The sequence below is a fragment of the Cephus cinctus genome, unplaced genomic scaffold (genome assembly GCF_000341935.2).
Source record: "Cephus cinctus unplaced genomic scaffold, Ccin1 Ccin1_scaffold0926, whole genome shotgun sequence".
In the NCBI taxonomy this organism is placed as follows: Eukaryota; Metazoa; Arthropoda; class Insecta; order Hymenoptera; family Cephidae; genus Cephus; species Cephus cinctus.
The window spans coordinates 21,251-93,339 of NW_014333496.1; the positions used below are offsets into that span (position 1 = coordinate 21,251).

General features: G+C 36.3%; 1 long non-coding RNA gene and 6 other non-coding genes across 7 annotated transcripts; all 7 read right to left on the reverse strand.

The window, feature by feature from the left end:
- Positions 1-28,033: 28,033 nt before the first annotated feature.
- Positions 28,034-51,937, reverse strand: LOC112494873. Its single transcript, XR_003060800.1, has 3 exons — positions 51,474-51,937; positions 28,645-29,224; positions 28,034-28,186 (listed from the first exon to the last, which is right to left on the reverse strand). It is a non-coding gene; the product is annotated as an uncharacterized LOC112494873 (long non-coding RNA).
- On the reverse strand, positions 36,219-36,325 carry LOC112494874. Its single transcript, XR_003060801.1, has one exon. It is a non-coding gene; the product is annotated as a U6 spliceosomal RNA (small nuclear RNA).
- On the reverse strand, positions 36,508-36,614 carry LOC112494876. The gene has a single exon (XR_003060803.1). It is a non-coding gene; the product is annotated as a U6 spliceosomal RNA (small nuclear RNA).
- On the reverse strand, positions 36,797-36,903 carry LOC112494877. Its single transcript, XR_003060804.1, has one exon. It is a non-coding gene; the product is annotated as a U6 spliceosomal RNA (small nuclear RNA).
- LOC112494878 lies at positions 37,086-37,192 on the reverse strand. Its single transcript, XR_003060805.1, has one exon. It is a non-coding gene; the product is annotated as a U6 spliceosomal RNA (small nuclear RNA).
- LOC112494879 lies at positions 37,375-37,481 on the reverse strand. The gene has a single exon (XR_003060806.1). It is a non-coding gene; the product is annotated as a U6 spliceosomal RNA (small nuclear RNA).
- LOC112494875 lies at positions 37,664-37,770 on the reverse strand. Its single transcript, XR_003060802.1, has one exon. It is a non-coding gene; the product is annotated as a U6 spliceosomal RNA (small nuclear RNA).
- Positions 51,938-72,089: the final 20,152 nt, after the last annotated feature.

The following is a 72,089-nucleotide window of genomic DNA, read 5'->3' on the forward strand; positions in this document are numbered from 1 at the left end:
GGAAAAAAATTATAAAACGTAGTGAAACTCAAAATAAAGATTTGAAGATATCTTCATTTGTTACAAAATTATGAATTTTTTAACTAATTTACGATACAGCATGCGTACCATGAGTCGTTAAAGTATTAAAACAACAGTCGTTAATTAGAATCTATAAAATAATTGAATAGTATCGTAAATAGTTGAAGAAACTGGAAACTCTTAAACACAAATAAAGAAAAATGTCCTTTCAATTATTTTCTTTATTTATTAATGGGAAACATTAAACCTTTGCTTGCCAGTGGCACTAAAGCTTTCAAAGTATTAATTTCAACTTGAATTACTTTTTATATACAATTATAGTCAAGATTCTTATAAATCGTTTCAAAATGCGCCATTCCCTTCAGTTCGATTTCATTTTTTTCTAATTATTTCCAAATAACTCGAATAACATAATAATAATCATTCTCAGACAAGTAATTAGAAACAAATAGCCCGGAAGTCTCTCTAACGAATCGTTTTCAAAAGTTTAGAAACAACCCCTACCCACAACTCTTTTTTCAAAAAGAAGCACTAACTTTGTTCGAATTCAACTTAACACAACAGTACATGCAAAAGTGCAGTGCAATTTCGATAATTGATTAAATAGATTGGATAATCCCACCAAATCAAACCAATAATCAAAATTGACCTCGAAAATAGCTATTTCGAGTTTCTAATCAAGTATACAATTATCCTTTGTATGACTAAAACCTCATCGCCACCGTGCAAAAAATTCATAATTGCGAAATAGTAAATCTAAAAAAAAAATTACAAGATAAAAAAGTTTGATATAAAAAATGAAGTCTCTTACAGACGTAGCACCAGCCGAGTAATGGCATCGACGAGCTCGATCCCAACTTCAATTACCAGCGAAGTAAAACGTGCAGTGAGAGCTGCAGGACGTGATTAAACGTAACAAAGTTGAGAGTCCACTTCCGCTGCATTAGCTGGCCAGGAGAAGGAAGGTTAGGTTAGGTCCTCGCAGATCTGTTTCCTTTTTTTTTTATATTCTAGTCCTTAGGGAATTATAGCAGACTAAACGCGATACCGTGGGATGAGCTGTGAACTTTTAGTTTCTGACGTAGCCGCGACGGCTCAGGGATGGCAGCACCTACAGTATCTGCTAGAAATTCACTCCAGTCGTTAAATACAGTATGTTCACATCATTCGATACTACAGCATGATATAAGCTCATGTTTATCCGCACTTAGTCTACTCGTGTCATATCTCGTGTCTACTCGCGAATTTCCGGATAACCTCCTCCCCCTATCCCCACCACTACCACCCTGCTATTCATCCCCATCTGGTTATCCACTGTCTTGTTTTTTATCTATACAGTATTGGTCCTATCACGATATCGAACAGATTAAAAGACTCTTAAGGTTTTAACTGGTTCAAATGAGACACCCGGTGTATAGGAATTGGTGAGAAATTCTGAATGAAGCGCCGCTAATGCTTTTAGAGGTGCGAGAGGAGAGGGGAGAGAGGAGAGGGGATAGAGGGGAGAATAACACAAGAAAAAATGTGATCGGGGGCTCAGAGTTCTCGATATCTTTCATCTCACGTACAGAGGATGAAAATGAATGACCCTGGCAACTGAAGTATTTAGATCGAAGTCAGATCCCTGGACCATTATTTTGCGTTACCATTAATGCCACGAGAGACGCGCTCGGCGACGCACCTAATGAGAGAGTTCTCCCCAAGAGCCCTTTCATGTTTCGACTACACGGAGCCCCATTATTTTTAGTCATTGTATCTACAGGCACGTGTCATTTACAATGGTCCAAGTCACTGGATTTGTGGCTGTTCATTGTAGGGGGATTCTCTGACGTGCAGTGATAAACATATGCAGTCGTTTTGTAGTACAAAAAGGGTTTTTGATTCGATACAAAAGTTCTTTACGTTCGATCAATTTTTAATTGCCCGTTTACCTGGATCTTATTTTTTTTTTATTGAAAACTTTATCAATAGCATTCGTGGCTTTAAGTATTTTTCTTGTTAATTATTTATACTTGTCTGTTCCTATCAATGGGACAGAAATGACTGTAAACCTTGTGGTCCTTTGTTACTTAATTCCGTTTCGTGACCAGTCATCTATTTGATTGTTTAAAACTTGAGGCGAACTTATATTTAATTGGGAGGACGCCCTTATTAGCGGAGGCCACTGAAGGAATATTGACGCTCGGTTCGAACGTGCAATCATTCGGCAACTTACGGTGCGATCGATTCTACTGGGGAAAAAAGTGTCGTTCTCTTTATTTTTTTAATGCAATAGTTGATACGAAAAATCGAAAGAGCGTGCTGTTAATTTTGAACTACGTGAAATTTTGGAACTTTTAAAAAGTTTGTGAAAACTTTTTTGGTGTTAAATTTAGTTTTCAATACTTATACGTCAATACTTATATTTCAATACAATACGATGACAGTTCAACGGCAATGACTTAAAACCCATATAACACAAGGGGCAAGTTTTAAAATAGTTGACTTGTTTGTGCAACAAAGATTTGCTGAGAATATAATAAAAAAATTGCTATTAAATAACAATAAAAAGATGCAAAAAGTAAAAGTATACAACAAAATCTCGACGATAATTGCAGCAAAATTTGAAAATATATAAGAGATAAATTAAATAGATCACATTACAGGCTTAAACAATGTGCAACAATACTTTGTCTTGATATTTTGAGCAAACTCAACAACCGTGATTAAAAAATAGACTAACCCTGAACAAAATGCCAGGAATATAATTACTCACTATAAAACTTATCCATATCTGAAAACGCTTTTCAAATTGATATGAAATTCGAAAAAAATGTGAAGTATAAATTTTTACGTGAAACCGTCGCGATAAAATCCATCCACGTTATCCGAATAACAGGCTGTGATCTAAATCACCTAATAAAGAAATCGACCGATGCGAAACGTTCTAAGCGTTATACCCTTATCCTTTTCTCTCTTCATCCGGATCTTCTTACGTATCTCTCAGCCTGCTGTACGTATAGTAATCCCCACTAAGCCATGCAATTATTTCGCTAATTGCAGCCTCCACCAATTAGACCACAGTCCAATTAGAAAGCGTATTCTTTAACTATCGCGTGGTACGCGCTATCCTGTCGCGAAACTCTCCTCGTCCACAGTAAATTCATGAAAAAACCGTCGCCGACTGCTTTACTTCTTCCGAAGCATCTTCACTCTGCTTGTTAAACTCAACAACCCCCTGCAAAGCAGACCTTGTTCATACGTCGCGCGAGACCTTAACGAACCTTATATTTATTCCAAGAGACGTTCCTGCCACGGGGCCAAGAAAGTGGCTGCGCACGAGTCTCAAAGGAGGACTTGTCGTCGTGTTGGAAAAAAAAAAGAGCCAGTCGAGATCGTAGAAGAAAATACATTGGTGCAGCAGATGACGAAAAATGTGAATGAAAGTCCAAGAAGAGAAGAAAGGAGACGAGGTCAATGAAATCTTTCTGAGAGATTACCTTTTGTTCTAGTGGGTCGAGTGGTTCGAGTGGTTAGAGTGGTGGTGACTCTTCAGTGTGAAGTTAAAGATGGCGGATCATCGAGGAGGTTAAGCAACGTAATTGAATACAGGAAGAGAGAAGAAAATGTACCTAGGAAGCAGCTACGTGCTGAGGTCTCACCTGGGGATCTGAAAGGCGATCTCGTCGAGGGAATCGCTAGGCTGCAGTGGCGCCCTCTCGAAGAGTTTGCTTGAACTTCTATCGGTCTTGTTGCTGCATCGATCTTGCTGCATCGATCCCGCAGTTGGTTGCGATTGGTCCCCGCAGCTGGTCCCACGCTGACCGCCCTGACCCCCGCCGCGTTTCTGACGCTTCTTTCGCGCTTCCTCCGCCTGGCGGCGCATGTTGTGCAACCGGAAGAAGAAGACCGACATGTCTGTTGCGGACGGGAGCACCTCTTATCGGGTTTTCTTTTCTCCTTTCTACTGACCCAAAATATTCCCCCGGGCTGTATGAGTAAGCTGGACAAATGGCAACACTGAGTTCATGCTTTTACGATACATCGATCAGCTACCAGCTTAGGGGAAGGTGGTACAAGACGAGCAGACTGAGGAAATAATGCCGTCAGGGAAATTTCAGTATATCATTCAATTTACTGATAACTCACATTGCTTCAGCGACTTATCGCATCTTCCCCTATAAACGTTAATTTTATATTTATTGAACTGCACAAAAATTTATATTACTTTGGGTGAAAATTTAATTTCATGACATTTTCGTTAGTTTTTATTATATATATTAATGTGAGACTGAACAATTGCAACATTGCTTGTTTTACTTTTTGTTTTTTAATTTTTAATGATAATTTCTGTATATTCCATAAGGAATATAGTGCAGAATGTATATCCAATTCCCGTGAAGCGCGAAGCTATGCGACATTTCCTACGTTTAATAATTGCAGTAAACTGGTCCCTTGCGAGAATATGCAAAAATATGAAACGTGCAAATATTTGCTGAGGAGACGTGCAGGGGGTTGCGTATGTTTCCAGAAAATAGAACGAGGCTAGTAAACATTGAAATTTTTTTAATATAACATAATTCCATTGTACTGCTGTTTTTTCAATATTCAATTTAACTGGAGTAACATACCTATACCCCATATGTGTATGTACAATGAATTCATGTATATTTACCTCTTGTCTATTTTACTGTTTAACCTTTTTCTTTGACTTTTCACCGAAACAATTGCTTTTCTTCAGAAACTGTCTGAATTTACTCAACCTGCAAATACAGATTGGAGGAATGTCAATAGTGAAAAACATAACCAGTATCGTCAGTTCGGTTCAAAAATAAAAAAAGTGTATGAACTGGCATAGAAAAAGGTACGTAAAAAGACATCAGCTTCAGTCATACAAAATTACGCTATTACACACAAATTCTAAATTAAAGTCAATAAAATATATCAAAGCATATACATATAATTATATTCAAAACCACCTAAAATTACAGCGTAAATTTTTAATCGCATAACACAATTCAATAAATGATACAAATTTATGGAAACCAGCCTGAGAGATTCGTTTTCATTAATTTTTCATTAAATCCTGGAACTTTTTTTAATTTTATTTTTTTTTTAATTTATCTAAATCATTATAAATTTATCTCACTCACGTCACAAATTCAAAAAAATCCCATAAGCGAACGTGTAAAATTATATAATCAAAATATAGAGTGCCTTAGATTTTCGTTTCGTAATACAATATATTCGTACATATATAGAAACTTCCCCATGATAACAATCGCATATTCTAAAACTCGATTAAGCTGTATTACCACGTGTGACTATCAGCTTCCCTAATAGAATTATACTTCAATCTTCTCCGTGTGACCTGCCGTCATCAGAAAGGGGTCCATTTCACTCAGTCGTTGATGCAGTCAAGTATTATGCATTGCCTTGCTACGGTGCTTTCACAATGTCGACGACAATAGAAAAAAAATCTTTTTTCTTTTTTAATCAATCTTCCACGCTGCACCATCTATTCTTATATTACTTTATTCTACACGAGCGCATATCCATTGTCAAAGGGATTTAGGTTATCATCTCTCTCACTGCCTTCCTTTTCATCTGACAGAAAATCATAGTTTCTTTTTTAAAATTTCATTCTAGAATCGTCTCCTACTTTTCAGCGAGACCATTTTTTAATTTCACGTTATTTAAAACTTTTTTTTAAATTTTCTTTCCATATGCTGAATTATTCACTTATCTTGTAACATCTGTCATACACTTGTAACATCGTATTCTGTATCCTGATTTCAACCGCAGAAATGAATACGGCCTAATAGCCTCTATGTGATCTTGCTCGGTTTCACCTAGATGCTATCAGACTATATCGCGTAGCCGAATTCGGTGATCAATTTACGTCGACCGCATCGTACATTTACGTAATGCCCTAGAGAGTTAGGATTAATGGCTGCGTTAGTCGACCTGTACTCCTTCCCCGTGGCAGAGCCTCGTAAATAAGAGAATCAAAAGAGGAATAAATATACACGACATCAGTCCGTATATACGTTACTTTATATTGGCTTACTGAACTCAGCATACCGAGTCGTGTGTAGTTCACAGAGATCAGAATGTTCAATAGTCCAAAATTGAAAAAAAGACAATAGCACATTATGAATAAATTTTTTTTTAAAGATCGTAAACAATGCGATCCTTAGTAAATCACACGTGGCTATTCATATCACTGATATATATGCTAAAAAAGCAAAATAGAGACAATCCTCGTGTGTTGGCGTTTCGAGTTACGTCATTTCGAGTTATGGATAGTCGAACAAAATTTTGAAATCCTTCGTCACACATGCGTCCATTGTTTCGAGTTACGTTCCATAGCGCAGTGTGGGTCCACGCGAGGATGTTGCGTGGGATGCTGAGGGGTATCGTCATATATATACATATATATATCATCGGCATACGTCACCCCCATCGCCGAGACTAGCTATAGTCCCTCGTTGTAATCTGCGCGCGATTGTTTGTTATGCCATTGCTTGATGAAGATTTGATTGAACTGGAGCAACAGAAGCTGCTGAAAAAATTAACTGAAATTTTTGCACGTCTGCGGACAGGTATAACGATTTTTCAGAAAAGTTGTCCTAATTTTGAAAGGAACTAGGAAGTGAATAGCAATATCGTAACTTCGTATAAATGCTATCGAGAAATTTGTGAAAATAAAAATAATAAAGCCAAGGAAAGTCGTCTGAATTTAAATTGATATTGAAACTATATTATTTTTCATAGAAACATATGGAAACAAGTGATTCGACTTATCTACGTTATTTCGGCGCAAATCTCAAAAACCTAACCTGCCATAAATACGAGAAATGTCTGTATATTAAATTTCAATGCAAAACCACGTAACGCACGTGTTAAAGAATTCATCGTTTTCGATCTGTCAAAAAAGAATTTATGCCTGGACTGGCTATACTTTTTGGCGGAGAATATGAATGCTGCCAGGTGAAATGAAATGAAAACAATAAAAGGATTCTCAAATTTGCACGAAAGAGCAATATCGGTCATTCCGCTCTAGCGGAACCTTATCTCTTGGAGATGATGATGATGCGCGAAAATTCTAGAAATTTCCACTACGACAGCGTGCATGCACCGATTGCATTATCAGAACAATCAGAGCAAACTGATTTACTTTGTCGCATCAACTATGCGACTATAAATTTTATCGCATTATTTATGTACATCCGGTACTTTATTTCCCGTGTAAATTACAACCCAACTGAAAATTATCGGTTTGCTAAAAATTTGGTCACGATAAAAAAAACTGTATAATCGATCACCCGTTATTGGGAAATATTAAAATTTTACATCCTTATACACTGAACTGAATCTTAAATCATCGCGAAAACAATAAATAAGCAAATTATTAAAATACACTTCACACAGTCACCCTCCTGATTTTCTTCATCTCCACGCTCGTGAAAAATCATCTTCCTCTCCTAGGGCTTTTCCTTTGAGCTCCCAAAGAAGATCAAACCCCGAAAAGAAGGTTAGATATAGGTACACGCTACGAAGTTCATCAGCAGTCTATGAATATTCAAGTCAGACTCAAGTCCCGATTTATCTGTCTACATCTGAGGAAAACAGAACTTGGCAGTGAGTAATGAAATGATTGAACCGGACGAATATGAGATGTCAATGTTGATTGATACAAGTATGACAAATAAAATCCTACAATTGATATATGGGATCCAATGCGTTTCCATCAATCTATTATAATGACGTAAACAGCGCCCGCCTGGATCTTATCAGAGGATCATTGTCCTCGATCATTGTACTCGAGTCATTAAAATTGTCTATAAGATAAAAATTACTTTCGCTAATCAGAGAGTGGACGAAAATAATGATATCAAGGGAACAAGGAGGATTCGGAAACATTTTTCCAATAATAATAATGGTTCTTGTCTTTCAGAAATATTTCTTGGGAAGTTTCCAAATAAACGCATATATAAAATAGAAAAATCAATCCCAACGCGTAGGAGCGATTACACCCACGCGCGATTCTTCCACGTTCCTTCGTCAGTAGCTTTAAGGGCTGGAATGGAGGAAAATTCGCACCCAAAAGTTACCTATTTGACTATGAAAGAGGAGTTTTGAGTGATTTGGGGTAAAGTTAACAGATATCCAATTTTCCCTGCGTGACCCCCTTTTTTTTAAGTACGATAAGTGTTGATTACGGCAAAGGTATCGTTGAGTCGCCATTGCAGATACGAATGCTGTCATTTTTGAGATTCATTTACATTTGATATATTTTCTAAAAGAAATAATTCCAAAATTTAGGTCTACAGGAAAAAAAAAAAAATTTATCGGAGAGTTTGAATTCTTTTCTAATAAATTGATTGTCACTGATTTTTGTACAGAAATTTTTGACTGCGAAGTTTCCAGCCTTGTCCGTGCGATAACTCACAAATTCCAATAGCTTGGTCCATTTCCTCTTAAGGTTCATATCTTTCCTGTACTATCTTCGAGAAACGTTGTTCCTTCCATTCCTTGCGGTTAAGTATTTCAGAAACGTACTTTAGATATATCTAAAATTAAGATACCGAGAAGTAAAATTTTTTTCGAAATAGCGAATTGAAAGCCTTATCAAATTTCCTTCTATGGCGGGAAGATCAATCGCAAATATTATCAGCATTATTTTATCTTTTATCTTGAGTGTCTTGGGGAATTGAACTCCAAGTGCGACGTAATCCCGAGATACTAAACTTCATTTTCGTCTGTACTTACATTTCCTAGGCAATCTCTGCTCCTTGGGATAAAACTAGTGCGAGATCGCATTTATGGCTACGATCCTTTTCACAGCATCTCCATGAAAGCTACAAATTTTTTTAGAGCCGCGACAGTAGGAACGATAAGAACGAATATGGGACACTATCTGGTGAGAGGCAAATGAGAAAAAGTACAGAGAATTTTGTTCAGTTTTTCGAAATCTTATGTGGTATTTACGTCACTGCGATTTTGCATTAATGATATACTGAAACGACAACTGTCATTTTTGACCCTTTAATTCCTGATCAATCCTACTTGTCATTTTCGTCCAAAGTAAATTCTATGAATAAGAAAAAACATTCAGATAAGGCAATAGGAGACACAAACGCGAGAACGATGGAAACGTTAAAATATACCTAGTAGGTAGGACTCAAGTAAAATCCAGAGCACAATTCTTTATATCACCCTGATACCTCTCGTAAAGGTCACAGAGGTGTGTCCCGACCGCTCCCAGACTCTGCAGGACAGCTCCCTTGACACACGACACAATTTTCAGGAGCTTCAGAGCTTTTTGTCCGCATGGACTTTTCTTGGAAAAGGCAATACAAAACTTCTCTTAAACGCTATCGCACTTCCAGGGGCCCAAAGAAATTCTCGAGAGTCTCGTATAGGGTAGTACCAAATTTTTATACGAAATTTCGATTGACAACAAAAGTATAAAAATATGTAGTACTAAGTAGGAGATAGATAGCATTCAGGGATTTATGACGAGTCCACACTGCTCGATTTTTTTGTCGTTTTCTTTGTACACAAATATCGTAACGTCACGTATTACCCAAGCTTGTCTAGTCGACTGTGGATCGCGTTACTCGCCCCAGGGTATATTACGTGTCATTCGAACGAAAAAGTAGAGTAGTGTAAACGCGATTTTATTTACGTATAACCCTTGAACTTGAACTTTTTATTGACAAAAAAAAAATATTACGATTTTATAAAACTTCAAAGAAAATATTAATTATGGTCCAGTATATTTCTATAGGATTCACGTGAAAGTATGAATTTGAAAATTCTTGTAAATAGAGAGGTCGCAGGTCACACGAATATGGACTGCTGGAAAATATTCATAGTCGGACTGCGAATATATGACAGGTGATCCAACTTCCCGTGAAGAAATTTGTTAGGGAACGCGCTGATATGAAGATGGTCGTATCAGGGATCAAGTAAGACATCCTCAGGTACGTTTTCTTAATGTGGCCTTAAAATGATTTAGTGATGAGAATATTCAGCTGGACCTTCACTTAGATTGAATTGGGGTATATTATCAGGTACAATCAAAAAGTTTGATAAAAATGTATATTGAATACTTTTTTTCAGAAATTCGGTAACCAATGAATTTTTCGGTGTAACATCATTTTGAGAATGTTATTCTGGTCTGATAAATATATTTTATCCCACAAATTCATCAAAATCGAATATCGAACATATTTACAATTGGTTGCAATATTCATTTTATAAATGCTGGAATATATATTGTATTATGTTCTATATTCATATACAGGGTGTCCCAGAACTACTTTTGGACCGGAAAGTGGGCGATGGCTGGAGGTGCCCTGAGTACCCTCCCGCAAACCGTTTGCCAAAATTCGCTATAGTTTTTAAATGAGAAGCATTTAAGTGCGACCAATCAGAATGAAGGATTTCCGCGGATTCATTCGCGGATGCCAAAGATTGCTGCTTTGCAATAGCTTCCCACAAATTCCGCGCTTAGCAATTGTTTCATAGCCCGAGCGAGCGTCATAGGTTTCGTTGACAAACTCCCAATATGGGCATGGGCGTGACTTAGGCTGGCGCAGCAGCTACACGTGCAACGCGCGATCGGCAATTGTTTCGGGATATGCATTCAGCCAGACAAAAACCGGTACACGGTGTCCAAAACGTCATGCACTGAAATTTATAGCAGTCCGGAGGAAAACAGATTATTAAAGTAAGAGGGAGTCGGGAGGGTGGGTGGTGGGACTGATGGATTAAATTTAAAATGAATTGAAAACTAAGCATAGAAGTATTATTTTTTCGTCTTATCGTATCGAATTTCCAAGACATCGCGATTGCTGATTTCAAAGTTATAGAGTACTCATCGATTCTGGTGACTGTAAAAAATACGTAAATAGGAAAATAGATTAGGAGCGAAACGCAAAGACACGTATCCCTTTTTTTCGTCCCAAGAATCGGTATTTTCAGTGCATGACGTTTTGGACACCGTGTACCGGTTTTTGTCTGGCTGAATGCATATCCCGAAACAATTGCCGATCGCGCGTTGCACGTGTAGCTGCTGCGCCAGCCTAAGTCACGCCCATGCCCATATTGGGAGTTTGTCAACGAAACCTATGACGCTCGCTCGGGCTATGAAACAATTGCTAAGCGCGGAATTTGTGGGAAGCTATTGCAAAGCAGCAATCTTTGGCATCCGCGAATGAATCCGCGGAAATCCTTCATTCTGATTGGTCGCACTTAAATGCTTCTCATTTAAAAACTATAGCGAATTTTGGCAAACGGTTTGCGGGAGGGTACTCAGGGCACCTCCAGCCATCGCCCACTTTCCGGTCCAAAAGTAGTTCTGGGACACCCTGTATACTAATACTGATGGTTAAAATTATTAACCGAAATAACATTTACAAGTTCGGTTGGTAACGGTGGGCAGAGTGTGATGCTCTAGATTTTGAGAACCTGAAATCCGCAGGTTTCTATCCCACTCGTAGCTTCACAGATTAAATAGATTAGATGTACGGCTAATATCAAATACATTTTTGTTGAAATTGGGTTTAATTGCACAACTATATCATTTCACCTTTGGTATCTTCGATGTACTTTAAAAAATATTTATAGCCTAATCAATTTCAAGAGAGTTGAAAAGTATAATATTGCATTAATAAGGGAGCCTCTTTATCAATTTTAAGAGAGTTCCAAAGTATAATATCGCATTGATAAAGGAGCCTCGTGAGGAAAATATCTATTCACTCTAGTATGGCCTTTGCGGGTTAAGCGTTACAGTACTGATCGGGTGCCTATCGGATGTCTGGACCATAGCCCGATGAAAATTAGGGAAAGCTGATCCTGCCCTGTTCATAGCTTTGACTGAATTTTTAGACAGGATTTTGTCTAATCTAGTCTAGTCTACAGTCGGTTCATGAGTTCTATATATATATTTTTTTTGACATTCTGAGTAAATACAGCTCATGTAAGTCACACATGATTTTTTATAAAATGACATAAATATATGGTGAAATTGAAAAATAAAGTATATTTAGTGCAAAATCATATATGTATACGCATATTTTGTAACAAACATTTTATGCAGCGACATGTGTGTCTTGTTAAAAATTTCACTGTTTTTCATCTGTCAAAAAAACATATCGAACTCGTGAACCGACTATAGGCATCTCTCACCGTATATTAAAAATTGCACTTCGTACTTGTAATCCACCATCGACTCATATTCCGGTGTAAAAAAAAATATAATTTTTCCCAGTCAAAGTAACAAAGAACCCCAAAAAAAGCATTTTCCAATAAAATTATTTATTATTGTCAATAATTAATAATTAATAAATTAATTTTAGCGATATATACATATAAACTATGTAATATATTCTTGGATAGACACGTAAGATCAATTCTTATCCGATCTGCTTGATTTTCTTGATGCTATTATTTTCTTAAACTGCAATCCCAAATTCATAACGATTAGTCGCCTCTCGTATTATATTATCTGACTTTGGTAGTCACTTTCGCACTAGACCAATTCCACCTTTAACTTGTGATCACGTTTGTTGACAGAACTCGAGTCTTTGATTGTTCCTCCGTCAGGAGAACATACAATTGCCTCAAATTGCGCATGACTGGTCGATCCACGTTCTATTTAGTATCCTGGAGGTTCCGGGAACTTCATTGGAATCCATTGAAATTGAAATTGAGCAATGGAGATCTCAGACTCAGGGATGTTTACTAACTTTAGTTACACGACCTTTGATCATTGCGAAGAGGAAATAGGAAATTCAACAAATCCGGCAAACAGAGGAAATTAGTGTGTCATGAACCAAACTGAATGGATAGAATTGAATTGTATTTCATATTTTATCGACTGGAATCAAAGATTCGAGCTATTCGTGATTCATTTGTAGAAAGTAACTTTTTTTTGCGAATTTAGATGCGATATGGGTGATTCTCTTCTAACTGTCACTTTACTATACAATACTGTATATTTTTATAACTCATAAATTCATGGTCATAAAATATTCCTAGTTGGAATTTTGAAAGGCAACTTGCTCGTAAGATAATAATATTATATAGATTTTATTAAATCGTAATCCTGGCAAATGTATCTTGCGCTATACAATAATTATGAATATTGTATATTGTTGTGTTTGATTGTTGTTTTTGTTTCTCATATCTTAATTTAGTCTAATGAACAATATTGTTAAATTACTGCATTTAATTATTATTGTACTGTAATCAATTATAATATTTGGTCTATTGGATTCTATGAAATATCTTTAAAGGTTAGCCTGGGGTGATTCATCGCCTCAAAAAACATGTACGCTCCTGAACAGAATTTTGACTCTGCTGACTCGGGGTCCGTTCGTTAATTTTTATTTCACATACTTTGAATAGTAAATTTACATCACGGGCATCTTCCTTATTTTTTGAAAAATTCATTTGTACAATCATTTTATTTCTTATAGAAAAATATGAGAATATTACAAAATTCCTGGAGCAGTGTTTAATCCCTGTCTAACTGTATAAGGTGGTCCAGGGAAATCTGCTCTAGACGAGCAGATTAACCCTAGACGGGTTAAAAACTAATAAAGGTGGTCTGTGAATTAAAAATGCAAATTATTATTATTATTCTTTGTCGTTTTTTTTTTCGGAATTAAAATGTATATCAATTTTGAAAGACAATCAAAACTTTATGTAAATGTCGGAACTGTTGAATGATTCCGTTAATATGTTATACCAGGTTCCTGTAGGTGGTTTTCTACTGTGAATTGCAAATCCACTAGTTCTCAAGTGTCCGAGAGGGATGTTCTTGTGCCAAATAATACAGATATCCAGTTACGTTTATTAACCCCCTTTGCGGTTCTATTTCAAAGTACTTCAATAGCATTTATACATATACATATATATTGAGCACCCGGGGTGCTCAAGAGGATAAAGATAAACCGAATGAAACGTGAGGTTATTATAACTTATTAATTATTTTTCTTTGGAAACTATTTCACTTTAATTCAAAATCAATCGTATTGTAAAAGTCCAAAACTGTTTCTATATATTTTACAGATATCAGTTATAATTTCCATACGTTCATTTAAATTATTCCTTTTTTCACGCAACTCCCTTATCCTAAGATAGTGCAAAAAAGGTAAATAAATTTAAATGAATTTACTTGCTTCTATTGAAAAACAAAGTAATTTATTGTTCATCCAGAGACACAGAATAGATTGTCCTCATCGAGCCGGAATTTTCAGGTGTAATAATATATTCTGATTCACGGTTTCGCTATTCAAAGATTTCTCAATTTTCCGAATTCCTCGTCTTTGAGTTTTCCTATTTGCTATTTCGATTTAAGAGCGGAATTGAAAAGACTTTTACCATGTGTGAGTAGTGGCACGAACGAGAGCTGAGAATAAGAAAATTTCGCAGCCATAAGTCTCCTTGCGGAAAGCACTGTCAATAAATTTATTATACCAAATCGAAGCCTTCCGATAAAATATCTTTTTTTTTTGCGTAGCCCAATTTTTTAATTATTTGTTTAAAAAATATATAAAATAATTTAATGTCGAGAATGACCACCCTGCCGATCTGTCATGAAGACTCGAGAATATCTTTGTCCTTTCCTCTTAAACACTTATCACATTTTTGTACAGAACTACCAATTAAAATTGAGAAAAAATGGAGAACTCAGGGAAAAGTTTTACATGTATCACCATATCACTAGGAATTGCAGCCACGTGGTCAATTCAAAATGTTCTCAGACTAAATGACGTCTCAAAAACATCTTTAAGAGACGTCCTTTAGATATTCATGCTAACACAGTAGTGGCGCGCGAAATCTAGTAAAATTATACCGTTTCTTTTTTTCGTCATTAAGATATTGTACATACTATGCATAACGTACATACTAAACATATCGACATATCACTCTGCGCTTTGCAGTGGTATCGCAAAATTCGTAATTGAGCTCATCGAGAGAAATTTCAAATTTTATTAAAAAATATGACCTCCCTCTGCATATCTATATACATAAATAGCATCATTACGTAAACTCACAATAGTCATATCGCGATAAGGAGCGAGGAAGCAAAACAGTACTGTACTATATAAGTATACATGAATGTTTCAAAATACCACTGACTGTTCCTCATAGCTTGAGGGATCAGATTGTGGATTCCATGTTTAAAAGTTCAGACTATTCGGTACATTGCTAATCCAATAAAGGAAAAAAACCAAAAACATTAAATTCTGTTTCAGAGGTAACTGCAATCCATTTCATTAAGTCACATACAATACCTTGTATATTGTACCAAAAATGTTGCTACAGACTATTCTCTGCCTCCTGGCTCGAGGGCACCACTGGCCTCGAACATTGTTATTGCGTATATTGTTGAGTATTGTTTATTGCGTATGTTTAGTGGTTTAGGTCCATTCTATTTAATTTAAGATCCCTTCCCTCTGCCCTTCCCTCCCCGTCTCATTCTCCTAGGGTACTGGCTCGGAGACAACGAGGACCGCCATCGTGGACCATCGCCGAGGACCAACAGCTATCCCCGGAAGGATCGAGAGAATGACTACGTTGCTTAGGCAGCGGAAGACAGGGCAGGCAGGGCAGGCAGGGCAGGAAGAACAGCTGATCGAGACCCGTGGAACGATGCCCGCCAGCCAGCCACCCCGACCACGTGGATGCAGCCCCGGTGCAGTCTCCTCACACGGGTATTAAAGAGACTCGTGTGACAGCGGTGGCGCCCTCTCCCTCCGAAACCGCGGACGTGCCCAGAAGGAGATTTTGACAGGCCTGGAGGCCGCCATGTCGCCCGACCCGCGAACAACCAGTCCGTGCGTTGGTGAAGCCAGCCCCATGCCACCCTGCAGCGAGGCCCTGGAAGGCCCGCCAGGGCCATACCAAGGGAAGGCGACAGAGCCATGCCCGAACTGCCGACCAATGCCGAAGCGATCTGACCAATCAACGAGGCCCTGGAGGCCCGCTGGAGGAACCAACGAGGACCGGAAACGATAAAGACACCACATCGAGCCAAGTTGCGACCGATAGCGTTTGCGGATTTTGAGTGTTGCGTATTTAGAGAGTGCGAGTTGAGTGCGAGAGTGCCTATTGGATATTGTGGATAGCTGATCGATTACGTGAGTACGCTTGTATGATTACGTTTCCCTTATTCCCCTTTTTCCCTACCCTTTCTTTTCTATTTGCATTTTTCTATTTCGTAAGTCCCTTCAGGACATCGCGAGCAGTCCACGTGGTCCCGCCCCCTTTTGTAGTTCCTTTGCGTTTTAGACTGGCCTTCCACCAAAAGCTCAACCCGTGGTATATTGCGTGTTCCCTAGATCTAGTATTTTTGCGTCCCTCTTTTGAAACCCTCCGTACCCTCCTTGTTCAACCACCTGCCCTCTTTGCATACCGTAACCGAGGTAATTTGTAAAGTAGCCATTTCGCATTGAGGAACCATCTTCCCTGAGACCCCTAACCTCTTTCCCTTCCCCCCCTCCCTCCATTCCGCAGTCGAGTAAAAATTCGAGGACCTCTCGAGGTCACTCGACGGTCCTACACCGTTATCGTAGCTGGCGCCCAGGTGTTGTTATCGTGTATCTAGTGCCGGGAAGCCCTCCCTACCCCTCCTACCCCCCTCGCCCATTGCGTATTCCTCCTTTCCCCACCCTCCGTCCCGCCGACCAATTTAAAGCCCTCCGACACTGCGTGCCTTGTTAGTTTTGAGTATTATTTTCTATGTTATTCTAGTCGAGCGTTATATTTTCTTTTCTATCTTTTGATTTGCTTTCTTTTCTGTTTTTCTTTTACCGGCGTTTGTTTTATTAATTATATTCTGTTACATTTTACACCGTGTCCCCTTTTCTTTTCGAGAACCCTCCCGTATTGCGATAGATGATCTCGAGTAGACCCTGGGTGGAATAACCTGCCGAGTCTGTCATGTATGGAATCAATAAACACAATTATTATATATTACTGAACAGAGTAAAAAACAATGATTGACTGTACAACATTTTAAAGATAAGGAATATGAAGATTTTGCAGAGTTGTGTATGTAGGCCACTTACTACGCCACTTACGTACTACAATGTATTAGTAGGCCCGTTAACTATTATTGTTGCCAATAAAAAATATCAACAAGAAAAAAATTGTTATATTATCCATCCGATGGAATAAAAACAATTCTTTCTGTCGTTCTTCGTATTAAAATCAAATTGAAGTATTAAGAGATTGTCACATAATAAATTGTACAATAAAAAAATTTTTCCTTGCAACATAGTTCATCCTATAAAACATAATTATGGTTTGTAAAAATAAATACAATCTTTTAACAATACGTCACAATAGATTTGACTCGTCCCCTTATACTGAATATCTTTAAATAAAAATTGACAAATCATAATAACAGACTAAGCAACTATATATCGTAAATAAAATTTTCAATAACATCGATAATTCAATAATTCATGCTTATAAAATTAATGAAGTTTGTGAAACAATATTTCAATTGCATTAAACAAGTCGTATTAACTATTGTATTCTTAAAACTAGAAAATGAATCAAACTTAACCTTATTGCATAGTGGCTTAAGTCGATCCACGAATTATATATTTTTCAGAAGGGCCATCACTCAGTGACTTTCAACGGAACAGAGTCCCCTGAATTAACATGATTTTAAATTCATGAATTCACTATATCTAACGATAGTAACAACTACTATCTTGACTACTATACTTCACCTTGCTTAAAGTATACGGTACTGCGTATCTGGCTTTATCACTATGTTAATTTCCCTAAGTATTTCCAGCGAATTAGATACTTTATTCTGTGTAGATTAAACAACAAAGTACATATGTAAGTATACACGATGACCGTGAAGTCACAAGACAATAAACGTTCCCGATGTAACTGGGTTGAGGCCGCAGCAATCAGTGGAACCCGTTGCGGTATTATGCAATCTTAATTAAATCACACATACACTGCAGTCCACGTGTTTACTATTATCCGCAAACACTAATGAAAATATTTTCCAAACCCCAATGCATCGCCCATTGCCACCACAGTTAATCGCTATAACCTAACCTAAAAATTTTCTTGACTTTCACTTTCGTTCAGGAAAATCAAATAAATTATTATACAAATATTCTCTTATTACTAAAAAAATCTCGTATCACGGTCGAAGCTTAAAAGTCTAGCCCTAACCTCACTTTCCGTCGATTTATCGATCGCTCTGACCAGAATACGAGTTTCATCTTCGAAAATGGACTACTGCCACGTGTCGTCTGCAGAAGGAAGCTTCGACTCTCCTCCGAGGTGTTTGCACGTGTCCCGCGAGAGCCCTGGACAAGATACATCGCCCTCGAAGAGGAGTCTAGCCGGTCCAGAAGAAGACGAGAAAAAAAAAGTCTTCATCCTGACGTACACCCGTGACTTAAATCGCTCTCGGGAAAGCCGTTTGCCGTTGTAACTATCTACCTACCTTATGTATGAACCAACCTGAAGGTATACCTACATACGTTCCGACTTACATACCCTGACGGTCTTTCCCTACCCAGCTATAGTGCGTCATGACCTATTCGAGGAGTTATCGACTTCAGGAACGACAGAGTCTAAACTTTGAAAATTTTTCTTCAAAATAAACTTAACGTGACCCACGCGTTTAAACGGTAATACGCAACCGAAAACGTCGCGGTACGTATGACGAAGTTCTTGCTCGAAATTCACGCTAGGCGCTTTACTCGGAAAGTTTCCGACGAAAACTACCGAGACTTGCCCTATCTTAATCCTAGGTTAAACTCTTGTAAATTAATTTCTTTAGGGTTTAACGCGAATTTCGAGCAAAGAAAAATCACGTGGAGGACGCCGGCACGTTTCACTTAGTCACCGTCCAATGAACCGTGCTTAGACGCAGACGTAAAGTTAATACGAAAGAATTTAAGCTGAATCCACAACGCGGTCGATGGGAATTCAGTGTCTGCAGGTTGGAATTTCTTTATTGAAACATTAACGCAATGTGGGTTGTTAGAGGTACTTCGAGTTTGCTTAACCGAAAGGGAAAAGTTTCGTGAAGACAAAGAAAATAGGAAAGTCAAGAATTAAAGGCCAAGGATATTGCACGAGGGCATAACTAATTTCCAATGGGGGATTCAGGTGAAAGCGAACAAACCCTAAGGCGCAATTTCGTATTTTCTGCAATAAAATCCAAATCCTATGTAACCCACTTTCGGTCTGTACCACTTTATCTGATCATGTTTCTTGACCAAAACACTTTACCCACGTACTTCATAACACATTTGCAATATCATTTTGCTAAAATGTTTACGCGTCTTGTAGATAAGTATACTGGGTGACGTATCAGTAACGTTTTCTAAATTTTTTGCTTCCTCATGGAGGAAGCTGTTTTCATGAAAATTTTTTTTTCGAGATTTTCATGTTAGACTACTTAACATGGTCTAAAACGTCAAGAAAAGTAGTTTAGAAAAAATGTCCGTATGTATGTATGTGCGTGTGCGTGTGTGTGCGTGTGTGTGCAGGGCTTCGAAAATTCAATTGCCTCTTACTCAGTAACCGTTAGAACGATCAGACTGAAATTTGGCACGCAAGTAAAGTAGATATCCCTCTTTAAATGTTGCGATTTTTAATGAAATATATGCAGACATTCAGATTTTATGTCATTTAAAATTTTTTGAAAAAAGGGCGTGGTCGCTCTAACTTTCGTAAAGGTTCGACGATTTAGCTAAATAGTTCTTCATAACTGAAGATGTGTTCAATGTTGTTTGGTATTGAATTTCGACAAGATCGCTAAAGCGGTTCAGATTTTACGTGGTTTTGAAATTTTCAAAAACCTATCGTTATTGTTTTTTTTTACCTCATTTTTAACTGTATGTATGTATATAAATAGCCAAAATAAATCAAAGAACTTCCTCATAGTGGAGGCTTTGTGAACGAAGGAAAAGAATCAAGAAGCAAAGTGTAAGATTCTACTTTGCATCATTGTGATAGAAAAAACCAAGTAACATAATGAGGAAGCAATTTGCAAGGTTCTACTTTGCAGCCTTGTTTTTTTCTTTATTTGAAAATTCCCCATTGCACCTCATGGTGTGCATCTGTATATATAATACTTTTTTTTCTTCGTCCTCGTACATATACTCTGAGTAATGTAAAGTATCGCCCATAAAATGATACTTTTTCCATTTCTTGATCCATTATATCACTCGATTAAAAACGAATACCGTATATCAAGAGACTCGATCGACTCTGACGACGAGTACAGACAACCGGCTGTTCAAGGCACGGCTCACCGAGACTGTTTACCCGAGGCAATTCGTGTATCTGTGCTTGGAATCAAATATCTTGTGAACTGTTATATATGAGACAAAGTTAATAATACATTCATTATAGCAATCGAGGTTTCTGAATCGATTGTCACAAATGTCAAAGATATTGGTGTATGAGATCAGGGCGTACTGAGAGGGCGAGCGAGATTTTATTTCGGTTCCGTCGTCGTCTTCGCACCTCCTGTAAAAATGCGTCGGAAGAGGAACGTGAACTCCGCCAATCGGTTTAAATTTAATGATGATGACAACAAATTTGGAATGATAATTTGATTGGTTTGATGTATCTCTTTTTTTATTTATTGTCTGTACAGTGATCTGTTCTTAGGGTAAACTGAAGTGTAACTCACTCTATACCAAATTTTAAAAGACACTCGTGGACGAAATTTTGCATGCCATGCCTTAGACCCTTTCTTGGAATAAGGCCCTGTGTTTGAAATTGCCGACGAAGACCTTCGGTTTTCTGTTTACGCAATGCACGGAAAAAGGGCGCTGGCCAGTCAGCGAAGACTTGCAGTCCTTTCAAGTCTCATAAAATGGGTTGACATGTACCAGACATATCTATCGAAGTACCTCGCTGGTCCAAACGCCCTTAAGTATGAAAACCGAAGCTATCTGTCCTGCAAAGCGCCATCAGGGCCGAACACGTCCATCTACATTTTTATTTCGTCCGTCCAGCTACCACTCACACCGAATTTCAAAATAATATAAAGCTCTCTTCGCAACAGTATAAAATTATTAAAGCCTTTAACCCTTAGGAAAAACAGGACCGATCATCTGTGTGCAGCGTGTGTGTGTGCCTTAACGTAGTTCCCCCTATTCGATATAACGAAATTGAAGTTCTAACGTATCCAGGAGTTTCTCTCTGTAGTTTCTCACGTCTGTAGGAATCAGACGATGAATTTCAGGATGTCTCGCTCTTCCTCTCCGTAGTTTCTTACGTCTAGTTATCGTGCGCGGAGTTCCAGAGTGTCTCGCTCATTCTCACGGAAGTTCCTTGCATCCAGTCTTGGCGTTTTCGTGCCTGAAGTCAGTACTGCGAAACTTTGGGCACGGATTCACCAAGTAGTACTGGGTAAGTAATTTTCTGACGCTTTAACTATTATTAAATGATTATTAAATCGCAATTGAATATAAGAAGCAGTAAAAATACAGAAGAATAGCCAAATAAAATGTAGAGCTAACGTTACATCGTATAATCCGAAAATTCGTAGTGATTTATGAATTTTGAATTTTACTATGATATTAATATTTTTTGTTAGTAGAACAATACTGCATGATATAAATATAGGTATTTCCTTTTAAGATGGGAAGTACACAGTGATTTTGTATTTGGCAGGGTTTTTTTACACAAAAGTGTTTTTGTGTAGAATATTATAGTGTAAGACGGTCCCAACCGAGAGAGCTGAAGTTAGCTGATTTGTTTGAATCGTACGATAAAGCCAACTTCAGCAGGCGCAATTCAGCCGAGCAACCCCGAACAATTGAGAGATATTTTCAGTACGTTAAAAAGTATTCAGGGGAGGAATTTGATCCGTGGACAAATTGCGAGCTACGATGCGTAACGATCGTGCAGGGGTGGCTCGCTGCTAGGAAAAGAGTGGCCGAAAATAGCTCATGTTATAAAAGTAGAAAGAGGCAGAAACGTCAGGGGTTGTTTATACGCTAAGCCCCTAACAGTGGGAATACATCCGTGAGAACGTTATCGTTATCCCAGTTAATTTAGCGGAATAGCATGGGCTCCCTCTATTACCCTGTTATTTTTTATAAAAAAATTTAGAATTTTTCCGAGTTCGAGTTTTTTCATTTTTATTATTGTTATCAGATTTTCAAACAGTCCCTGAACCTCGCTAATCAAATCCAATCAAGATTAAGTTTTTCAATTGAATATTTATAATTTTTTTATATTGATAACAAATAGACTCAAGAATTTGACAAATGGATATACCAATGTCTTTTATATGGTATTTTAAAACTAAATGTGTTGACACCTATGATTCGTATAATAACCAGTTACATTATCGGTCGTGATAGGTAAGGGTATAGTATACATATATCTTTATCATGGTAAATGAAACAATAAATTAAGTTAGATATTGAAAAATTAATTATTTGTATTTTATAGAAAAAGTCGTAAAGTCAAAGAAAAAAAGCTACGATATGATATAGAGAATTTAAAAACAAAAATTAATCGACATTGAGTGTATAGGTTAAAATGAAAAATTGATTTTATTGTTAATATTTAAAGTCGCCATTTTCTTATGGAATGTACAGTTTCAGAATTACTGTAGATTATTATGAAAAATTAAATATCACCTTGCATCGTTTATTGTTGCACCGTTATCGGGAATTGATACGAGTATTTCTAATTCCAAAAAGTCATTTAACACCTATAATAAATTATATCATCAAGTCAGATATCTATTACAAGTATGTATCGAGGCTTGTATCAAACTTAAGTCGAGTATTATTGAAATAATAAGACTCGAACGATTGTGTAATATTGATAAGTATAAATATTTTGTCATTTTCAAATTAATCATGCTCCACTTCCATCGCCTTTCCGGTTATTCAGATTCCTTGGAACGAATTAATATTAATTGACTGTCAGCACGCGCGACAAGCATCTCCGCCTAGTGTAACAAGTGGAATTCAGCCTTATCTAATCACGTTATCTAATCTTGTATGAAATTTAAATAATTTACAATTTCCCTCTTTTAACCCATTTTTTCCATTATTCATGACTGTTTTCCTAAATTTTCAGTGCCAATCAGTTTAACGTTCTATGAAATTTCATTATTGATTTTACGTCACACCTCGTAACTCTGACTTCGTATGCACGTAGAAACTTCAAACGGTCGGATCCTTTAGTGAAAGATGTTGAAATTCACGAAACATTTGATGGACCAAACAAACAATTCTGTACGTGACGGCCAATCGTAAACACAAGGGATCCTTTTATGCTGTTATAGTAGGCAGTATAGTTGCGATTCGGTCATTGGTTGCGTTGCTACTGAACTAGCTCGGAAATGCAAATGCCATTCAGTGTCAGCCGTTACGCTTTACAGCTTAGCCAGTTTGGCTCGGAGTAACTAAACACGCCACAATATTCACGAGCCCAGACGGGGAGACTTTTTCACGAACTGAAGCAGGGAAAATTTCTGGCAAAGAAATGTCGTCTGAAAATTAGCACAGTGTTACCCATCGCCTGCTGGTTTTCTTTTTTCCCGCTATGCGTCAATGCAAAACGAAATTTTTTTTTCTGGTTCCTTCAACTTTTTCTAGAACAATTTTACGTTACACGTATAAGAGATTATTCCTTCTACAAAGACCTACTGAAAGTGGCTTCAGAGTGTGGTAGAGGCGCGCAAATTCAAGAAAGCATAATTAACGTGTTGCGTTCTGAATAAGACAGACCGCGGTGCACGTTTCCAAAGCGAATAAACGTATTAAGCTACTAATCACGCTCCAATTATTATAATCAAATATACTTCATTTGATAACAATAGTCGCTTTACGGTATAATAGAATTCGTATATTTTGACCTTTCAGTCTTGAAATACGATTTTGGTACATCATATGCAATTACAGTGTTTCTTAAGTTATTTCTATTCTTCTCTTTTGTAATTTTTTAATCACTTGATCCCTTCCTCTTTTTTCCCCGCATTACACTATAATAGACCAATTGTAATTTATTAATGTATCATATTTGACTAAAAGTAATGAAACAACCAATTTTTTATGAAAGGCTAATTTTTTTTATTATTGCGTTATCTTAAACGAAACATTTTTTTATACGTGGCTCATCAAAATTCGTTGCTAACATTAATTTAATGACGTTTCAGGTATAAAGTTCTAGGCAAAAGTTGGTAAAAAATTAAAAAATACTTAATTATATCGACGTGACAGGGTTTTGTTGGATATTGGACAAACTTGTTTCAAGTGTAAATTGATGATTAAAAAATGGATTAATTATCGATTTACCGTGAGTATTTTTCTGCATAGAAGCAAATTCCTAAAAAAAGCTGACACATTTTCGCCTGGGAACCCAGTCTAAATATATCTTGCAAAAAATTAATTTCAGATTTTTGGTCAACGTCTACAAAATGCGTTGTATAAATTCTAAAAACATTAAATTGCTATTAAAAAATAAATTCACTGAATGACTTTGTTAAATAAATATTAATGTATTAGTAAATAAAATAGTTTTTTTGATCAACCTCAAAATGCGAGAAAATAATAATATTAGATGTTGTGACGTGACTTTTCGATTCACGGTCACCAGGCGACTCCGGCTATCAATTAAGATAACGTTCTCGCTTTTTGGTTCCTTTCGAGTAGCCTCCATGCTCAGAAGCTACGCTCCCGGATTGATTCGTACAGTTACGCCAATGCTCTCGAAAGATTTGTTGTTGTTGAATAGAGGTCGAGGTGGTCGAATCTGCCGTGGAGAGATAAACCCGTATTCAGAAATCGCTTTTAGTGCTAATAGCGCATTTTTAAATTTTTTCTTAGTGACTTTTAATTACGAGCGACTCTGTTAGTGACTTTAAGAACGAGTTGTGAATACGGGCTATAGTCTCGACGTACCGAGTTGCCCGGCAGAGGAGACGACCCGACGGAGAGGTCTTCCCGGACGGGCCGAGGTCCGGGTGAGACATCGGCGCCCTGCTGGAGAGAGACAAAGGGCTGTAGAGCGGGTGAATATAGTTTTGTTACGGTTATGGGCAGAGGAGGTACCCCCTGACCCGAGATAAGGAAGTGGTTCCCAGCTGTCACCCGATGCCCTGGGGAAGCGACCGTGGAGGATCTCCAAGAGTTACGTACCGATTCGTTAAGGAACGCTCTCGATTTAGTTTAAAGGGACGACTCGAGGGAAATGATGAGAGTTACCGGCTATAAGGATCTCGACCAATCAGAATGATTAGTTCTCGAATTTGACTATTGTCAAAGCAGTATGTCTTGGGACACCGATCGAAGTGCCTCGAGCTGCCTCGCGCTCCCGTGCTATCTGTTGATAGTTTTTCTAGCTGTGTTTCCTATACGGTGTAGAAGGTTCCCGCCTGTGTACTCGCGTTGCTCTCGAGTTATCCAGAAAATTCTATGGATTTTCTGTGCGCGTTCCGAGGTGTAGTGTTGTGCCCTGGTGCAGTGCCCGCCTGGATGTCCTCTGGATGCAGTTCTCGGCCTTCACGGATTAGCTGCACCAGCTCCGGTGAGTTCTCCCAATTTATTAATTGGTGAAGGGATTTCGATTTCATATCTCCAATTCGTTCTGCTACGTCCTCGAGCAATTGCTCTCTGTTTCCGGCACTATTTGCCTGACTATTACTCCGACCCTCTCTACATCAACCTAGCAGCCTGAGCGGCCGTGCATTTGCGTAACCGTCCGCTCCCGTTCGTGCATCCAGTTCGTTTGCTGATTTTACGCGACTCCAAATATCAGCACCTACGGGTGCATTTCTCGATTTTACAAGTCTCGAAAAATCGACCGGATCCGTTAAGCTACCGTCTCTTCTGGCAGGTTCCGGTAGAGCTCTCGTATTGGCAGAGCTGAGACTGTTCCACCTCAACTCCCAGGTAATACCGGCTCGTCAATTCCCAGTGAAAAAAGAATTGACTGGTGCCCGCCTGACATGCGGATGCATGAGTGAAGGGTGGATGGCCGAAGGTAACGTAGGTTATATCCCAAAGATATTTAGTTTTCGGATTTTTGTTATCGCTGTTGGTTTAAGAAAACACGTAACGATCTATATCTCATTTCATCTCTTAACTTATCAAACACAACATTTTAACCCTAGCTGCTACCAATACTCTAGGGTCTCATAAAAGGCCCAAATGCGGTATTTTAATACGCCCCGCTACTTTGTATTCCCACTCGGCTTCTGATCATTTGTTTTTTTATTAATTAGTATATAAATCTAAAGAAAATTCTAAATAAAATATTTATCATGGTAAATTGAAAATTGATTTTGTTTCGAACTGAGTATATCTTAGAAACAACTAGATCAGATGTGGTATACAGTCAATTCCATATTTTTCAAAATTCACTTTTTGGTACCCCAGGTGGACCTGCCAGGTTTACTACATATTACATGTAAGCTACATCCAAGCTGTTGGGTATGTTCAGCAGAAACACCGCTGAGGGAGCAAATACATTCGATTGGTCAAATCTCACAAGATCTCTTCAAGATTAACGATCAAATGACCAATCAAATGTATTTACTCTGTCAGCGGTGTTTCTGTTGAACATACCCATTGGTTCCTTATTAAACATGTACCATGTTACATTAATTTTTATTACGATTATGCAACATTGAATTTTCATAACAGAGATGAATGTAACGTGTTACATATGTATACGAGTAGGAATTGATAACTTGCATGTATCTTACATGTAATGTGTATCTTACATAAAAAATTATGTATTAGCTGGATATATAAAGTCGAGAGCTCAGCTGCCAATGCAACGTTGCCATAGCAAACTTAAAAATTTCAAATTTTAATGAAAAATATTTTTTAAAACCGGGTACGTAATCGCAATGTACATTAATTGATTTGATTCGAAATAATTGTATTTTTTATTTTTTATACTCGAATTTTTTTATCAATGTCAGATTTCGCCCTTATTCCATTTAAACACGTGTAAAAGCACCGTTGCAAGAAAAGTCTGCAACTATTTTATCAAAAATTACATAACAGTTTGTACGGCCTTATCGTAAATGTTTAATAATAGAATCGTGACTGCGGGACGCGTCTGCGTTACGATTGTCACGGAACAAGAAACGACTATCACGTGGGATCAACGACAAGGCTGAATTCTAAACAAGGAGATAAGAGAAGCTTAAAAGCACCGGAGGAAGTTATTTCTTTGCACGATAACAAGAGGGTCGAGTGTCTATTCACCCAAATGTCAAGGTCTTGCGCTTTCTACACAGAAGTATCGAGGGGGATGAAATATTTCTGACGTAACAGGTTACGATATTTTATGCTTTTCGGAAAATACGGAAACTGACATAAAATCATATCCCTCTTTTTCATTTCTTAGAATTTTCGAGTTTTTATGCTACACCACCCCAGCTTACAAAAGTAACTTTCAGTTGTAACCGAAAGTCAATATATCAGAAAAACGACATCTAGTATTATAGATTGTACGAATATTTGTATGAATACGAAACCTGAGAAAAATTTTATATTAATATTCAACGAGTAACGTTTTAGATAAATTTACAATTTTTTGATAAATTTTGTTAAAAATAGTATTTGGTAATTTGTAGGTGAAAATAATATTCAGTTCGATCTGTAGCTTGTACGAATCTCTCAGGAAAGACTATTATATAATATATACGACAATGAGAATTAATATTAACAATAATTCACAAAAATATCATAAAAAATTATTTTATTAAAATTGATAGTAGGGATTTCCATAAATCTGCAATAAGGTAAAACTACAATTACACTGTGAATTTGTTGAAAAAAAAAACAATTTTTTATTAACGTTTTGAAAATTTGTGGTATATATACTATATAGATCTGTATATATACTATATACAGTCATACACCTATACTATGTACACCTATACATATACATGCTTTATCCTATGCGAACTAATGGTATCTATTTGTGCTTGAAGCGACATACAATATGGCACATGCTTTCTTACCTTTTCACATAAAAAAAATCCTCTCCATTATCCGACGACATAGAAAGCCAGTACTTTTGTCGCAAAGTCGCATATCACTGTTGCCTTCCATTAGATCCAATTAGCGTGCGTGACTGTGTGAAATTTTGACGTCCAAAATAAAAGCACTCTTCGCCACCCCTCAAAACAAACAACGATTTATACGATATAGACTAATTGCCTATGATAAAAGATAAAATAATAATTTATGATAATTCACATAAAAATCTATACTTCTTCTCTTTAAGATACCTCGAAAAAAAAAGTTCACTGTAAATTTTGCTACGTTCGAAATGGGGTCGCTCTACAATCTCTCGGTCAATTCTCACCGTTGCACCAGCTGCTAGTAGATATTCGATCGTTTGTAGCCTTTGACCGAGAGCCCGTAAGACGATCCACTGGTAATTGAAATTTTGTAATTAACATCGCCAGGAAGTCCGCTGTTCAATTAATTAACGAATCCCGAGTAGAATTGCGAGAATCAAGATGCGAGGTACATAGCTATGAACGAATACAAGGCAAATACAAAGCACTAAATTTACATGTAAGACACAACGTGCAATGCAATGTTCCGTATGAAGTTGGCTGCAAGACAATACCTGCTGGGCTGCACTGCTCGTCATTGGCCGCAGTTCAAGCAGCACGAACTCGATTTACAAGCTAAATTTCGGGAGTCGAGTTACTTTTATTTATGTTGTCTTCGAGGGGGCGGTAGGTGGAGTCACGTTTTTTATATTATTATTATCATTATATAAGTGACGTAAGAAGGTGTCAGGGTGCACTTTATGTATTTAGATAAATATTAACTCGGAAATAAATTCGGATTTTTATAAAGTTTACAAAATATTTCACTTCCCTATGGTAATTGACTAATTTTCACTAGATCGTGGCCCCTTCGTTTTTTTTTTGTGATTCAGGTAAAATGGTAGCAAAGTATGGGTTGTATATCACTTTTAAATATTACAGAAATTCTATTTTCATTCGAAGACTATATGCGAGTTTTATAAGACGTTCCTTCATTCGTCTTTGGGTCGTTGCTTCTGGACTTTAAGATGCGTCACACGTATGTAGATATATGCGTTTGGTCGTACGCGGGCAGATTTTAATTTCTTATTTCACCTTTTAACGCGATACGACGGATTTTCGTTTTCTCGTAGTAGACCGATTCGTTGACTGTCACTGAAAACAAAATTTAATATCGTACGAAAATGTGGCAATAAGGATTCTCGTGAATTTTTGTATTTTCAGAAAATATTTTCGAAAATTCGTAAAATTCTTATATATCTTATATATCGAGTTTTATTACTTTATATATGTCAAATATACATATATCGTAACGCTAGATATAGAGAAGAAATTTCTTTCACAAGTCAATCCTCTTTTAATAATATAAATAAATTTCGATAAATCATTAGCGCTTGTCGTTAAGGCATCTATCATTTCAGATCATAAAACAGAGTCCCTCGAATCAATATCCCGCGTAGAAATTTCTTAGGGCTTGCCTGACCAGAATCAGGCCCCGATCAGGCAATGTCACAGCTAGCCCTATTACGGAAAGCCTGACTTGGCCCGTATCAGGCAATTTTACGGAAACCCCTATTACGGAAAGCCTGACTTGGCCCGTATCAGGCAATTTTACGGAAACCCCTATTACGGAAAGCCTGACTTGGCCCGTATCAGGCAATTTTACGGAAACCCCTATTACGGAAAGCCTGACTTGGCCCGTATCAGGCAATTTTACGGAAACCCCTATTACGGAAAGCCTGACTTGGCCCGTATCAGGCAATTTTACGGAAACCCCTATTACGGAAAGCCTGACTTGGCCCGTATCAGGCAATTTTACGGAAACCCCTATTACGGAAAGCCTGACTTGCCCCGCATCAGGCAATTTCATGGCAAGCCCTATTATGGAAAATCTGACTTGGCCGTAGTCAGGCGTTATTCAGAGCTGCCGTATTAGGTGTGAAATCAGGCAACACTGAAATCGCCCTAATATGAAACTATATACATGTAATACAACCACCGGCCACCAGAGGGACAGGGATACCCGCAAGCAAAAGTGGGTCACTGACCCGATAAGCTCCAAACTTTATAGAATTCTGAAAAAGAGACCTTTTTACTCAGGTATTAATTTCACGTCCAACTGTAATAACCGTGTGATACAATTCAGTTACACCCTGTATATTTACATTAAGTTCGTGTAATATTAAAGACCCCCTGTTTCCATATATATATTGATACCAAAGAAGAAATAATATTATAAAACATACACTCACATATAAGCGCGAAATATTATTATTACTTTTAAGTGTTTCAAATCCCAATCAATAAACAAAAAGACAATAAAATATATTCACGGCTTTGCAATGTACTAACCTTCCCGTAACAAACGAAAAATATATATAAGGTAATTAGGGCAACATTAAAACGGCCCGGTCAGACATCCTGATCAGGGCCATATGTGACACAACGTTACAATTCGAGTCAGAGAGTGATCAGGCTGCCCTAAAAATGCCCTATTGAGGCAGTCAGGCAACCTGATCACGCCCTGATCGGGGCCGTATTAGAATTTCTACGCGGGATATTCAAAAAACAAGTCTTCAAAAAGTGGGTAAGCGTGACTGCCATCCGAAAAGCTAACGCCAGTTATTATATTAAAATTATTAAAAAGTGTTCTAGCTCTCGATCTAATTACCCTTCTGATTGAGAAACTCCATTTTTTCAATCCCTTAAACGAATCCCAAATTCGTTCAGTAAAAATTCAGCCAATTATTGGATCACGATCCCACTTCTGATAAATTGTCGCACTTCCAGTAACGAATTCGCGTTTATTTACGATCGGTATTAAATGAGATGGCGGTTACAAAGTAAATAAATCTTTATTTCGGAACTCGAACCATACGTGTCCGTTCACCATCGAACCTGTTATTTTTGTCTTTTTTATTTCTGTCAACAAGTTTCATAGCAATTGAATAACGAATAACTGAATAAGTAAATAACGATAAGGCAATATTCGATTGTCTGTATTTAAATCTGCGTTACACTGATCAGTGACTTGTACGTCGCAACAAAAGTATCAGTTGTTACGTTACGTCACAAGTACTGCTCTTATCACATGGAAAGCCTAAAACACCTTATCAGGCTAAAAGTCTAATCGTAACTGTCTGCGCTCACGACTTCAGAGCATCGACGTCCTAGTCCTTGCGATGCCTGACTTCGTTCGTCCTTTATGAAAAATCGATGTTACCTTGAAAGTTTCACGAATGCGATTATAAAAACAAACATTAAGGAATCCTTGAGACAATCGGTCCGTCTTAACTGAACTTGCTCTAATCTAATAGACGGTTCAATATTTAACTATAACTTGATAAAGAGACTAGCGTGGTACGATAAAGCTTCTATAGGGAAAGAAAGGAAAGTTCGAGGGGAAATGAAAAATAAAAATATTGCTAACATTCATGGAATAAGAAATTTATCGAAATCAATCAATAATAAATAACGTCTTCAAATCCGAACCCTTATCAATAATTAATCGTGTTAAATGCAAGAGAGAAAAGTTTCAGAGTGAAGAGGTTAGGAACTTGCGTCACGATCAATATTTTCGTTGTAAATTTATTTTTGATAGCCAGTGAAAATTGATGTATCCCTCCGTTGAATTTTTTTTTTTTAATACAATAAACTTTTATGTGCACATTTTTGCTTGGCTTTGATTTTGGTCATTGCGATTTCACGTGACGTCACAGTTTGTCGTTTCAGTCTCGGGAAATTGACAACTGGTAGGAATATTCATTAATATTGGACTGCGTCGCTAGAACAATTTTTTTATAAGAAGACACGTCAGAGCTTATAAAAGCTAACACATAGATATACATTGTAACCTGACGAACTTCATATCATGAATTTAAGAGTAAATAGCTCAATTCAAGGGTGAACTCCTTCATAAAAGGCAATAACGATGTATTTCGAAACTAAAAAAAAATTGAGAAATTCGTGAGCTCGTCGTATTAGTTTTGAACCACCGCGTCATCCCGGACAGACGCACTCGTGAACTCCGACCTAGACAAGACAGACCACAACTGGTACCAGGGAGTGCAAAACCTCAGCAACTCCACCGTCTCTTATCGCACCTAGTTCGTCGTACCTTGAAGAATGATCTCATCATGGAATGACGTAACGCCCTATCGATTTCCGTAAAAAAATCATATAAACTTGCAACATTGATCAGCTTTCCTTATTTCCGTTAACCAACCAGGTCGGCGGCGGAGGCGACCTGGGGTCAAGCTTCACGGAGCAAGAAGGGCAGATGTGACTCCTTCTCGAGAATCTCTCAGACCCACGAGTTCGTGCGAAAAGGCAACGGATCCCTGAGCAGCGAACAATTACTCTGACCAGGCACCAATCAAGAGCTGTTCCAGTTACCGACTCGATCTTACGTTCCTACATTAATTCGCCTGGATGGAGGAGGGTGCTGATTACGCCCTTAGGATAGTTCCACGCGAATGCGTTCGATCCTGACTATCACTCCTGGTGTAGCTGTAGCACAAGTTAGACGCGATTTGGTAGAGTGCTTCAGAGGTATTTTTGTAGATGTGGGAAACTGGAGAGAAAAAAAGATTTTGCACAAAAAGGGTAGTACGTTCAGTAAGGATGGCTGTCCAGAGTATTTTTTGTCAGTAATCCATGCAACTTTGCATTTCAAAAATCTCATGATGAGACGGTATAAAATTTTTATATTTCACGAAAACGGACATATTATTACAGATATGCTTGCCAGTGTTGTGGATTGCCGGGAATTTAACTTTTTTTAATTTTACACCCGGTGCATTAACGTAAGTCATTGCAGATTTATTACTTACATATGTGTGAGTCGTAATGGATACTTCAAGGCCTATCGTGCATTGTCATTGGGTCTAGGGTGAATGTAGACGGGCCGATATTGCTGTATTTTCATAAAATTGTGACGTTTCGTCGAATTTAGGGACAGTCGGTATGAAAAAGGCAACGTTGTCACGTTTAGTAACATTGTTCATGCTGGATTGTTACTTTATTTTTAATGTCGGAAAACGCGCGTAGTTCAAATGTGTTCGCGAAGGTCGAATCGTCAAGTCGTTCTGTGAACGTTTGGCGAGTGTTGAAGGATGGACTGGACCAATGGAGCACGCATAAGGGATATTGGGAAGAAAACGAAGATCCTGTGGCAAGTGACTTTTGCTTTTATCTCTTTTCTACTCGACGTAAACATTTATGTAACTGGCTATGCTAAAAGGTATACTTTTGATATAATAAACATTTGCCAGAAGTGCAGTACAGACTTTGATAATGCATTTTGTATGGTTATACTTCTATTTATACTTTTTCCGAGTGATCAACTGTAAATCAACTGTATTTGTATTTAAATACGAATCCACCGTTTCAATTGCAGATCTGAATTTCCTTACTGTTATTTCGAAATCAGTCAGTTCATAATTTTATTACTTTAAATTCCTTTATTAATTGGCTTAATTAGTAATCAGGCTCATAACCTGTCCGCATATTTTGAGCTTTTTGAAAATTTGGTTGGGGAACAGCAAACTATGTATTATATTTTAAAAATACAAAAAAATATTTATGCGAATTTCAAAATAAAATGATGTGCATTGTTTATAGTGTACTGTGTGTATGAAGAGACGATAATATGATGCGTTTTGGAATACATGAGCAAGCGTACTTTCGATAGCTTATAGAATACATAAATGCGTATGGTTAGTTATAGTATGTGGTTGGATACGCGTATACACCGTGAAGCTCTCAATGAACCAAAAAATATTCTTTGAATTTCATATTTCCAAATCCAAAGAAATGCTTTTACTTCGTGGATTACGAGATCTTTTGATGAAATATTGATTTTTGAATAGTAAAGCATTATACTCGGTATAGAAAACTAGTTCAATAGCAATATCCTTATCAGCTCAGAGGAGCGTAAAGGCTCTTCGGGAAACAGGATCAGGGTGAATGCTGGACTTCTTACGGATATCAGGGAGCAGACGATATGCAGATTCGTAAGGGGATTGTACATATCTAGCGGCCATTTTAAATTTCCTTTCACGAAAAATCTAAGTAACGTAAACGTGGCAGATATTTTTTTTCCGAACAGGAACAGAATTTCATTCGGCAGGAACAAAGAATATTCTAGTTTTACAATTCAAAATTTTTATTTTTTATTAAGACCTAGGAAAATAGCGACAGGGTAATTTTCAAATGCATCAGATATTCTTATCGATCGGATATTTGTAAAGATTTATATTAATTCGTTAAATAATTTTTTTAAGCATCGTAAATTTAATAGAAATATATGATTTTAACTTGAATATACCAAATTCGCCAGGTATATCAATATATTAAATATATTTAAAATTTACATGACACTTTTTACAGTGTAATTCGAATTGATAACTAAAATTGACGGAGACTTACTGGAATACGAAATTATGTCCAATATTTTTGATCAACTTTTTTCAACTGATGGGAATTTCAGCCTTGTAGAAATTGTTCTTCTGCAAGTTCAGGTTCTCTAAGTCCTCACTGGACCAGTTCATGGCCTAGTCAGGAACCCCCGACAGGCCTTCAATTTCCATGAACCAATTTCTACTACAGAAAAACATTTTTAGGACTGAACCCACGAAACCCCATAAATTCTCCCTTGATAAAATGAGTCCTGCGGTCCTGCATATATTTATATTATATCTATATGCAAAGATCCGACTAAAGTTCATGAATTTAGTACTACATGACATTTTAGAAATTGTGCCTGCGTATTTTGTACGGCATTGTATATTGCGCAAGTGTAAATTCAAATTAAAAAATGATCGCCGAAATATATGGTTGTTTTTATTTCTGCTGGAAATAAATTGCGAAGCTTATGCCTAATATTTTCCCAAAATATAATCAAACCTGAATTTTGTAAAATTTATTGTCAGTAATTTAATCGCAAGTAAACAAAAAATATCTAGCATTTCCTGCGCGCGTGCATAATGTAAACTTGTGATGAGTAATATCAGCTGATCAGAAATCATCGTCATGTTCAATGAACAATGATTTTATAGACAGCTGTGAATGCACTTATTTATATAATTGCATAATTTTCATACGACAGATAAAAACGTATAAACAAAATATACGTATTAATAAAGTGGGAATACAAAACTCACAAATTCCTTAACATAGATATACAATGAGAAACAATGTTTCTCTCATGAAAATTTTTAATTTTATCAAATATTAAATCCGATAATAATCAGTCGAAAATTTATGAGAAAATAGTAAACTATTTTTATCAATTATCCCGAAAAATATTTCAGTACACAAAGATAAAATCAGTGACGCAATCTAAATATTTTATCGTAACCCGAATAATCGGTTATACATTTCTGTAAATATTCATATACGCTTACACGTTAGAAGAGTGGACACACCATTTTTATTGTTATTGTGAATTTGACAGCCAGTCAATAATCACATATTCGATGATGTCCAACATATTATGAAAGTGGATAACCACAGAATTAATTTCCATAAATGAATTTCTATTCTGTAAGTAAGTAACGGGACATGAAAACGTCTATGCGGAATAAAAAAAAATAATTTATCGCAATGCTTAATAAACCTTCGTAAATAACTATGGTAAAACCGTTAATTTTTGTGCTTAATAAAAGATATAACGCTTGGAGAATTATTTGTAAAATACAAAAACTTTGGAACAAAATTTTGTTGCATATATTCATATTGTTGATAAATATTATTATCGTGTGTATAGGGTGACTGAAATGTTGCACCGTCGGTACAAAGAAGCAGAATTCTGATTTATGAGACATCTTATTTTGCATTGACTGACGGATAAAAGAAAAATTCATCTGGGTGCGTGGTTTATGGTGTTTTTATGAACGCGCAGCTAGCAAGTTGGAGTATGTATATATATATGTGTATGGGTTTGGAAAAAAGGTCTGGTAATCATAACGATAATTATACATACAATATTCATTTCTTTAGTTTAAGACCTGTTTTTATACATAACTTTAAGAGAATACCCTAATTTATTCGTTGGATAACACGTGATATAACAAAATTGTCAGCTATGATTGGACAATCAAATTAGATCAAAATGCACCTATTTTAAAAACTGTGGAAAAAACTGCAAAAAAATGTGGAACGCTTCACGATTTTGCGTGTCATCCTTGCGCAGGGGCCATGCTAATCTTCTCTGTATCGTTCCAATTTTAGTATATGTACTGCCGAAGCAAGTACAACAGCTTTTTCCTTGCTAATCCTATATAGAGTTGCAGGAAGCTTGCGAAGTACTTTCGGGAAAGACTGGCTGTAGGCCACCGGGCGGGTGCGAGTAGAACTAATTGTCAGACACGGAGGTAGGGTGGGGGTACTTTTCCAAGGACTAATGTAAATTTTCCAATGCAAAACCGAAATTGCAAAAAAATGTGGAACGCTTCACGATTTTGCGTGTCATCCTTGCGCAGGGGCCATGCTAATCTTCTCTGTATCGTTCCAATTTTAGTATATGTACTGCCGAAGCAAGTACAACAGCTTTTTCCTTGCTAATCCTATATAGAGTTGCAGGAAGCTTGCGAAGTACTTTCGGGAAAGACTGGCTGTAGGCCACCGGGCGGGTGCGAGTAGAACTAATTGTCAGACACGGAGGTAGGGTGGGGGTACTTTTCCAAGGACTAATGTAAATTTTCCAATGCAAAACCGAAATTGCAAAAAAATGTGGAACGCTTCACGATTTTGCGTGTCATCCTTGCGCAGGGGCCATGCTAATCTTCTCTGTATCGTTCCAATTTTAGTATATGTACTGCCGAAGCAAGTACAACAGCTTTTTCCTTGCTAATCCTATATAGAGTTGCAGGAAGCTTGCGAAGTACTTTCGGGAAAGACTGGCTGTAGGCCACCGGGCGGGTGCGAGTAGAACTAATTGTCAGACACGGAGGTAGGGTGGGGGTACTTTTCCAAGGACTAATGTAAATTTTCCAATGCAAAACGGAAATTGCGAAAAAATGTGGAACGCTTCACGATTTTGCGTGTCATCCTTGCGCAGGGGCCATGCTAATCTTCTCTGTATCGTTCCAATTTTAGTATATGTACTGCCGAAGCAAGTACAACAGCTTTTTCCTTGCTAATCCTATATAGAGTTGCAGGAAACTTGCGAAGTACTTTCGGGAAAGACTGGCTGTAGGCCACCGGGCGGGTGCGAGTAGAACTAATTGTCAGACACGGAGGTAGGGTGGGGGTACTTTTCCAAGGACTAATGTAAATTTTCCAATGCAAAACCGAAATTGCAAAAAAATGTGGAACGCTTCACGATTTTGCGTGTCATCCTTGCGCAGGGGCCATGCTAATCTTCTCTGTATCGTTCCAATTTTAGTATATGTACTGCCGAAGCAAGTACAACAGCTTTTTCCTTGCTAATCCTATATAGAGTTGCAGGAAACTTGCGAAGTACTTTCGGGAAAGACTGGCTGTGGGCCACCTGGCGGGTGCGAGTAGAACTAATTGTCAGACACGGAGGTAGGGTGGGGGTACTTTTCCAAGGACTAATGTAAATTTTCCAATGCAAAACGGAAATTGCGAAAAAATGTGGAACGCTTCACGATTTTGCGTGTCATCCTTGCGCAGGGGCCATGCTAATCTTCTCTGTATCGTTCCAATTTTAGTATATGTACTGCCGAAGCAAGTACAACATCTGTTCTCTTGTCCTTCTATATAATCTGACGGGAGGACTCTAGTGCACTTTCGGGATGCCACTGCTTATGCACCACCTAGCGGACAAAAGTGAAACTAGCAGTTTAACGTAAAGAACCCCTTTTCAAGTTTCGATGTAATTTTTCTAAACATATCTAAAATTACCAAACTATATGTCATGCTCATCTTTTTTTTATCGTTCCAATTTTTATGTATGTATTGCCGAAACAATTACAGGCAAGTCATTGTTTAATCGTTTATGCGTAAAGGAAGTAACAAATATTCCTTTGAAAAATAATTTTTACACGTAGTACCTGGGAAACGTTTATTAAACTAAAGTATTAACAGTAAATTTTGTAACGATTATAACAGATCGCAGAATAACGAATAATGACTGTCTTTACCGATTCACAATACAATAATAAAATTAAGGGATAAAAGTAAAACGGTTATCTTCTCCCACGCTAATCCCTTTTTACTTTTAATTATACCTTCGAAAAGCGTTCAGTTAAAATATGAAAATTGATAAAATCACGTATATCGGGGATCATAAAATGGAACGAAGTAAATGGTGCGAAAACTTGAAGAGTCAAGTCAATTAAAATATGTAATTGATGAGAATATCGTTTAACAGCGATAAAATATTATAAAAGTGGAATAAAAGGGCAATAATATAGCTGAAAGATTAACGACATGTTATCGATTATACTAACGGTCTTTTAATGGGTATACTTTATTATACGATATTCCTGTTATATTATACTTTATTTCATTAAACATAAAGTATTGATCAAGTGAAGTCTATTTAATTGAATAGTAAATTCAAAAATTCAATTAAATATTATTTTTGGTGTGCTTACTATATTCCGATGTTAATGAGACAACCAATTGTCAATGATAAGTGTATATTTACATGAAAAATAATTGATCGAAATATTTTTTAAAAAAATTTCTTAAATATTTTCGGAAGAATACAAAATTATTCATACAACCTTATCGGAAATATTTCTGAAATTCGGCTGTCAAATTTTTTGTCATAGTATTATTATCGATTAAACAAATCGGCTGATCTTCCACTGGTAATTACTACCATGTTGTATACTAAGAATTTGGAAAATATTCCTTATTCTCGTATATGTATATGAAATGAAAAAAAATTTCTCAGGATTAAAGCAGCATTCACAACTCAAGTTCAAGTAATGAAAACTTGGAAATTTATATTGAAAATTTTACTCAACAACATGTGTGTGTACAAACACGTATTCGTATTCTGACATATGTCAAAACGCTGCGAATCCCTTACAGATATATGTATACAGGGAACGTGACGGTACACACGTTTCTCAATATTGCAAGTCAATTCGTAGTTAGGCAATTCAGCTAGAAATGCTTGTAAATCGGACAACAGTAGTATTCCAATTAAAATGATGCCAGCAGTCAATATGTATGTTAATCCAACTAGCGAATGTATAGTTTATTAGTATCAGCCACAGTTTGCATACGTCATTGGATCTGTCGTGCGTCGAGTCATACGTGTGATATAATCACCATAATTAACCAAATGTCACTCAGCTGAATCAAAAAATTTCCTACTAAAAAATTTCTAGAAAATCGATGCACCAAACGACAGAATATTATTCATTATCGCTACACAGCGTTGGAATCCCCAAAAAGTGACAAATAATCGAGATAAGAATATCCGATTCCCCAAGGAAATGAAGTCACGTTCCTCTTATCGCAATTTCATATAGAAGTTAAGAGATTTCAAAATGGAAGTTACTTATCGGTATTTCATTTATAAATATTCATAAATATTATTGAAATCGCGACTTTTCACGAACCCATGTCTTTATCTATGCTATTGATATTACGTGAACAAAATTTCAGGCTATCATCGTTCATTATGTTACCCAATTTTTCAAATCACAGTTACAAACGGGCTCTTGCTTTCGCTTTGGATAACGTTCGCGGTTTTGCGGCTTTTCCTGAGTTCTTGCCCTATTCCGAGATAGGCTCTCGGATAAATTCGCAAATTTGCGTAAAATTTTTGACGAAAGATTTTGATTCAGAATTAGGTCGGGTTGGTCCAATCTGCCGGGAGGAGGAAGTCTCCAGAAACCGAATGACCCGGCAGAGGGGCGGCCCGACGAGACTCCTCCAGGAATCGCCACAGGACCGGCTGCGATACTAGAGATCCATGTGGAAGCACAGTGGGCTAGAGAAGGGACGATGCTTCTCTATGCAGTCATGGACAGGGCAAGAATCCACTGGGTCCTGATTTTGACAGGTACGGCCCTGGTCTAGCTCTATGCACAGGGGAAGCGATCATGGAGGTAATTGTTACGTTACCGATTTGTTAAAAGACGCTCTCGAACTAGTCACAGGGGCGACTCGAGTAACAATTGGTTAAAAGGGTTTCGGTAAATCATAATGATTTGTCCTCAAAAACTGTTATTGTCAAGTCAGTCTGCATTGGGTCGGCGAGGTTTGTATTGAGTTAGTCGCGTTTTCGTGTTGATCTTTTTTCTACCCGTGTTCGTCTAGTCTACACGTCAAACTCTCGTACGCGTGTGCAGTTCGCGTTACCGTGTATTATTCTCGTACTCGTTCTCACAAAATTATAGAATTCCAAGAGTTAATTTCACGTGTTCTCGGGGTGCATTCCGATGCAGTGAGTGACCTGTGCCTCTGGACTAGCCGCAGGATATGGTTCCTGATGTTTATGGATTAGCTGGGTCAGCTCTGGTGAGTCTTGCTGATTTTATTATTTCATAAGGATCTGGACTGTCAGCTCCATAATAGATTTCCTGTGGCTTCCGTTTGCGCCTTTGCATACGTCTATACGTGAGACATCCCGTTTCTGATGTGTTCTAGTTATCCTCGTACCTCAGGCTCGCTCTCGATCAAATTTTCCTCAGGTCATCGTCCTCGTATCTTTAATCAGCCTTTCGCCGTTCTTGAAAAATTACACTATTTACCGGACACAATCTGCACACTGGATGACCACGCATTTCCGTAACCGCTAGTTCTCATTCATACATACAGTTGCGTTTGTCAATTTTACGCGACCTCAAAAATTGACTGGTTCCATTTCTGTTTTGTTCCCCTTTTTTTTATGAAGTCGAGGGTGTTACCCTCGACTACAAGGGCATATCGGCTTGTCAGTTTCCGGTGAAATAAAAATCCATTAGCACCCAGTTGTGGCTCGCAGATGCATGAACGGGGAATGAACGGCCGAAAGTGACGTAAAGATTGAGTTTACGTGATCAGCGAATTGCGTTAGAGTTATTAATGAATTTAACACAAGTTATATTATTCATAGGCTAATAATTACCGTCAGTCGATAGAACAGGAAATGTTTGACAGCTCAAACTATCCTTGACTCAAGAGGTAAATAGGCTGGACATCTTATGGGATGCAGTGACACGCAAGCCAGGGGTGTCATGGACACCTACAAGTGGACTTTACCCATTGAAATACTATATATAGTGTAACGTGACAAAACGATCAGCCTCTCAGTACTCCTGTACTGAGAGCGCACCCGTTACAAAGGGACGACAAGGACACGCGGCTAGTATAAACACGCGCCGATGGATAGATGGAGAACGTCTCCTAGAAGTCAAAACAAGGAAAGTTAGTATCAAAGTAATCCGATAGATGATTAGCGTTTCTCGCTAGCAAATATCGGATTACAATTCGTTAAATACGACATTTCAAGTCAATCGGAGAAAAGAAATCACCAATCCGAATCCGTAGAGTGGATAAACGGAGGTTAGTCAGAAATCCGGGTAACGAGAAACGATCGTTTCAAGTTACGCCGACGAAATCGGAACGCATCGGTAGAATATCGCGAGAGGACGGTCTATTCTGCAGAGAAAGAAATCCGTCAAGTAGCGCGTAGCCACGCAGTATACGTAATTGTGTCGAGAGGCGACGGAATCTTAGCATCCGCTATTCCAAGTAGACCTCGCGTAGAAAGATTGTCAAAGTTCTGCGGAGACCACCGTGATCTTCCGCAGAGACTTTCGTTATCGCCATTTTCTAATCTGTCATCCGCGCCGTTAAGAGTTGCGTCGCACACAGTGCCATAGCCACTAGGTAGGCAAAGCGCCACTGGGGTTATCGAACCAACGCCGGCAGATCCTCTGTACCTCACACACACGTCAGAGAGAGATAGGGATAGACGACAAACAGAGACAGATACCTAGGCAACCCTATTTTCTACAATACCGACAATGAATTACGACTGGGTAATTGGCACCTATTCCAAAACTACTGTATCGATTATCGATTATTTAATAAAATTTTGTTATTTTATTTTACGTTACCAACCTGTGTCGACTACATTCTTAAAGACGCCAGCCCCGAGCACTTACCTGCATCCCATTTCGTACACTCATAAGGAGCGTACGAAATTGCACTATTGAAAAACGTTACAATAGATATATATTCTGTATATCAGAAACGTGTGACACAGAACACACGGGCGTGTTCAGTCTGCTAATTTTCAGTGAGTAACACTATGCTTAGTTAATGTATTTGCGAAATAATGGAAAATCAAAGGAATAACAATATTACGCAAATTCAATTTCCTTCTTCGATTTTAATACGTAAGCGCGCACGAAGCTAATGAATTTTGCACACAAAGATCGATATAGTGAAATTGAAAAACCTAATACGTAATAGGTTAGCTATGGTAACCAGATTAATATTTGAGAACACCATTTTCTACCTTGAATAATCAATAAGACGCGCTATCGCTGCTTCCCTGTCGCCCCTCCGAGGACAATTTACGTACCGAAATGCAATCTTCTGGGACGTGAATCATTCTGACACCAATTTATTTTTTATGGTAGAGAAATCATGATTATTATACACGCGTGTTCACGTAATGGATATTAGATTATTATCTATTTATATTGTTCAGAGTCTTCAATCTTGATTTTCGTGTCTTACGAAGTTCTAATAATTTTTTAATGATAGCCAAAAAATCCAAACCTTCTTATTATGTAGTAGCATTGCTATGACTTGATTAATAATACTTGGCGGGAAAGTTCAAATAGTAGTAGAGAAGTGATTCTGCACGCTTGTGATTTTACGAACATATTGAAAAGTTATACGAAGTAGTTGTATTAGTCATAATTTTAATAATTAACGGTAGAACTGTCTTATTTCGGACAATTGAACATATGCACGTTCTTTATCTTTTGATAAGCCAATGCAAAGTTCCTATCTTGAAGGTTTTTAAAGGAGTTAGAAAATATCTATATATATGCATAGAGATATATCTATATAGCAATAATGAAGAAATATGGTCTTGAAATTTTAATTAAATTGTTGTCATTGTTGATAAAATTTGTTTCCATACACATACATTACTTCACTAATGGAAACTATACTACTTGCTATGTGCATATATGTATATATGTAATCTCCGTTTAAGCACGTTTTGAAAATTTGTCAATACGAATTTTGGGAAAAATTTGTATAAAAAATTATTTTGGCTCTTCTCGTAGTAACAGTAACGAAGTAAAATTTTCTTAAGGTGTACCTATATCTATTAGTGGAAAGCTGATTTGACATACTGATATGTTACAATGATATTCAGTCAAAATTTAACATGAAATGTATAGTCAGTTCGCGACATCAGTTCTAGTTTCAGGTGACTTATTGAAGTTTAGATTCGTAAGAAGGTGGCCCTTGAAAGTGAAACTGGTGTCGCAATCCAACAGTATATTTCATATATTTAATTATTTGTGAACTCGATACGAATAACGTGTCTGAAAGTATTGCATATTGAGATCCGGTGAAAACGTCTAATCTAAGATAAAATTCTGAATTTTTTGTACATATTAGATAATAACTAAATCTTTGACTATGCAAAATTTGAGCATGTTTTACCGAATATTTTCTGCGATATAAAAACTGTAGAAGTATCTATTTTCACAATACAGATATAATGAACCTATAAAAATGATCAACTTTAAAATTCAATATCTTCATTTTTCATACAGTAAAATGTTAATCCCACATCCACTCAACCTTTTATTCGGATATTAATTTATTTATTTATTTATTCAATGGAAACATTCTTCTCAAGCAATTCAATCTTCTACCTGCTCTCCCATTAGCTTCGTTTATAATGACTTTATTTTTACAACTTTAAACGTGAGAATCATGTAAAACTTCACCAGATACGAAAATAATGACGCAAATCAGTTACAGTGTGTTTCAAAAAGTTTTTTTTTCAATAACAAAATATCTGACTTTCTCAAATAAATTAAAAGGTCGTCAGAGCGTAATCGTAAAAGCTGTACATATGTATATTCCGACCAATCGTTCTAGTTCGGAAAATAAATGTTGTCTACCCTTGTCAGTTAAATTGAATTTGTTGGAGGATTCACGCCCTTTCGTTTGATCTGCCGTTATAGGAAAGTCCGACTGATATTCGCGAAACTTAATAACCGTTGGAAATATTGCCAGACTTCCTGCTTCTTTCTTGTTTATCACCAACTTTATGTAACGTTATTCAGGCGAGATACGCACCCCTTATATTTAGCAGGGTTTTTGAATCAGCGAAATGCACAGTCAGCTGTCGATCTACTGTCAATTTTTTTTTTCAAACGTCCAAATTCAGAAATCTACTCTCACCAACGCTTTTTCATACTTTTGCTTGTTCTGACTGAAATTTGCACGGAATACTGGACGATCCTCGTTCTATATTCGATACCCACGCAGAGCTGTCGTTAGTGTACAGATAGTGTTATCGAGTTTGCAAAAAACTGGCAAAAATCAAATATCCATGATACGTATGAAAACAAAAATAATTGCATTTGGAAAAAATGTAAAAAAATAACTGATTTACGTCATATTATTTAATTGCTGCGAATATGAAAAAATTACGAAATATATTCGACTTTCGTCAGGAATTGTGGTAAACTCAAATTTGAAAATGATAATGAAAATCACGTAAATTTATGTGTTCAAAAATTGTTCACGTTACGCATTTAGAAATTTAGTTTGAGGACCCATATTTAACATAAATTTGAAAGTAAAATTGAAAAATATTAATATTCTTCAGTAGAAGAGAAATGTAGTCCTCCCTTTTAATTTTTTTGATCGAATTCTACTCGATTTAGTCTACTTGATAATATTGATAATTCTATTTCCAGGAAAAATTTCAAGAACGATAATTTCGCTGTACTAAAAATTATTAATTTACAAAAAATAAGAATAATCCCTACCGTAAATAATTTTAAAGAAGAAATTTTAAAGTTTGTTTGAAGTTCCTTCCCGTGATTATGTTAATCTAATTCAAAATTTAATTGGTTCATTAACTCGTGACAGTATTGTACAATTTGGTAAATAAGTACAGTCGACAAATGCCATTAGTAAGAATTCTCATTTAGCGTACAATAGTAACCAGTACTTATTACTCTATCATTAAAACTTATACATATATGATAATTAAAATTTTGTCTAATCGTTTGCCTCGATCGTCTGTAACAACTTTTATACATACAAGAATGAATTTATTCGGGTAATCATGAACTTTTTTTTTGTAATTGAGTACGAATTTCACCCTGCGTAAAATAACAATTTTTAATCTACTATTACTTTGAGGGGAACATGAAAAGCATGATTAGGGGAAAATAAGTTGAATGTGATTTTTGTCTTGTTATGGGCTGATAGGTAGCAAGTGAAATGTAGAACATTATCATTTCGAACGTGGAAGATGTAGACGTGACAAAAAAAAAGTATAGTTTTTTCAATTTTTAAATAATTTGAAAATTAAAAAATATTTTATTTAACTTTTGCATTGATTGCATATCAATCCACTTGCAGATGTATGCGCATGTCCACTGAAAGTTTACCGTGTATAATTTAATCTCTACATAAGAACCTACTATTGATGCAAGTTATTAGTTAAAATGCGTCACGTCAATTTTTTTTGAAATTTTTTATAAAATCTTTAATCACGTGTATACAGGTCCCCGGTAAATCAAAACAGGTAGGCCCATATACTACAGGGCCTCACTAGAATATTTAGGGAAAGCCGCGATTTTTTTACTTGAGCGCGATCTACTTCGTGACTGATTAGGTGCCATTCAGCATTTAGACTTTGCAAATAGTTGTATTTCTGTATAGAATTAATATAAACGAGAAGTTCAATAAATTATATTACGATATTCTTTTCACGTTGAATATTTCAACTTCTGCGATTACAAATTAACTTCTTTTCTAAGATTAAACCAAACATTTTCAACCAAACAAAATTATATATAATCAAATTCTGAATTATTAAACATAAAATTGAACTTGTATTGAAATGTTTTTCTATTTATTTTACAACGTTTTCATTGCAAAAATATATTCATGATTAGAATTCTTAATTGAATTAAAATTCGTAAATTGGGCCAGTGGCTCGATGAGTGGAGGTGTCACGCTTCCTCAGTTCGAGCATCCCGACAACCGCAGGTTTGAGTCCCGCTCACAGCAGTACGAATATATGTATATATATGTAAGTATCCAACAACCGCAATTAACAGACGCGATCATTTTTCCATATTTATTTTAATAAAACAATTAGTCTGTTACGTCAATTATATATTTGGTATATTTTTATGAATATTAATAATATTTTAGATTTTATATACTTCATAAGCGTAACATTTTAAGGAAATTCAAATTCGGCTCTGGCTAGATTGCCCCGTGAAACCCAACTCAGTACGTACTGTTTAGCTGCTTGCCTCCACCCGTTCATAATTTCTACAAGAGGTATTAAGTTTAACGCGATTTACTATATTTATATAATTATATATATGCCAATAAAATTCCGGAGGCAAATAAACTCTGAATATTATTTCAAAGTGCAATTGAATTTACGGTTAAAATGTCGCAAAAAAAATTACAATGACCTTTAAATTAATTTTTAACTCGGTAATTTTTCACCAATTCCTTTCGCACAGGCTCAAAATAATTCGCACATTCGCGAATATCGAACACGCTTGTTATACAAATTTTCTGAACCAGTCACTTAAAAAAAATTGTTGCTCATTCCTCGTTACCCTTGTACACGATTTTTCGTACAAAATCTCGCAATCTTATACGATTATCATATTATTATTGTTCTCTTTCATAAAGTATAATTAATTGAAAGACATTAACGATTAAACACTGAATTACGTGCAAATATAAAAGTATATTCAGGTAACAAAATATAATTATTTAATTGCCATGACAATAAAACACAATATTATTTTTACTATTAATTTGAATTCCATTAAATTCACACAAATTTACAGTAATTCTAATTTTTTTTCAAAATCCTTCAGAAAATACATACCTATTATCTGTCAAAAACCACTACAAAATGTCAAATAACACGGAGCGATAATATATACGCGATACATTAATAATTAAAATAAACGATCACACCGCTCCGATTCACTGTCAAACTGATACTGCGAATGAAAATGATAAATGCGCCAATTTACCCGCGAATCTAATCAACGAGACGTTGATGGTATATTTATGAAACAGCATTGCCGAAAGTTGATTTTAATTACAACAACGAACTCGTATAATGACGTCGCGTACCTGCAATTGGAATATAATCCGCGACAAATTCAATATTGAAATCACGGTTGGCCTAATAGCCTGTAATTATTTAGGCCGCGCACTTTTATCATCGATTATAAGTAGTGGCGCATGTCCCGAGCGAACCTGAATTAGAAAAATTAAAATGCGAGAACACGAACAAAGTTTCACGTAGCAAATTCCTTTTAGCATTTTCGAGTAACGAGGACTTACATGAAGCTCGCATAGAACCTAACCTAAACACGCATATGTCGCTACCCATTTGTCGTCTAAGACGGAACAATCAGAATTATACAGTAATTCAAAAAAAAAATCGATACACAATGTAATCATAAAAAAATCATTAAAAAATGTACTGTACCTAACCTGAATTAGAAAAATTAAAATGCGAGAACACGAACAAAGTTTCGCGTAGCAAATTCCTTTTAGCATTTTCGAGTAACGAGGACTTACATGAAGCTCGCATAGAACCTAACCTAAACACGCATATGTCGCTACCCATTTGTCGCCTAAGAAGAAACAAACAGAATTATACAGTAATTCGAAAAAATCGATACACAATGTAATCTTTAAAAAATTTACTTGTAAATCATACAATAATTGATCAACGTAACTCAAAATAAATTTAAAAAACAAAAATTCTTAATTAAAAGAAATATATGAACGACGCAATTCTATCATTGTCTTGTTTCTATTAAAGAGCTCGAAATAAAAAAAAAAGTCAATGATTATATATCGTGTTGCTTTGCTCATCCAACGAAGACCCTGGATTAAAGGTTCGTCCGTGACAGCTCAATGGTTCGTTACTTTTTATTGAAGTGTCTTATCTGTAGATAAAATAATACACTGCTCCAATCACGTAATAGCAAGGACGAGTGTCTGAAAATTTTTCATGCAGATCAGTCCACGAAGACACGAACGCTAATGGATACGCATACAATACGGATACGTGTAAGAGTTAACGAAATGTTCTATTCCTCGTTATTTGCCGGCAGAAGTTACGTCGACCGAGGTATATAATAGAAGCAAGTCAGTTTTTCCGCCGGAATTTACGCCGATTGCATAATTTTAACGAGCGTCTCTTAACGAAATTCAAATGCAATCATGGGACATTCGTTAGAGAGATTACGCATATGTTAATTAACTCTGCTTTGATATGGTATAAGCGTATGATGATTACGTCACGTTCGAGTATCCGAGAAAGTTTACCTGAAACCGGAAACACCTTTCCTGTCGACGTTGTGAAGTTTGGATATACCACTTAAGGGTTTACCAGGCAAATCCGTTAGTTAAAAGTATTACGTAATTTTCCAAAATTTTAAGTGTATCTCTCGTAGATGGAAAAAGGAAAGTTTAGTGCATTAATTCCAAAATAAGTTAACCTCAGACTGAATTAAGGGAGTCGAGGTAGCAACACACGCCTGTGTCGTTGCTTAAATTTTATCAAAATTCGCTATGATCTGAATTACACATTTAAATTTAATTAATTAATTATTTAAAAAAAACAGATAGCACCCACCAAACACAAATCCAAAGAAAAAAAAGATTTTTATATAAATTTCTCAATTAAAAATTTTTTAAAATATTTATCCCGACTTGCGGCCATTTTTTTCTTCATATCCAGATCATTTTTGTCTAACTGACAGCTATGTTTCATACTGGACGATATTTTTCGGATACAATTTTCGGGAATTTTTCCGGGCACGAAGAAAACGTCAGTTACACTTATATTAAATTATAGGTCAAGTTACCGTCTTACGGTAACAAATCGAATATCCCAAGTCACAAGCGTCACGTTTTCTGTACAAAGTTTGCACGTCTAGTACAGTTTGAAATATTTTCACAGTAAATTCAAATGTAAGATCGTACAGTCCATACAAAGTACACCTAAATAAATATTGTCCCTATGGTAAACTTTTGTTACTTGGTCGAAATAGCTTAATTAATTGATTCGGTGGATTAATCAAATAACTTTATTCGCTTCTAGTTAGTCCATCGAGTCTAGTTAAGTTTTTCCCAAGAGGACGATATCGATACGAACAGCTTTTTTTGCAATTCCCCCTGTACCATTCGATATCCACCCCCCTCTGCCCCCTTCACAAATAGTACCTATTGCGAATTACATTACGTCTGTAATTGTTATCCGTGATTTCGCATGAGTTTGAACAAAGTAATTCGAATAACGGGTGTAAATATTTTTTTCTGAAAATCGACTTATTTTCCTAATAAGAACTTTTTTTTAGTAACGTACACACGTTCTTGATCTAACGAGCTTTCCCTTGATAAACTATTCCTCACGAGATATACTCATTTTCTGGTAAACTGTCGAGGCTCAATATCCTTGTCACGTGGAATTGACATCGATTGTCCTCCTACATCATTTGCGCGACACTCCATACCCTATTGATTGCCGAATTCTTGGAAGTTTGGATAGATGAGGGAAAAAGTAAATATCATCATCATTGTTGATTGTTCGTTTCAATTAGGGCAATTTATCAGGTCGATTTAATACGCTTTTTTTCGAGGTAGAAAACTTTATCAGGTTTACCTCGTATCGGACTAGGGCTGGATATGAAATTATCATGAGGTCTTTTATTTTGAGATACTTGGCAGGAATCAAAGATGGTCGACTTACCTAAAGAAATATTTTCTATTAGTATCGTAAAAAAGATATTTTTAAAAAAGCAATATACCACAGTCTCTACGTATGCCTGAATTTTTTTTTGGGCAAATTCCTATTTCTTCAAAGTTTAATATCTACGTCATCAGCTATTAAATAGCTGTCGTGGGCTAATTCTGATAACCAGTGTTGCCTCCATTCATAGTCCAACCACCAGAGCTATAGTAAAGGTTCGTATCGATTACGATGGAATTTTTGGGTTATTTAGTAGTTTAGTATTAGTTCTGATGACGAGTGTATCCCCCCATTTATAATACAACCACGAGAGCTATAGTAAAGGCTCGTATCGATTGCATTGAAATTTTTTTTTTTTTTATTTAAAAAAAATGCCATTGTGAGCAGATTTTGATTCCGGTTTCAGTGTAGATTCGAGTGGATGCTGATTATCTCTTCCAGTCCGGACTTCAGTTTAATGAAACTACCAAAGGTCTTTTATTTTAAATTTGTTTCTATGATTTTTTTATATATATTTTTTAATATACTCTCTTTCTCAACTTTACATAAATCTTCGTAGAAAATTCACCTGGACACCTTAATATTTTCTGTCGTCGACGCGCTTTCATGACTATGTGAAAATACGACACCATCTACTCACTCTATCGTCAGGGTCTTATTAGGTAGCCCAAAAAGTGGTCATATGTAAAGTGGTCGTTACATGTAGTTCGATATGTTTTTATGACATATCGAAACCAATGAAGTCACCAAATAAGCCACACGTGGCTCTGCATACACTTTTCCTTAGAAAGTATACATACGTATAATTTCGAACTGAACTTTATTTTATTATTCTATTTTGGTATTCCGTAACTTTATCAAAGCCCACGTGCGATTTGTTAAAGATTTCATTGTTCGCGAACTGTCAAGAAACACATTAAACTCGTGGGCCGACTAAATGCTAATCAGAATCGTATTTGATCAGATTGCCTTGCTGATGCTTGAAAGGGCAATAGGGAAAAATTCCAAGTGTCCCTTTGATAGGTGAAATTGAGTTTCTACGTGAAGTCCTTTACTTGGACCAGAAGCAAGTAGTCTTCATTAGACTTCGTATGTATAACTATAGCTGGTACATGCATTTACCGTCGTGTTCGATATATCTGCGTATAGATCTAATTGGACATTAAATATTGAGGAGTTTAACCGAATGAAAAAAAAATTGTACTAATTACAGCACTGACAATACACGTGCACGAGTTGATGTAAAAAAAATGTTAATTATTTTCGAATAATAGCACAGTTCATCTTGCGAAAATTAATAAAAAAATCTGATAAAATAAATTATGAAAATCAATCACCCATCGTCCAATCGATCGTTACCCAAATTCTGTTTACGCAGGATAATTATTGTAATTCACGAAATATTATTTTATTTTTTTCTGTTCTCTTTTTTTAGCGCGTCGTTACAATTCCAAAAAATGTTACCTCTTCTTTGACTTTTTAATTTACTGGACTGTACACTGGAAAAATCTTATCAAGCGATTCGTGCGCCATCTACTAAGATGCAATTCTTCTCCTGACTGTACCATATAGTTGCACAATTTTTATTCTATTTTTCTTTAAATTTACGTCGCTTCACGTGCACAAGTTCGCAAGAAACTTTATTAAAGCCGCGACAAATTTTCATGTAAACGCGACACTCACTCCCCGTGACTTTTTATGTTGAATTCGCGAATCTGACCGCGCAGCTGATTATTACAACGGGCGATTCGCATGCGTGGCTGTAGAATGGCAGACGCCGGGCGTCGCGTAGCCGTCGTCGAGGTTTCGTATCGCTTCCGTCACGGAAGTGCTCGAGAAGAAGACGGCCAAGACAGTGAAAAAGTAAATAGCCGAAAAAGCCACGATGCACGTATATTCTCGAGCGGCCTCTCCCATCTCGACGGTTCGGCGGCTTCGAGGCAACTGGGACCACGACGCCGACGACGCCTCGACACTTCGACGCCTCGCAATACTTCGTGGCACGAAGCGCAGACGCTCAAAATAATCATTCCGACTTCCGTAACAGAGTTTTCTTAATTCTGTATTTTTTTTTTAACTTAAATTCGTACTCTTCCTCACGTATCCTTGGACTTATTAAAGATTCACGTTTCTCTCATTAAGCTCCCGTCTAATTGGTATCGACAGATTTCAATATCCGTTCAGACGTCTAGGCAGAAGATTCATCTCTGAATGTATAACTTATAAAACAACTTACTCAATGGACTTATTCAAATGGACCACTTCCGAGTGTCCCGTCTGTCCTTGGTACTATATTTTTTCACTTCCGGGTATAATTTCTCTGGACCGAACAGATCGGTCCGTTTGGATTTATAATTGAATATCAGTATGGCCGAACTGATTTTCGAAATTTCTCAGCCGAAAAAATTTATCGATCTAGAATGAATAATAAGCTCGAATGAATTTTTGAAAATTTTTTTTACCCATTCCGGCTCATTCGAGGACCTCAGTCGTTTTCGATTCGATATCTTGTCGCGATATCGATTTTCTACGTGGATACCATTATGCTGATCTTACAAGGAGCGTCTTTATCGTTAACGACCGATCGATTATCCATAAGGTTGGGAGACCAAAGATTTCTTATCAGATGCAAAAAAATGGAAATATCGTGAATTTTTTATTTCTTTCTCAAAAAGATGAATTATTAATTCTTCTTTTTCGTAAAACTTTTGCGGATGTCTAAAAAATATTTTTTTAAGGAGCTCGTTACTTTCACTCTCGTTAGGTCGGGGGTCAAGTGGTGGCGAGAACGACATAAACAGACACAAATTACAATGGCAATTTACTTGGAGAGCAAAGGGCAAGTTTTGCGAATGTCCACCCACAAGCTTTGGTCTCCTTCGTAGGCCTCGGGCATTGCTTCGTACTTGTGAAATTATAATGACTTTTACATAAATGAGAAACAACCTCTTTCTCCAGTATAATTGACTAAAAAGTCCTTTCTCGTAATTACATGTTATACATGGTCGTCTGATCAATCGATATATAGTTACGTGTTTGCAGCATTTCAATTCAATGAAAATCAATGACAGTTCAGAAATGGACCGAAGTCCTTAAGACTTTTTCATAGGTGGCGACAATATTAAATTACCAAATCCATTAGCTGACCGTATCTCGTTTACTCTGTAAAGTGGGAAGATGAAGTCAAAAAAAAAAAGAAACAGATCTTAGGATAAAACATTAAGGACCCTGACCCTAGCTCATCAGTAATAAGCTCAATAATTTTACTTATTACTCTTGGCTGAAGTGACACGTGTACGAAAGTTCAAACGGTATTGGGCGTTACCGTTATTGGGTATAACGAAGGTTCATCGATTTTTCCTGGTGCGAATGTAATGCGAATATAAGTTAGAATTAATGAAGAAACATTTTACTCGCTGAAAAATAAAACAGTGTCTTTTTGCGTCGTCTGCTTTACGAAATCTCCTTAAGCTCTTCGCTATTACGACCCTGTGGCTTCATTTAGGCACTTTTATCATCCGATAATTAAATTAACTGTTATCATCTTTTTCACTAAAGATTATCAACTGTTGCTGTGCACTTGGGTTAATTTTAAATCGAGGTAATGAAGCTTGTTCGCGTTTTTCGGGGATGTTAAAAATAAAATTTCTTTTGCTGTTTTTGCTGAAATTTTGGCAGATCGATTATTCTCGTTTCGAGACATCACGCGGTTATTCGCGATGTGGAATATACTGAGATCGCGTGAAACAAAGAGCTCTAATCTGGATTATGAAAAAGCTACAATTTTTTGAAAAACGGTCAAATTTTTTTTATTACTACTTGAAAGTGCTTGTGACCGATAACCATTTCCGCGATTTATTGTTTTCCAAATTTTTTTTATTTGCTTATTTCTCCGTGGTAGCCATTATAACCGAATAGATAATAGTAGACAATATTGGAATTTTCTTTTAATATAACACGTGATCCAAAAAGACCTGATCAATTAAACACATTCGTTAGACTTCGTTATACACGTGACCTTACGAAGCCTATATTACATACCGTTACCGCTTGACGGATAATAACCTCAAGGTACATTTATTAGTACAAATATTTCGAAACAAAATTTTCAATTCAAACACAGAGTATCTCTAACTTTTCAAAAATTGAAATTTTTCTTTTATTTGCAAATTAATCAACTCATTAAGCATATTACCTTAAAATATGGTATACCCGTGTATTATTAAACGAACAATCAGTAAATGGTTGCTGCATTGATAAAAAATATTGGGTTGGTATGAAAGTTTTGCGAAACCTTTTTGTTTACACCACATAGTCATTTTATCGAAGCTAGTCGAGAACATTCTAGAAGTAAAATAATTATTAAAAACGTTCTGCAAACTTCTTTTCCGACAGGTATAAAAGATAAATATATAAAGTGCAATAAAATGTAATAATTTCAAAAAAAATCTTTCAGTTTCCCAAGACTTTTTTACCAACCCAATAGTATATACCTTATTGACAATGATCTCCCTTTACAACAGGAAAAATGTTATAGATCACAGTAATTTATTAAAACTTTCAATTATAATAAACAAAATATTTTCACAAGCATTTAAAAAGTTATAATTGAAAATTTTATTTTTATTTTACCCAATATTAGTTGTTTTTATCAATATCATCGAATCACGAAAACCGAGGTAGAGCCCAGACAAGTGGCTGTTACCCAGCGTTAACCTTAACTTACATAAGGGTAGGTGGGAGTAAGACGAGTTCTATTAAGGATATAATGTCGTAAAAATAAATCCAAAAGTATATCATGATTGTGACACCCAAATAAAATAAATTACATTAATCATTTACCCTCAGGATAATATTTTAGCCATCTGTTGATTTAATACTGATTGAATCGTATATGAAAATAATTCATAAGGTATTTACGATATCACCCATCGAATTCCTAGTGATTAACTGGATTCGTTTCCCAAGTCATAAACTACTGAAATAGAACGTATTTCCTCGTGCTAATCTTGGTGAGAATTGTGCTTATGTTCGCACACCTTGGCATACTCATATTTTTATGTAAATGCGGTAAACATTTTAATGACATTGTAATACTATACTTTTCGGAATTGAAGGGTGTTTTACCATTTTTTGAAAAGTAGTAAAAACAATACTTCCCGCCCAACCGAAACGGCATTACCGCTACTTAAATTTGAAAATCTGGATATATCTGAGAGCGTGAATTTAGTTGAAAAGACAATTGTTCTCGTTTAACACCTTGGAAACACCAGACTCCTGTATCGTATACATTGTAATGTAGCGCTTTCGACGTCACAAGTGGAAATTGGATATCGATTTCAAATTAAAAAAAAAAGTTCTAGCTTGCTTTCTACAATTTTAGTGAGACAAAATAAGGAAAGCCCGTTTGGTAATAATTGCTGTAATATTGTAGAATTTTTAATCTACATAATAACAAATGCAATGGATGTACGAGCTATTATTATCCAGTATAGTATCCAGTCAATTTCAGTATAATTTTGAAATAGTTTCAATTCCTATTTTCAGAGTGATTTTTGAAACACGTTTACAACAGAATTTACGGATCTACGTTTTCCTCTATTTAAAAGAGATAGCCAGTGCCATAAAGCTAAGCAGTATTCAATATAATACAAATTGGGAAAATTAGTAAATAACATTATAGAGTTTTTTATATTTATTTAAGTGGGAATGGAATTTACTTTTTTATTTATAGTATATAGTATATAAAAGCGAGGAAAAGTTGAATTTGAAGTGTGTCGACAAAAAGATTTTCCCTGTGGAGCACGATTTTTTTAACATTGCTGAGAAATATATAAAACAGAAGTGACAGCCTAGAGACATGTCATGGCGCCACGACAATACCTTTGACATTTTCTACGCGACAAGAAAAAGAAAGTAAATTTTCTTTCATTTTCTACCATTTTCACACTGTTTCAAGGAACCACCGATGAAAATCGAAAAAAGGATCATGCAGGGAAAGTTTTATGCGTATCAAATTACACCTTAGCACTGGGATTTGCTCCCACACAGGGAGCAATATAGGGAGCTGTCAAGGCGCCGTCTTGTATCGCCTAAAAAATCCTGAGTGGTCTCGGGATCGCTGATTACGAATCCGTGATACACATTCCATACGTTTTGAAATTACAAAAATTACAAAAAAAATATTTCAAAATTGCAAAAATAAAGTGAAGCTACAACTCGTCACGTCCTTGTCTTTATCTCTGGGTAGTGCCAAGAATGAGTGAATTTTCAAATGATCAAATTTCCAATTTACATTCCTAATCAGTGACCCCGAAAACGAGCCAAATTAATATTTTCACCAATATTATCGGGATTTTTCATTTCGTCGGTCGCCATCTTGATTCCGCCATTTTTAGTTTTAAAAATCAGATTACTAGAAAAATAATGGATTTTGAAAATCCGATTATTAGAAAAATATATGCTTCAAAGGGTCAAGGTAAACTTCGCAGTGGCCGGACACCTAACCCTATGGTCCCACTTCCCTGACGTCCATAAGAAACCGTATTTCCATCTCTCTTGCACGCACACGATTTATCCAGCCACTGTCACATGTATACCCAAATAATTGGAAGCTATGATAAAATTGATGAGTTCTATAATCTCAATATATTTTTTTATATAAAAAATTAATCTCTAGCATTGAATTGATCCAATTACAAAATAAGATTCCCCAATGATTAATCAACCCCGAAAATTCTCTGTAAATATCAGTCGTCCTTATGTCGAGGAAAGGAGTAAATTAAAAGAATTATTCAGCACAGTAAAAAATATCTAGCAACGTCATAGACCGCAATGCAAAAAATACAGCGTGTAAGGATCCTACCGCATATCGATCCTAAGTCGTAAAAGCAGGATTCTTAAAAAAAAAAATAAATAAATGATAGGTACCAAATAAAAAAGGAAAAGAGAGACCTAGTGTGGGGATTCAAAATAAAGACAAATCGCATATAACCACAAGCAAAGACCGTCCCTGGTATCCAGTTCAAAAAATTCTCTTGCCAAGAACTCAAGTTGACAAATACTAAAATTACTACAAACCCCCAACACTGTAATTTTACTCCTAAATACTTGGACACTATTGACACACTCTGCTAATGATGTTTCAAGTTGACTAGACGGAATCAGCCGATGGGGACGATATAAGGAATTTCGATAAATCAAATTCGACTCGTGCGGGCGGCCGCAAACAGTCGCACGATCGGACAGAAGCGATACTGAAGACAGTAATTGTGAATTGGATACGGTCGAAGTACGGAAATCGGTAATAAAAAGTGGTGGATGGTACGCCGAGCCCGAAAATCCAGTCTAGCTACTGACTAGCTACACGCTATAATTGCAGAATGCCCCGAGTCTGAATTTGGTGCCGTTTATATACCCTGAAACTGTAAACCAGGTGTCTTAAGGAGTTCGAATATTATACGGGTCACGATGCTTGTTTAATATTGTTGTTTCCATATACACGGTTATTCGAGTATGCAAAGTTATACCTTGGCAATTTGGATTATTAACGATGTGTACATTACAATATATTTATATTACGTACTATCGTGACAAAATACCTAATGAAACATACTTAAGAATATTTTTATCTAAAAACAATAATAAAATATTTGCGAAAGTTTGTATATAAATAATGAAACGTTTTCCTCATTCAAATCACATTCGGTTAGATTAAAACTCGAGCGCTGTCGTCGCGACGTCATTACCGCCCACTAAATAACAAATCCTCTTAAATTTTTATTCCGTTTCACACCGGACTATTCGGATTACGAAATCGGGATTTGAAATCGAATTTTTGGGAAAAATATTTTAAATCCATTGAAAAAAATAAAGAACAATTCAACGCAGATTTTTAGTCGATTCGTTTCAATAGAGCGTCAATCCGTATATCGTAATGACGTCATAAAAAAAAATTCGTAGATTTTCCGATGAACAATAATTATCGCCATAATTAACAGAGGATTAATTCCATATTAAATGCAACGTATTGGATCGAGTCATAAGTAAGTTCCGATGCAGCTAAGTATAATACTATACGACCTAATAATTCCAACGAAGATTTACACATCGAAGAATTTTTCACGCTTCGGTCCGTACCTAACCGAAAGGTAAGAATGCATGCAGACAGACACAGACAGTCGTACTTCTATAAACTTCTTATAGATCTGATTAACATCGTCCTAATGATTCACCGACAAAAGGAAAGTGATAGTACAAGATTGACGATGACGTCAATGACAACAATAATAACAATAACATCGTAAAAACTATTCATCTTACGCGCGACTAAATTTTTAAAGCATCCGAAAATCCTTCTGAAAAATCTGTCAGGAGCATCCGCCCAGATGATTGCAAGAAGGAGTACCAACCCTACCCTACTCAACTAAACCAAACGAAATCGAACCTACGGAGAGGTTGAAATGAAACGTCAAGCCTGTTTGCCGGTGCGTTAAACCACAATTTGCGGTTTGTAAATCGAGCCAGTCCCGACGTCCAAAGGTTGAACTTTAATGAGCTTTAATGTCGACATTCGAATAACAAGCCTGTGAGATGACGGCACTGTAAAGCGTAAGCAAGAGGGAGCTGAAGGATGCGGCGGTGAGATGGTGCTGAAGGGATGTAGGGTTGCTGGGGCGTAAGATAAGTGGCTCTATCTTGGTATCACTTGCTGGCGCTGCTACTTCTAATTAGAACGAGGCGCTTAGTCTCTAACAAACAAACAGCGGAAACCGATCGATCGAATGTATCGAGTTACGGCGAACCGAGTATTGACTTTGTCAAGGAGGAATAATGAATTTTAAAATTTGATTTGCTATGTGCAATTGAATTTTCATTCATAAGATTTTTCATTTTTCGAACACGTCTTCTTCGTGCGTATGAATTAAAGACAGCGAAGAAACGTAATTTCCATTTTCACTTCATTGTACCATTATTTTTCAATCCTTTGGCCATACAGCCGAAAGAAAAGTAAGAAAAGGGCAATTGTATGTATGGACTAAAAGATAGAATACAAAATAATTGAACAACTTAAATATTGATATAAGCATGAGAGAAAATTTAAAACTTAGCAATCTGTAGGTAAATTTTCCATTACCAATGGGTTTTTTTTAGAATGAAGAACCACTTATTACTTTCGACAAAAATAAACATTGACAATAACAATTTTCTTATAGAAATCCCCGAGAACATAATTGATTGTCATTAAGGTTAACATTTCGTGTGATATTTTCCAAATTTAATGACAAACTGAACAAAGGATTATAATTAGTAAAACTATATAACGAATCTATAACAAGGAAAAATTTATCACGTAACAATTATGTTAATGCAATGAGCGTGCTATGCGCTTAATTAATTCTAATTAACAATTTAATTACAGTTTCATTCGTGTATCGGGAATCACGTATCTGGAACTGAATCGTACGTTAGTAAATTAATAAACCAATCAAACATGTATTACCATTCCACATAATTGGTTTATTGTTTGACTTCGTGCAAACCAATATTTTAGCGAGGATCTGTGGGAGCAAGTATACATGTACCCCGTGTCGAAATATTTCATCGGTTTCAATCTGTTTATTCTACACGAGGACATTGATGCTGCTAAGATTCTAGGATAGGTAAACGCGAGTGTGTTAAGATCAGTTTTTGAACCTCAAATTGTCAGGTTTTTCCAATAATTAAGATCTTAGGTTGAAAACGGTACCAGCAAATCTCATTTTCAACCTCTAAAGCCTATTTTCGAGACAAAAATGTTAGACCTATTTTGAGCTTGGAGACCGTAATTGATGATTTCAGTAAGATCTCCATTAAGATTCGTTTTAAGCCGTTTAGGTCTAATCTGTGTTTGCGTAATCTTGTTAAACCCAATTTTGACCTAAAAGTTATGACTTCAGTCGGCGAACCAAAAGAACAAAGGAATGGAGGTTAAATAGGCTCAAACCGGTGCCAGATTTCGACTTGGGACGTGACCTATGCCATATATATATCGCTTGCTACAGGTTCCAGACCCACGTTCGCTCTATGTATCGAATGTAGAGCGGAGTGTATATTATATAGGGTGGTCATAAAGTGACTTTCCTATTTAAAAATTCTAGAACTATATACAAGTTATAGCGTATAGGAAAATTAGAATTTAGAAAATACAAATTTGAAAAATTCGACAATTCCTAGTCAGTTGTAGAACTTCTAAATAGGATAGATTACTTCATGACCACCTTGTACATTTTAATAAACGTCCATTGAGCTATGTTAGTAAATACCTCAGATATAATACAAATGAATGATTTATCTCTGTAATAATTCAAATATACATTCCTACCTGATTAGGGATTTCCGTTGGAATGATTAAATAATCAGAAAGCGAACGTAGGACCATAATGATAATTTTCACGCACGAGGTTTAACGACGAGATAAAACTGTTACTAAGTAATAATTCCATGTCGACTTCTGCTCTAACTTTTAATTAACTCATCGGAAACGGATGATGGTCTCCTTTACTTCCTTTGTCATTTCATCACCCTATCCCTATCCCCGAGTAAGTCTGTGAGTGGCTACCGCAAAGTAACGTCTAAAAATTTAATAAAAACAAGAGATCAAAAAGTTATGAGATATTATACATACATGTAATGTGAGACTTGATAGATTCACATGGAGTCGAGGAATGAAGAAAATCTCATCAAGTCTTGTGTCCATTCGTTGGAGTCTTTGACCTTTTCCAGCGGAAAATCGTTTGACCTTTTGTTACATTACCAAGGGCCACCTCTGATATGAACTATACTATATATTATATAGGGATTCCATATTTTTTTTGCAATCTCAAAATAAAATTACATATAATTCATGCTTTAGGTACATGTGTTACAAATACGTAATTATAAAACAGTGAACACCAAATGTAATTCATACTGAAGTTTCAACGTTTCCGCGATTTCCACAATATTATTGCAATATTATTTTTCTCTCAATTTCCCTCGCCAAAGTTAAACAATCGAAAATCATGATTGTACGAAAATCGCAAATAATTTTAGTGATACCGAAAACCCTATCAAATGATGAAGGATTTATTAAAACTATATTTATCGAACATACAAGATTCTTTGTGTTCGCAAAAAAAAATTGTATATTGCAATTGAACTTCCAATATTATACACACCGAACAGAAAATAGTAAAGTAAACCTCTTAGTACCCCTGTACATCTGTGGATCCCAGTACTGGTATAGAGGTTCGGTACTGGGACGTTTACCGTAATAATTACTAATCCAGTTAGTCAAATTTTCTCAAAACCCGAATGGGAGACTATTGACAAATAGCCTGAAATAATAATGATTATTTATAAGACAATAATCATTACCTTATCGAAGGATAATTATTGTATTACTAGATTGATTAGCGACGAATACTTTAAAGTAAATTACGTACGATTTCAATAACGAACGTCGCATACGTTTCTAAGCTTGAAAATTCTTCTACAAAAAATACTCTAACATAGTATCGGACTGTCTGCGTTCATAAATCAAATTGATCCAGACCACAACGAGACTTCAATCTAATGATAATCAATGTAATGACTTAACTTAATTGAGATGAGACTATTGTCACTTTTATCAAGAAATACGAAAGAAAAGTCGAATGTATAGAAAGTATAGCTTGACTCAATATTGTCTTACTATTCCGTGCCTGAATCAGCCCTGCAGGTATTTCGAAAGTCAACGAAGACGTCTAAATGCTCGAAGCTTAGCCGTTATCGGCGCCTTATCAAAAACCCTTGTCTGGTAAAGAACTGCCAAAAAAAATATACGAGGGTTGAAAATACCAAGAAAATAGATTTCAGTTGGCAGAATGTCGATAGAAGAACCTATTACAGTCACTGCGCGTTAAACTACTTCTGGATACCTTCATATTTCTACGTATCAACGTATCTAAGTATATCTACCGTTTAAACCAGTAGAATTTTATTAACTCTCGGTAAAATCACTAATGAATTTCCGATTATAAGCTGCGCAAGACGAATCCGAGAAATTACGAAAAAAAAAAAAAGAAAACCAAGATCCATAATTAAATTTTCTTCTTTGTTCCATCAAATAAATTTGGTTGTTTCCTTTATATACGAAATTTAGAATATTAAATAACGATGGAATGTAAATCGAGTTTATCTATGCCACCAATTTCATTTCTTTGTCAAGATCGCATCAAAAAATACGCCGGCCTTCTAAAGCCGCGTTTACACTTGTAATAAAACTCCCTAACATCATCCTGTAATGTAACCGTGTAATCCTACTCTTGAAGTACTCCAGGAATGCGTTCAGAAACTTCTCTAGAGTCGACTATAGTATCATTATATCCTCTTCAGGGTAACGGTAATAAAAAGATACGCAACATGCCCGAATTACCCTTGGATAAGATTTATGAACGCATTTCTGGAGTTACGTTACGCGGATGTGTTACGGGGTCCTGTTGCAAATGTATACGCGGCTTAAGGGTTGATCCTCTACAAACATTACAATTTATGTCGAATTAGAAGGTGAGCCTTGACATAGTTTCTTTACGTATGAGAGGGAAAGTTAATATGTAGACCATATGTGAAGCGGTTGTCCCTACCTCGCTTTAGCGCACTGTAAAACTTTCTGACCCTTTTCCATTGTAAAAAAAATTTTTTTTTCGATTTATCCCCATATATCGTAATCATCAAGGTTTCCAGAAAAAAGCTAAAGCATAATTGATTCAGAAAGGCCTTATGATCTAAACTATAGTAGTAAGAGAATATATAATACGTCATGTTGCTCTACATTACACTGGGCTTTAATACAAAGTATATAGAGTATCCCTTTCACCTCCCCTTATAGGAAGAGAGATGGAGTGATAGCCCTTATCATGCATCGGTGTTAACTAGGTTATTATTTACGCAGTGACCATTAGGTAATTAGTATAGTATACTAGGTGTAGTCACAAAAATAGGAACGGTAATTCGTTATCATATTTTGCACGTATTTTGACGGCTGTGTAATGATATTTATCGTGCAGCTTATGAAAGAGTAAAAGATCACTAATAATGGTATTACAAGGAAAAATGAGTTTATTGTTTAACGCGTATTTAAAGCAATGTATATCTTTGTACGAAAAATATTTTTGTACCGTACCAAAGATAAAATATTTTAGTCCACGTGATCGCTACGGGTTTAATATTGATATAATTAATATTTAATACATCATACTTTGAAAATCTGCCTTTATCAGTAATTTATATCCCCCAAAAAAACTTTTAAAAAGTAAAAATGGGTGTCGGGCCTTCGTTGACACCACAAATATTACAATGCAGTCAACGCGACAAAAAGAAGTAAGATCAGCTAGTCGTGTAAAAACGAAAATACAAATAACATGTGGAAAATAAAAAAATTGAATTAAATTTTAAAAAATATCTGGAAAAAGTTTTCAAAAATTGAAAAAAATTCCACAAAATCCGACAAGTACATAAGTATGTTTTTTAATAGAATGATGGTCTCTCTAAATCTTATAGGGTACTTGTCGGATTTTGTGGAATTTTTTTCAATTTTTGAAAACTTTTTCCAGATATTTTTTAAAATTTAATTCAATTTTTTTATTTTCCACATGTTATTTGTATTTTCGTTTTTACACGACTAGCTGATCTTACTTCTTTTTGTCGCGTTGACTGCATTGTAATATTTGTGGTGTCAACGAAGGCCCGACACCCATTTTTACTTTTTAAAAGTTTTTTTGGGGGATATAAATTACTGATAAAGGCAGATTTTCAAAGTATGATGTATTAAATATTAATTATATCAATATTAAACCCGTATTGTCACACGAAGAGCCCGACACAACGTTCAACTGAACGTTAGGATTTTGCGTACGATACAAACAGAATTAATGTATTATACGTGGTAATTCTGTGTATGGAAAATGCATAAGTAACTTTCACATGTGTATAGCAATTACCTAATGTATTTAATAAAGTTTGTTTTGGTATATTTATAGTAAATAGTGACACGTCAGTATCACAGATACACACCCTCTGAAATAATTCTTTTTTTTTCATTAATCATTCATGTTTATTATAACGACGAGATATTAACAATAATAAATATTAATGACAGGAACGAATATGGTAAATTTTATTTTTCAATTAATCGAATCGATCAGTCGAATCGAATAATCATTGTTTGAAAAACTGAATTATATAAAACAAAAACCCCTTCAAACCCTTCAGTCTTCCAGTGGCCACCCTGTATTAGATAGGAGATAAACAACAGTTGAAAAGGTCTCAAAGTTGCAAGGTAAAAAACTGTATCTGATGCTTGAAAGTTGGATCCCCAAATATTACGAATGATAGAAACGACTGGGATCTGAAGTTTCATTAACTGTGGTTAAGTTTGATGCCTTCGTCTGTGGTTCCTGGATAACTTAAGCTGAGACTCGCAAAGTAATTTCGAAATTTCGCACGAATTAGCGTGAAATGTACACCCCCGTTAGGAAATTATTCTAACTAGAAATTCTTGCTAATTAGAAAATCCTCCGGTTTACGAAGTCTGCTGACGTTAACGATATTCGCTGCGTGACAGTTTCATACTTGCGTTGATAAAATTTCTTGATTTTTTTTTCCACTTTACATAAGTAGAGAAAAAATGTGATCCATTTACAAAATCACCTCCTTTATTCGTATTTATCATATATTTCACATCCTATGTATTGTGACGTTATTTTATACCGTCACAAGACTCTGGAAGAGTACCTCGCGTGTTTCAATGGCGGGACGCAGTTCCGTCCCTTTTTCTGGCAACCCAGCACGATACCGGCTAAGAACTCCAGGCTCATAGACTAGCTATCGAACCCTAAGCTAATTCCAAATTGTACCTTATTTCATAAATCGCGAATACGACACCGTACCGAGTCATCACGAAATAACAAGCCACCAAAGGAGGACTTGCCAGATCTACGCCAAGGAACGTGGAGAGCTGTTGCCGATACCTGACGACTCCACCCTGGATGGACCCTGCCCGAAGTAGAGTACGGAGGGCCAATTACAAAGTACAGCGCCATGGACTACACCTCACCTCTCGCTACGTATCGCCGGTATGTCTAGCCAGACTTGTATCGGCTAGTACCGAAGACGAGAAACACCTTGGCGTTCCCTGCCCCTCTGCCATTCCCTCATCTGAGTTAGTTCGGTTGCCGTACTCTATTCTTTTCGGGGATTTTCGTAGTCTCGTTACGTGACGCAATGGTGCGTCTGGCGCCCAGTCGGTGACTTTCGGTATCGCGTCCCGGGGGAATAGAGCATTATATTTGTGGCGTAAAACGCGTCGGGATAGCTGCGTCTCGGCGAGTAGACTTTGGGGTTAGATTACGCTTTAGTCTCAGTTTTATAGCACTGGCGAATAAGTTGAAGTATAAAAATTGCGTCACAGTATATATATGTCAAGGGTCAGATTTGTAATACATATTCACATGTATGCCCGCAAGCTTCGCTCAAGTGTGTGCTTCCTGCCTGCTTTTCCCATGTTTGCAATCTGACCTGACCCAGTACCTCAGTAATCCGTATCCTGGATGGACACATTTATTCGTATCCCAGCTACCTTTTTCGGTCATCTTCTACTACCTGAGGCTAAAGTCCCTATTGCCCGCATATCGGCTTAGGAGTCATCTTCTTTCAAGTTGTTCATACCTTTTCTTAATGTTTGCAAGTTTCTTGGACATTCTCCACGTGCAATGACTTTTGCGTATCTCTTCCTGTTTAACTAAGTTTTCCTTAGTTTTGCTTCTTCATTCACTCACTGTTTTTACTACGTATTCTGTTCTTCTTCGTTGCCCTTCTATGGGGCTGAACTAGTTGGACTTTCGTAACGACTGCCTCAATCGGCCATCAGAGCTCGAGCTTCCTGTCGACCTCAGACATAAGTTTCAGTACGCCTGACGTCCTAAAGGGTATTCCTATGTATTTCGCCTGCCTATTCTACGGGCTCGTGGTCAATTAGTTAAGCCGAGCTAAAGCTGCGGCTGTTTTTGTAATCTTCCTTCTCCCGTTAAGCCAAAATACTTTGCGATAGACATAAATAACAATGTTATGTTAAAATTACACGATAATTATACAAAGTGAAGGATACACGTACCATGTTATTCAGCTCAAACGCACCACCTGAACATGGTTTTAACATAATACTCAAATGGGCGCAGTAACTTCAGACGGTGCGTTTCTAGTGAATAACTTTGTATATATATATATATATATATATATTACCTAAAATTGGAAGACATAGACGGAAACTACGACAGAAATTATAACATTAAATTATACATATATCCATATCGGCACACAAAGCCGATAGCGACGGCGCTGGCTCGATATTTTCATTTTTTCAAATTTAAAATTTTTTTGAGTTTTGATTCTTTTTTTTAACATAGCAGGAAAGCAGGCAAGGTGCCTTCTTCCATCCGCAAAGGAGATCGCCTTAGCGGAGCCGTGTAGGAAGAATTTTATTTTTGGGTAGAGCTCGCAGGTATTGGGAGTTAGGAATTAATTAAATCAGGACCTCGGTAACGCTAAGCTCTGCTGGATGCTACGACCTCTTACCAGTCTATACCGCAAATAAAAGTGTTGTTAAACATTGTGGACGCCGCTTTTTTTTTGAACCGCAAACAACCCTCGTCCCGGGTGTAGAGGAACTCTAAACGGAGCAGCAATGGGCGAGCCTCAACCCATCGGCCACCACGGTTCTTCGAGTTATCGGATATGCGTATACGTAAATAAGGTAAATTGCATATGTGTATCACTGGCGATAAATATAAAAAATTAACCTAATTGAGTATAATATACAGATAGATCGATGTTTCTTTATACCCTAAGAATTTCATCCCCTGAGGGCATATAACGATTAATAGAAAAGTTTAACATTGGATAAATTTGCACAATATTTTTTACGCACTTTTTTGGATAAATTAAATGGTTAGCAACTCTTTTGAAGAACTAGCGATACCAGTACCTGAGTGATTACGTGTACGTGAAAAAAAACGAAATTTGAGAAAATTATTCTTCCTGAGAAAGAGGATCTGCAAAATTCAAGTAGATAAACACACAATGCTTCTTGGATGCGAATTCTCAATTTCAAAGATAGCAACGAACCAACACGAAATATAGATCGTGCAACCCCTCAAGGCTTCTGCCGTTTATAGCAGCTATCAAAAGTCAAAGGACCCACAAATATCAAGAAGATATCTGCAAGCAAAAAAGAAATAAGAAAAACCAAAAATAATAAAATTAGTTTGCGTTCGTTCTCAAATTCTCAAATTCATACATTTCTTGACAATCGGTGATTCTTGGATATTTATCAGCCTTTTTGACACATACGCAGTGCATAAAGAAATTTTAGGCAGATTTTCTGTACAAAAACATAATAGGACGAATTAGACCCCGATAAATTTTTGAATTGATTAGGCATAATAGTTTGGATCTGATAGGTTAGGTTACGTACAGAGCAAGTACAATGGATAATGCGACCAAGGCGACCAATGCAAATCGTAGCTTTCAGCATGATGAGATAGGACTCAGATAGTAGGTCTATATACATAGATATTCAGTCAATTGTAAAAAGGATCCGAAGTAGGTATATATATATATGTCTTATCTTATATGTATTCTCGTCCGCTTTTAATTTCGTTTTTCTCTACCTTCTTACAACAAAATGTCCCAGCGGGATCTCAGGACATTTTCTGGCCCTGAGGCCTGAATCTCACGTAGAATTCGCAATTTTCCTAATCCTGTGGATAAAAACTATGGGGCTTACCGCAAAAAATCCAAGCACTCAGCTTCCTAAATTTTTGTCGTTTGAGTTAAATCCTTGAACCGTTGAATAATTTTCTCCCAAATGGATTTCGCGACGTTTGAATGTTATTTCCAAGTCTCACCATTTTCTATATAATTTGTCCAGACATTTTTAACTGTCATTGTGAAAAATAAGAGTGTTAATGTACTTGATATAAATATGTTTTATTTCTTTATGCTCGCCAGTTGGTATTTTTCATGCTATTTTTTCATCCTTTAGTAGACAGTCGTACAAACAACTAACAGAGTTTAAATAATTTCAAACAGTTTCCAGATTACGTGATTATGCGATAAAGGAGAATGTGAACATTTCGAAAATTAATTTTGCACGAGCCTACAAACTATTATGGTTATGTAACAAGTGGAATTTCATAATTTCGTAATTAAATTCGTATTATACGACTTCGGAGCAACCCTGACGCGCATTAATCAAAATTCCAAAATTATTTCTGATCGCTAATTACACAGTGTACTTTAAAATTTGGGCATGATGTCAAAATATTATTCAATAGGTCGGAATAGCCTTACATAATTTTGTACTTGCGTTATTCAGATATTTTTTAGCAATATTTAAAAAAAAGTATGTAATTTCAAAATTATTAGATATCCTATGTAGAATAGTAACATTGAGCACCAACCCGTTATTGATTTACTGTAAATTTATTAATTTATCAATAATCATAATTTGATTTTAGTTTTATTTTATTATCGATCAATTATGTATTAGAGTCCAAATTTCTAAACGCACGATAATGTAATTCCTGAGGGTATAGGTATATAACTTGTATTAATATATAGAGGGTGACTGATAGATTAAGAAACTATTGAATAATTTATTTACTAATTGTTATTCATTAACCATCCAGCTACAAATTAACAGTTCAATTAATTAATTTAAGCTTCCTGCACCATGAGATTGACATTCCAATCTGCTCCAGTTTTGTTTCTTCTTAATTATTTCTTACGCATTGTCGTCAATTTCTTAACCCGTCGTCGCTCGCGCACTCGATTGCTACAAGAATCCTGGCACGTGGGAGATTTTGCTCCGAACGTATTCTTGACGTTCCACGGATTTTTTGAAGGTAAAACATCAGCAATTCTTAACATACAATAGTTAGAAATTGAATCATCCACAAAATCATAACACTGTATGCTATAGTCGAGCCGCGGCATCAGTTCCAGTTACAAGGGACTTATTTGCGTTTCGATTAGTAACGAGATGGCCCCTTAAAATGAAACTGACGTCCCGACTACACGTAAGGTTTCAGGAATATACGTAGAAGGTTGGATTGAATTTAAATCCTTATCAATTCAACCGACAGTACTGTTGGGGTGATAAGAGTTAATCACACAATGAATACTAGCGAGTAAGTTACAAAAAATTGGAATATTTTGAACACCTTAAGAACATAGCGCGAACAATACCTAGTCAAGACGATTCAGAAATGAAACGTTATAAAAAATAATAAAATCATTTCGTCCAAAATCAATTCTTTCAAAAAAGTGTTTACCACGCGATAGCCTCAGAACACGTTACGATTTTATGTGACGTCATGGATAAGTAACACAAATATAAAGTATCATCATAAAATAGTTCACGTCAAGAGCACTCTCTTGAATTTGAAAAGAACGTTACGGCTCAACTTTTGAATATCTATAAAAAAACAAAAACGAGATTTTCCTCGAAATATAAATAACGTGAAATCGAGAGACTAAGATTCTATTGATAAGCCGTAAAATTATTTTTTTTAACTTCAAGCACACCTAGAATACGTCATCGTAAATAAATCAAACTCTACGATTCACTCGAATTACATAATACGCGTGCAAATCTAAAACTGTTAATCACGAAAATCACGATGGATAATCGTTATCGTTGACAGAAATACCATCACTTTATTTTCTCAAAGTCAAATATCCCCACCGTATTATTTCTCGGAAAAAGGATTACCGAAATCCAATTCCACCTTAGTGACATTTATTTCTGGTGAAACGGACTGACTCTTTGACACAAAAAATACGTGAGAAAAAAACTAAGTCCCAATCTTTTATACTTTATATCAACGTAATTCCAAGTTCGGGATATTAATCTGAAACAATACAGAATTCAACGACTGAATTGCAACATCGAAAAAAATTTGAGATAAAACATTCGCAATTGTACCGGGTGAACAAAAGAAAAAAATGCATGTGAAAAAAAGTATTAAAAAAAATCTTTTTCAATTTATTGCAACGTAACACCTCATGCTAAATTATGCAATTATTATATATTCCTATGCTTGACTGGACAGTGGGATTTCGAAATCAGACTGTGCTGCTCCACGCGTCGCGACGCAAAACTAATTCACTCCAAGTACGCAGAGTATCGTCGTGTCCCAGTTTACCTACATGCAGTAAGATACAACCATGCTCCCAGTACGGGCAGTGCTCGTATTATGTACTACCTGGCTGAATGATTATTAATCGTGTATCAGCTGATGTCATCTCATCCGAAAATCCTTTCTGTAGATTATAGTAAGCGAAAAAATGAGAAACGAACAATTACAATACTACAGGACGATGTAGATGGGCATGAATTTTTTATATATTTTGTGCATTGAATTTTTACAGTTTAATAAATTCCTGGATAGACATTACACTAGTGTATAATGTAAAAGCTGTAGGTTACTGGAAGTTTCTATAGTTACTGTGGGGCTGTGAAACTGGTTGATTGAAAATTAACCAAATTGAATACTTGCTTTTTGTTTCGTGAGTTATGTATTTGTTCAGCTGAACTTAGCGAATTTGCTAGGTAGTTTCAAAAAAATAATTACTTGAATGCATTTTTGTAAACGACAGAGTTGTACTTACCAATTTTTAATCTACATGCTTCCTTACGAAGTTTTTTAGGTTGTATGGAAAAGGGTGATATGTTTAATTTATCGCGTTTTCAATTCGCGAAATACTCTTGGACCAGATATAAGGTAGCCCTGTGTGAATTTGACTCTTCACTCTATAATATTGGACGACTGTATGGAAAGTTCTGTCAGAGAAAAGCATAGAAAACTGTATTTGTGGATATAATAAATTTCATCAATCGAAGACACTCCAAGCAGAGATGAGTAGGAAGACGCACAACGCGTTTTAGGCGATACCAAAATCTTGGCTCTAAATCGTAGCGACAAGTCCGGGAGTAGGATTTTGTGATCATCGCCTCCGTCGACAATGGGAATCCCGTCATAGCCGAGCTAAACGTGAACACGAGCGCATAGCTTGGCGGGCAGAGGTTCTCCGCTACTCACAGCTGGTTCCCAAAGCAACCCTTAGAAGGAGACTGGGAACTATACAACTTCTCCAGAACTATTGAAAAAGCCTATTGTTGAAACATGTTTAAGACATTTTTAAGAAAGTGCAGTGCCAACTTGACACCCGTATAGCACCTCAATTTTTACTAAATATTATTGGATCTTGGTTTACTTTCAAAATTCATTCAAAATATAAAATTGAGGCTAAATAAAAATCTCGTAGAATATACGAAGGAGATAAAAATCGAATTGAAATTGTAGAATATCGACAATAAATTACGTTCAAACTGAAATATTAATAAATTAGTGTTTGGAACATTAAAATAAATAATTAATTCACTAAAGTAAAATATTAAACTTCGAAATCCGAAATTCTGGCCAAGCATACTTGGGAGTACTGGAAATTGCCCAAAATTGTGTGCGCGCAAATCCGTCGCGCAGGACTCGGCGAGTGGGAGGAACCGGGGAGTGGGGAGTATTCAAGGCAGTGCCCGGACTTGGAGCGCTCATTCTTCCTCGAGCCGGTCTCCTATACTGGTCTCTTGGAAACACCCCTCACATCCATTTCCAACTTTCTTCTATTTCTAAATTTATTTCTTCTTTACTTCCTTATTTCTTTATATTCTATTCTTTACTTTCTGATTAATCTCTTTCCTCATTTCTTCTCTACTTTTATACCCCTATTCCTTACTTTTCTACTTCTTAACTTCTTTATTTCTATCTTCCCTTCTGTCTTCTCATTACATTCTGTTCCCTCTCACTTTCCATTGTGTTTGTCTTAATTTTTCAATTTCCTTGGTCGGGTCGAACATATTCATTCGAGTAGTCATATAAGGGTAGTCACCCTATTAGTGCAGCTACACGTAAAGACCATGTTGTCGGGGGTTGGCCTTCCGCCTCATCCGCTGAGCTTGCT